This window comes from Dendrobates tinctorius, unplaced genomic scaffold (genome assembly GCF_039654945.1).
Source record: "Dendrobates tinctorius isolate UK_male_01 unplaced genomic scaffold, ASM3965494v1 ptg000246l, whole genome shotgun sequence".
Taxonomy (NCBI): Eukaryota; Metazoa; Chordata; class Amphibia; order Anura; family Dendrobatidae; genus Dendrobates; species Dendrobates tinctorius.
The window spans coordinates 4,407,043-4,479,131 of record NW_027361913.1 but is presented as its reverse complement, the minus strand read 5'-3'; the positions used below and the strand labels follow the sequence as shown (position 1 = coordinate 4,479,131).

Genomic DNA, 72,089 nt, shown 5'->3' with positions numbered 1-72,089 from the left:
CTAGGTTCATCATAGGCACACTCCACGGCTACTGCTAGTTATGTGGTAAGATCAGGGATCTGCAGTCTGCATAGTTACCAACCACTCTGGTTTTCTGTGGCTTAGCTAGTTTTGCCTTTTTCTCCTCGGTGACCCATTCATAACAGGAGCCCGGAAAGAGAGCCAGCTCCACTACCTTCACTAATAACCAGAGGTAGGCCAGAAAGCAAATTCACAACAGTTCCCCCTTCCACGATGACCTCGCTTTTCCCACTAATGCTGGATGTATCCTTCCCCTCTTTAAACCAGCTGTTTCACAACCCTAGGCCCAGACCTGTCAGTCATCTGTCACTAAATTAACAATCAGTATTTATTTGCTGAGATAGTGTGTCTGGACCATACTATTATCAGAAATAATTTAGATTGTGACATGTGGTCTGGTGTCTGGCCCACAATATTAGCACAAACTATTTAAATTCTGAAGTGTGGCCTGGTGTATGGCCCACTCTATTAGCAGAAAGGATTTAGATTCTGAAATCTGGCCTGGTGTCTGGACCACACTATTAGTTGCCTGCACCACTACTAACTGCCTGCACCACAGTATTAGCACAAACTATTTAAATTCTTAAATGTGGACTCTCCTGGCTGCACCACACTGTTAGCACGAACGATTTAGATGCTGGAAGGTCGATTTGACACAGGGTCCTATCTAGCTGAACTAGCTGACAATAAACTGCCTAACTAACTATCTGCCTACTTGCAGCAGGAGCAGCCTCTCTGCGCTGTTACACTAATAAAATGGCGCAAAAACAACATGTTCACTTTTCATATGGAGATGGACATGTGACTTTGGCAGCCAATGACAGAAGCCCTTGTGTCTGGACTTTGTGGATGGTTTCTGCACCTTTATTGACTGCTTGAATCTCAACACTATAAGTTAATAAAGAAAAAAAGTACAGTCCGCCGCTACTCTGACCTCTCTCCACCTCCGCCCCTCATATAACACGTCCCCTCTGCTCATCATACAGCACCACTATCCTAACCAAAGTCCTAACAAAAGCATTAGTGAAAACTCGATCATTTGCGAGCTTTGGCCGAATTTTGCCAATTTTTAGAAAAAGTGAATGGGGAATCCAAACACAAACCCGAATATGCAATGTTTGCGCCAAACTTTACATTAGCAAATGTTTTCTGAACAAGTTCGCTCATGTCTAGTGCTCAGTGTGAACCTGTTCTCTGGCAAATGCCAATGGCACAGTATGGTTTTGGGCTGTAAGCACAACACCCACTTGTGGACGTCGGCTCCTCGTACCACCCTCTTGGAGTCTGTTTCTGACAGTTTGAGCAGACACATGAATGTTAATGGCCTGCTGGAGGTTATTTTGCTGGCACTGCTCCTCCTGTTCTGGACTGTCTCCTGGTATTTGCTCCATGCTCTGGACACTGTGCTGACAGACAAAGCTATACTTATTGCCACAGCTCGCATTAATGTGCCATCCTGGATGAGCTGTATTACACACGTGGTCAAAATTGTTGGTAACCCTCATTTAATGACAGAAAAATCCACAGTGATCATAGAAATAACTAGAATCTGACAAAAGTAATAATATATCAAAATTCTATGAAAATGAACAAATGAAAGTCAGACATCGCTTTTCAACCTTGCTTCCACAGAATTTAAAAAAAATAAAACTCATGAAATAGGTCTGGACAGAAATGATGGTACCCTTAACTTAATATTTTGAGGCAATCACTGCAATCAAATGATTCCTGTAACTGTCAATGAGACTTCTGCACCTCTCAACAGGTATTTTGACCCACTCCTCAAGAGCTTAAACTGCTCCAGTTGTCTCGTGTTTGAAGGTTGCCTTTTCCACACAGCATTTTTCAGCTCTTTCCAAAGATGCTCAACAGAATTGAGGTCAGGGGTCATAGAAGGCCACTTCAGAATAGTTCAATGTTTTCCTCTTAACCATTCTTGGGTGTTTTTAGCTGTATGTTTTGGGTCATTATCCTGTTGCAAGACCCATGACCTGCAACTGAGATCAAGCTTTCTGACATTGGGCAGCACATTTCTCTCTAGAATCCCTTGATAGTCTTGAGATTTCATTGTACCCTGCACAGATTCTAGACACTTTGTGCCAGATGCAGCAAAGCAGCCCCAGATAATGACAGAGCCTCCTCCATGTTTCACAGTAGGGACAGTGTTCTTTTCTTGATATGCTTTATTTTTCCTTCTGTGAACATAGAGCTGATGTGCCTTGCCAAAAAGTTCCATTTTTGTCTCATCTGTCCATAGGAAATTCTCAGAGAAGCTTTGTGGCTTGTCAACATGTAGTTTGGCAAATTCCAGTCTGGCTTTTTTATGATTTTTTTTCAACAATGGTGTGCTTCTTGGTCATCTCCCATGAAGTCCACTAAGGCTCATATAATGACGGATGGTGCGATCTGACACTGATGTTCCATGAGCTTGAAGTTCACCTTTAATCTGTTTAGAAGTTTTTCTGGGCTCTTTTGTTACCATTCATATTGATTTGTCATCAATTTTCCAACTGCGGCCACATCCAGGGAGGTTGGCTACAGTCCCATGGAGCTTAAATTTCTGAAAAATATGTGCAAATGTAATCACAGGAACATCAAGCTGCTTGGAGATGGTCTTATAACTTTTACCTTTAACATATTTAACTATAATTTTCTTTCTAATCTCGTAAGACAACTCTTTCCTTCACTTCCTCTGGTCCATGTTGAATGTGATACACACCATGTCAGCAAACAGCACAGTGAGTATCTGTAGCACTCGATACAGGCCCACTCACTGATTCCAAGATTGTAGACACCTGTGATGCTGATTAGTGGACACGCCTTGATTTAACATGTCCCTTTTGTCACATTATTTTCAGGGGTCCCATCATTTCTGTCCAGGCCTATTTCATGAGTTTTATTTTTTCTTAATTCTGTGGAAGCATGGTTGAAAAGCAATGTCTGACTTTGATTTTTTCATTTTCATATATTTTTGTTTTATTATTACTTTTGTCAGATTCAAGTTATTTCTGTGACCATTGTGGGTTTTTATTTTATTATTACTTTTGTCAGATTCAAGTTATTTTTGTGACTATTGTGGATTATTCTGTCATTAAATGAGGGGTACCAACAATTTTGACCATATGTCCCTGAGCATCTTCTGTTGGTTGTAGACACCTCCTTATGCTACTGTACAGTACCTCTAGGGGGTGTCTTGCTAACTGCCTATTTTTGTCGGTTCCAATTGTGTCACTTAAGTGTTGCCTTTATTTTTTTTCGAGCAGTATATATATATATTCTTGACTGGCCCAGCCAGAGCCCTGACCTAAACTCAATTGAGCATCTCTCGAGAGAAGTGAAAATGGCTGTCCACCAACATTCACCATCCAACCTGATGAAACTGGAGAGGATCTACAACAGGGGTGGGGAATCTGTTTTCTTCCAAGGGCCATTTGGATATTTATTACATCCCTCGGGGGCCGTACAAACTCCACCCACAAAGTACATCCTGACTCTGGCACTGGTGCCAGGACTTAATCTTTCATTGCATGCGCTTCAGTCTTCAGTAGTGAACACTGCGTGTGTGTGCTAATAGAGCAAGAAGAAATTAATGAGTTGGAGTCCATCAAAATACAACTCCCTGCCCAAGCACTGCAGTCCCTGAGAATCTGCCCGGGGGGCCTGATAAAAGGTCATTGAGGGCCGTAAATGGCTCGGGGGCCTGAGGTTCCCCACCCCTGATCTACAAGGAAGAATGGCAGAGGATCCCCAAATCCAGGTGTGAAAAACTTGTTGCATCATTCACAAGAAGAACTGTACTAGCTCAAAAGGGTGCTTCTACTCAATACTGAGCAAAGGGTCTGAATACTTATGACCATGTGGTATTTCAGTTTTTCTTTTTTAATACATTTGCAAAAATTTCTACTTTTCTCTTTTTTTAAGTCAAAATGGGGTGCAGAGTGTATATTAATGAGAAAAAAAAAAGAACTTTTTTGAATTTACCAAATGGCGGCAATGAAACAAAGAGTGAAAAATTTAAAGGGGTCTAAATACTTTCCCTATACCCACTGTATATATATATACTGTATATATATACTAGTTTATATGAATATATGTATAACTAGATGGTGGCCCGATTCTAACGCATCGGGTATTCTAGAATATGGCCAGCGGGAGACCGACATTCAAAAGATGGTCAAGGACGATCCACCACGATCGGCGATCTCACAGTGGGGGCTTGGTCGCTGCAGCATGTCACACAGAGGCTAAGTACCCACGTTGCAGAAATGTGGAAATTTCAGCAGCATTTCTGCAACTCCCGCTGCGGGAAAAAACACATGCGAATTTGCATGCGTTTTCCCGGGGAAAACATGCGTTTTTCACGCTATTTTCGAGTGCGGAATTCAAGCACATTCCAAGCGATTTGAAGCGTTGCTTGGAATGTGATTGACAGGTTGGTCACACTTGTCAAGCATAGTGTTTGACAACTATGATCAACTTTTTACTATTAATGCTGCCTATGCAGCATCAATAGTAAAAGATAGAATGTAAAAAATAATTAAAAAAATTTAAAAAATGGTTATTCTCACCTTCCGACGGCCCCCGATCTCCTCTCCACTCTCCCGGCATCTTCCAGTCCCGGTAACGCTTAGTACGAAGGACTGGAGATGACGTCACTCTTGTGAGAGTGCAACATCATCAGCGGTCTATCGCGCAAAGCATTACTGGGATCGGAAGATGCCGGGCACGCGGTGAGAGGAGGGAAAGAGTCCGGGGGCCGTCGGAAGGTGAGTATATCACTATTTTTTATTTTAATTCTGTTTTTTACAGGTTTATGGTACCCAGGGCCTGGAGGAGAGTCTCCTCTCCTCTGGACCCTGGGTACCATCCACACATTGAGCCCTGCACCATCATCTCCCGGCTGCGTCGCCGCTGACCTCTGTGCGGCAGGAGATGACCCGTGGCAACTGTCGGGAGATCAGCGGCTAGCCCCACAGATCTCCCGATGTTAGCGGTGGCGTGTGTTGTTCGAATTCCACGCCAATTTGCGACCGGACTGCGCCTGTCGCTGATTGGTCGCGCCCGGCCGGGCGCGACCAATCAGTGATGCAGGATTTCCGTTACAAACAGACAGAATTAGATGATTATACATGCAAAGAGAAAGATTGAGTAACTAGGTGAAAATACGTCTTTATTGGTCAACATATATATCATTCAATACAAAAATACAGAGATTAAAATGACACCACAGGATGAAAGAACAGAATAACCCGGGAAAGACACCCAGCCACAGGATATCAAGTAATATAACAATATATATAGAGAATAGCCACATCTATATAGATAACCAATGTCTGCTAATTCCCTATCCCCCCAATTGGGGATCACTGCGCCACATTATCAGTCCATTGTAACCACCTAATGTGCATAGGTAAATTTAGCGTGGCCAGTTAAGGAGATACAGTGGGGAAAAAAAGTATTTAGTCAGTCAGCAATAGTGCAAGTTCCACCACTTAAAAAGATGAGAGGCGTCTGTAATTTACATTATAGGTAGACCTCAACTATGGGAGACAAACTGAGAAAAAAAAATCCAGAAAATCACATTGTCTGTTTTTTTTTCATTTTATTTGCATATTATGGTGGAAAATAAGTATTTGGTCAGAAACAAAATTTCATCTCAATACTTTGTGATATATCCTTTGTTGGCAATGACAGAGGTCAAACGTTTTCTGTAAGTCTTCACAAGGTTGCCACACACTGTTGTTGGTATGTTGGCCCATTCCTCCATGCAGATCTCCTCTAGAGCAGTGATGTTTTTGGCTTTTCGCTTGGCAACACGGACTTTCAACTCCCTCCAAAGGTTTTCTATAGGGTTGAGATCTGGAGACTGGCTAGGCCACTCCAGGACCTTGAAATGCTTCTTACGAAGCCACTCCTTCGTTGCCCTGGCGGTGTGCTTTGGATCATTGTCATGTTGAAAGACCCAGCCACGTTTCATCTTCAATGCCCTTGCTGATGGAAGGAGGTTTGCACTCAAAATCTCACGATACATGGCCCCATTCATTCTTTCATGTACCCGGATCAGTCGTCCTGGCCCCTTTGCAGAGAAACAGCCCCAAAGCATGATGTTTCCACCACCATGCTTTACAGTAGGTATGGTGTTTGATGGATGCAACTCAGTATTCTTTTTCCTCCAAACACGACAAGTTGTGTTTCTACCAAACAGTTCCAGTTTGGTTTCATCAGACCATAGGACATTCTCCCAAAACTCCTCTGGATCATCCAAATGCTCTCTAGCAAACTTCAGACGGGCCCGGACATGTACAGGCTTAAGCAGTGGGACACGTCTGGCACTGCAGGATCTGAGTCCATGGTGGCGTAGTGTGTTACTTATGGTAGGCCTTGTTACATTGGTCCCAGCTCTGTGCAGTTCATTCACTAGCTCCCCCAGCGTGGTTCTGGGATTTTTGCTCACCGTTCTTGTGATCATTCTGACCCCACGGGGTGGGATTTTGCGTGGAGCACCAGATCGAGGGAGATTATCAGTGGTCTTGTATGTCTTCCATTTTCTAATTATTGCTCCCACAGTTGATTTCTTCACCCCAAGCTGGTTGGCTATTGCAGATTCAGTCTTCCCAGCCTGGTGCAGGGCTACAATTTTGTTTCTGGTGTCCTTTGACAGCTCTTTGGTCTTCACCATAGTGGAGTTTGGAGTCAGACTGTTTGAGGGTGTGCACAGGTGTCTTTTTATACTGATAACAAGTTTAAACAGGTGCCATTACTACAGGTAATGAGTGGAGGAAAGAGGAGACTCTTAAAGAAGAAGTTACAGGTCTGTGAGAGCCAGAAATCTTGATTGCTTGTTTCTGACCAAATACTTATTTTCCACCATAATATGCAAATAAAATGAAAAAAAAACAGACAATGTGATTTTCTGGATTTTTTTTTCTCAGTTTGTCTCCCATAGTTGAGGTCTACCTATGATGTAAATTACAGACGCCTCTCATCTTTTTAAGTGGTGGAACTTGCACTATTGCTGACTGACTAAATACTTTTTTTCCCCACTGTATCTTACCAGATATACATGGAGGCTGAGTGAGCCCAGGACCAGGTAAAGAAAACGCCCGACGCGCGTTTCGCGTGACTACAAGCACGCTTTCTCAAGGGAAGTATACCGGGGAGTGCGCACAGGACCTTCTTAAGCCCATGTGACAGGTCACATGGTTTCCAATCAGCCAATCAGAGCGGTTTGGCGCGGCGCATGCGCACTGTCCACCCGAAGGGCAGACAATGCAGAGAAAGCGTCATACGTTGCCCCAGGCAGCAGGGGAGGAGAAATCCCCGGAAGCCCGGAGGAAGGCAAATGGACACTCCTCCACATGTCGGCCACAAGCAGGGACAGTGGGCATGCGCACAACCACTGACACCAATGGATGTAAATATACATCATATGAAACAAGGAACACTGGGCATAGGTCAAAAATAAACAAAGATGTAAAAAAGCAACTACAAATAGAGAATACTCAAAAATTCAGAATATAACATCACAATACATGTTGCTCTCTTCAAATTAAAGCGTCCCAGAATCGTCCATAGACACCGATGTCTGGAATTGATGAACATCCAATGTAGATATTGAGATTAGGGCCAGTGGGATCGCCACATATAATGGAACAGATAAATCCAGTTGATGAGTAAAGAAGAGGTCCCACATAGACTAAGAGGGGAAATAAGTGAAACATATATCAAGGACACACATATACAATACAAAATAAAAATTAAAAAATGAATAAAACACACCCCACTACCTGGGATATGGGGGAACAAGTAAGAAAAGCGGGCAAAAAATAAATAACTAAAAGGACCAAAAGAGGCCCAGTATATACATTTCAGGATATCCTACAGGAAAGAGGCAAAGGATAATGATTCGTTAAGTCCTTTAGGGGCCATTGTATCAAGTGTAATAATCCATTTGGTCTCAATTTGAGCCAACCTACGTTTGTAGTTCCCCCCCCTTAGCCCTAAATGTACTTGATCAATCCCTCTAATTTTAAGGGAAGTTGATTCCCCATTATGATATTGTCGAAAATGGCGGGGCAGAGTTTTCAGGAGGGACATATCGGTCACTGTCTTGGATGCACAAATGTCCCGCACATGTTCACGCACCCTCATCCTAAGCTCCCTTGATGTAAGTCCAATATAGATTTTTGGACAGTCGCTTGTAGCATAATAGATCACATTCATACTGCCACAAGATATTCGATGGCGTATATTAAACTGTCTCCTTCCATCTGAGGTCTTAAAGGTGGTGCAGCGCAGGACATTTGTGCATTAATAATTGTTTCTGTGTTTTTCACAGCCTACCTCAGCCCTAATATGGACTTTCGTGCCCGTGACCAGACATGGCGTGCACTTATTAATGACACATTACAGGATGATACAGATGGGGGCCCAGGGGGGATTAGTGGGGCAATTCAGGAGACTACAAAACAGTTTAAGGATCTACTTCGTAGACGAACCCGTATTTGGTGGAACCATGCTTTTTTAGAAAAATATTTACATAAAGACCTAATACCACGTGGTCTACGTATATGTTGACCAATAAAGACGTATTTTTACTATATTCACCTAGTTACTCAATCTTTCTCTTTGCATGTATACCTATTGGAGTGGGTGTTTCAGGTGTTCTTCCTGATTTAGGGTGGCTACTTATAGCCTTAAACCCTATTCTCTGACATAGTGATAATGTCACTGAGGTTTTTGCATTTAAGAATTAGATGATTATATAGTAGATGTTATACCTACGAAAAAGTACAATTCTAGTCTAGTAATGATTACATGATTTAATGACCATGTTTCTTTAAAGAATGTCATGGTTTGTAGATTTTGAGGAATGCAATAAATAAGGTTCTAGTTAATGTTTTATTCCTTGTAGAATGTAATTATTTTGTAGTAGATATTAATATGCTTGGATAGAAACAGTGCTATGCTATGCCACATGATATCCTTTTTTTACATCCATGTGACATTTGTTTGGGATTTGGTTTTTACTTCAAATATTCAGTATTCAATTAACAGCTTCAATCATCTCACATCAGCTAATCACTGAGGTCAGTGGCTCAAACAATCTACATCTCAGGGATTGTCTGCATTGGTGACGCGACCTGTTGATATGATGTCACTGGTGTAACTAAAGCATTGGGACCAAAGCAGTGCTGCAGAGCTGATGCTGGACTCAGGGAGGGTACGCACTATGTGATTTTGTTATTTCACATTAAAGAAAATAATATTTGGGGTCCTCTCTTCTAAAAGTTTAAAATCTTTTTAATAACTTAACAAAAAATATATATATCTATATGTATCATAGCATCAATGTCAAGATCAACCCCATATCAGCACAATCTACCTCTATAGGGTATGTCATCTAAATGTCTTTGACTCTTCACATTTGAGAAGCCCCCACTATGTATAACTACACAGACACCTACCACATAGGGACAGATTGACTAGCAAATTGTAGCCTGGGAGAGCAAGCACGCAACATTGTCCCACGAGTAGCAGCTCATTCTTACCCAATTTACCTCCCTCTGATTGGCCGCTGGTGATTTTGCTTTCAAGTTGGGATTGTACCAGATACATGGTTAAATTGTGCTTATTATTATTATTCTTATTATCAAAATATCTTAAGTTATAGAAAATATAGAAAATACATAATGCAACAATGAAACAAACATATTCCTTTATAGCCTTTATAAAATTAAATATAATATTAAGAAAAAAGAAAGATTTACTAAGAAAACATTCATGTGTATAAATAACACTTAAAAAAAGCATATAGGCCAAAATGTTATATAATCATACCACATATTGAAATGTTAAATTATATATCCTAAGTGGCATTAGAAAAGTGCTGATCTGTCCTGAAATAATATCCAATGCTGTGACAGAAACAGTGCGGAAATTAGATGTCTCAAAATATATGAAGATTGCTACAGTTAGCAAAGTTCTCATGAGTGGTGAAACAGTTTCCAGCTCATTCTGAAACTGGACTAGTTCCAAAACGTCTTGCTCTGTAGTCATGATTGTAAGTGCTTTAAGAAGTTCTTACCTTTTGTAACGCAGGCTGTATGAATTTTAGCTTGTCGTAAGCGCTCTCACAGCTTCCTGTGTGAAATGGAGTCTGTAAACGCTCTTGTGCCACGGCAGAGGAAGTATTTTTTTCATCATTGCATTTTGTGTTACTTTCTTCTATATCTGCAAGCACACCACATTTAAAGGAAGCCTGTCATGTTAAATACCACTTTTAATCTGCAGATATGGGGTTAATCTACAGATTAATAACATTCTGACACCGTAAGGTTCCGTCACTGACAATCCCGCTGCTGGGAAGAAATTAACCTTATTTCCCTCCCCCCTGCAGTGTTCTGCTTCCAGTCATAGGGGCAGCGCCAGAACGGTTTCAGTCACTGCTGTCAGTCAGTCCTGAAGGCTTGATTACAGCCGTCACTGAAGCCGTGCCATTGCCACCCCTATGATTGGCAGCTGAACACTGCAAGAGGGGATATAGTTCACTTCCTCCCGGGGCTCTCAGTGTCGGAACTGCATAGTTTCAAAACACTATTAATCTGCATATTAATCCCATATCTACAGGTTAATAACAATATTTTACATGACAGGTTCCCTTTAACTTCATCCACATCATCTCTTTCTGAAAATATATTTGGGGCCCAATTAATTATGTGCATTCTCTTAAGTGACTTGTTTTTGTGGAATTCGTTGCTGTTTTTTTGTGCCTATTTTTTTAAATAGCGCTCCAGCGTTTATAAATTATGCGCCAAAAGAAAAATGCTCTTTACATGATCTGCTGTAAAGAAACACTACTGTACATAATAAATAGACTTTTAAACAAAAAAAACAGCCTTAAAACAAGAAAATATTTTCAGAAAATAGGTGCAAATGAAATAATGAACTTGGCCCTTGGTCTTTTTCTAACCCATGTGTTATACCCGACTTGATGTGGTCCTTTCCATGTTTTATTCAAATGGAATAAAAGTTCATTTTTAACTGCCACTTACTCCGCTGGATCCTGCCCTCCTGCTTCTTTTTTATCCTTGGTCTTTTTGGTTCATCCACATGTCCTGCCATGAGGGTTGTAAACCTTATGAATTAACTAATTGAAGACTCTTAAAGGGAATCTGTCACCCTTTTTTTTGGCTTGCAGCTGTCGGCAAAGACATCGGGGGCTTATCTACAGCATTCTGTAATGCTGTAGATAAGCCTCCGATGTAACCTGAAAGATAAGAAAAACACGTTATATTATACTCACAAGGGTGGGTGGGCGGTCAGGTCCGATGGGCGTTGCGGTCCGGTCCGACGCCTCCCTTCTTTCATGCGATGACGTCCTCTTCTCCCGGCCTGTAACGGCTGCGGCGCAAGCGCACTGCTCTGCCCTGTTGAGGTCAGAGCAGAATTCTGCAGTGCACAGTAGCCAGACCTCTCCCGAAGCCTGCGCACTGCAGGACTCTGCTCTGCCCTGCTCTGCCCTCATCTTGTTTAACCGTCAATACATGTGGGGTGCTGTCTCTCCTTTGGGGTCTGCTCTGGGGCAATTAGTTTTCCTCTTTTCCTGCTTTAGGCTTATTTAGTTTAGAACCACCGTAGGAACGCTCCACGACTGCGTGTTAGGATCAGGGGTCTGCAGTCTGCATAGTCTTTGGTTTTCTGAGACTTAGCTTGTTTGTTTTTTATTTCCTCCTTGGCTACCCGTTCATAACAGAATCACCAGCCATACCACAGATTCTAGGGTACTCAAAAGTAGGAAAAAGAGAAAAGAAAAAAAAAAAAGTGTCAGAATTTTTTTTTATATATGCATTTTTCCCTCTTTTTCTCTGGGGCCGTAGGAGGATTTTTTTTTTTCTTAATGGAGATTAAGCAATTGTCTGATCGTGTGGAGCAGCTCGCTGCTGAAGTGCAGGGAATTTCCGCCTATCTCGCTCAGTCACATGCTGTTGAACCCAAGATCCCTACTCCTGATGTGTTTTCTGGGGATCGGTCTAAATTTTTGAATTTTAAGAATAATTGTAAATTATTTCTTGCTTTGAAGCCTAACTCATCAGGAAGCTCTGCGCAACAGGTTAAAATTGTCATCTCCTTGCTGCGCGGCGATCCCCAGGATTGGGCGTTTTCTCTAACACCTGAAAATCCTATTCTGACTAATGTGGATGCATTTTTTCAGGCCTTGGGGTTGTTGTATGATGAACCTAATTCCGTTGATCAAGCTGAGAGAACCCTGTTGGCATTAAACCAGGGTCAGGATCCTGCAGAGTTATATTGTCAAAAATTCCAAAAGTGGGCGGTCCTTACTACATGGAATGATAGTGCATTGGCAGCCCTCTTTCGGAAAGGTTTATCAGAGACCGTTAAAGATGTTATGGTGGGATTTCCTGTTCCCTCTGGTCTGGATGGCTCTATGGCATTAGCCATTCAAGTTGATCGGCGTTTATGTGAATGTAAAAATACACGGGAGGTGCTGCCACCTTTTGAACAAATGTCTGAACCTATGCAATGTGATGGGGTTTTGTCTAGGGCGCAACGTCAGGAGTTTAGAAGGCGTAATAAGCTGTGTTTTTTCTGTGGAGACGCCTCTCATACTATTTCTGTCTGACCTAAACGAGAGAAACGTTTTGCACACACATTTGCTGTGGGCAGTATACAACCTAAGTTCCTTTTGGCAATTACTCTGATCTGCTCCTTGTCCACATTTTCCACTAAGGCTTTTGTGGATTCAGGAGCAGCTCTGAATCTGATGGATTTGGACTTTGCTAAACGTTGTGGTTTGTCCATGACGCCTCTGCAGACGCCTATTCCTTTGAGGGGTATTGATGCCACTCCTTTGGTGGAGAATAAACCTCAGTTTTGGACCCAGGTGATAATGCGAGTTGCCCCAGACCACCAGGAAAATTGCAAATTTTTGGTGCTGCATAATCTGCATGATATTATTGTTCTGGGGTACCCCTGGTTGCAAACTCATAACCCAGTTTTGGATTGGAAATCTGTGTCTGTGGTGAGTTGGAGTTGTCAGTGTGTTCTTAGGGACGCTCCTGTTTTCTCCACCTCTCCTGAGTCTCATGATATTCCTGATTACCTGGCTGAATTCTCTGATGTATTTAGTGAGAGTAAGTCTGCGTCTTTGCCCCCTCATATATGACAGTGCAATTGAGTTGATGCCTGGGTGTAAATTTCCCAAGGGTCGACTTTTTAACTTATCTGTACCCGAACATGATGCTATGCGATCCTATATTAAGGAGTCATTGGAGAAGGGTCATATTAGACCATCCTCATCACCTTTAGGTGCTGGGTTTTTTTTTGTGGCCAAGAAAGATGGTTCATTAAGACCGTGTATTGATTATCGTTCCCTTAACAAGATAACGGTTAAATATCAGTACCTGTTACCTCTGATGTCTGATTTATTCTCCAGAGTTAAGAGTGCCTGCTGGTTTACTAAGCTTGACCTCAGGGGGGCATATAATCTTATTCGCATCAAGCATGGGGATGAATGGAAGACGGCGTTTAATACTCCAGAGGGACATTTTGAGTACCTGGTGATGCCTTTTGGGCTCTCCAATGTCCCTTCTGTCTTCCAGTCTTTTATGAATGATATTTTCCGAGACTTTGTGGATAAGTTTTTGATCATCTATCTGGATCATATTTTGATTTTTTCTAGTGATTGGGATTCCCATGTGGAACATGTCCGGACTGTGTTTCGGATTTTGAGGGAGAATTCCCTGTTTGTTAAGGGATCGAAATGTCTCTTTGGTGTACAGAGGATTTCATTTTTGGGATTTATCTTATCTCCATCGACTATTGAAATGGACCCGGCCAAGGTACAGGCCATTTATGATTGGGTTCAGCCTACTTCTTTGAAGGCTCTTCAGAAGTTTTTGGGTTTTGTAAATTTATAGGTAATTTTTCTAGTATTGTCAAACCACTGACTGATCTGACCAAGAAGAGAGCTGATGTGCTGAATTGGTCTCCTGAGGCTGTCTCAGCATCTCAGGAGCTTAAGCGAAGGTTTACTTCAGCTCCAGTTTTACGGCAACCTGATGTCTCACTTCCATTTCAAGTGGAGGTAGATGCTTCTGAGATTGGTGTAGGAGCTGTTTTGTCCCAAAAAGACCCTTTGACTTCTAAGATGAATCCCTGTGCCTTCTTTTCTCGAAAGTTCTCCCCATCTGAACGCAACTATGACGTGGGGAATCGGGAATTGTTGGCCATGAAATGGGCATTTGAGGAGTGGAGACATTGGTTGGAGGGAGCAAGACATCAATTTGTGGTCCTCGCCGATCACAAGAATCTGACTTATCTGGAGTCGGCCAAACGCTTGAATCCTAGACAGGCTAGATGGGCCTTGTTTTTCACGCGTTTTAATTTTGTGGTCTCTTTTCTTCCGGGCACTAAGAATGTTAAGGCAGACGCCCTTTCTAGGAGTTTCTTTGCTGATTCTCTTAATGTGACCGAGCCTACTACTATCCTAGGTGAGGGGGTAGTTCTTTCTGCCATTTCGCCCGATTTGAGACGCGCCCTGGAGGAATTTCAGGAGGATAAACCTGAGCGTTGCCCTATGGGAAGATTGTATGTTCTGGACCAGTGGAGAGAGTTATGTCTGAAGTCCATTGCTCCGCATTGGCTGGTCATCCAGGTATTTTTGGTACCAGAGATTTGGTGAGTCGGTCGTTTTGGTGGCCTGCCTTATCTCATGATGTCAGGAATTTTGTACAGTCCTGTGGGACTTGTTCTTGGTCTAAACCCTGTTCCTGTTCTACTGGGTTGCTGATGCCCCTGCCGGTGCCCAAGAGGCCATGGACCCATATCTCAATGGATTTTATTTCTGATCTTCCTGTCTCTCAGAGAATGACTGTTATCTGGGTAATTTGTGATAGATTTTCGAAGATGGTCCATCTTGTACCACTCCCAAAGTTGCCATCTTCCGCTGAGTTGGTACCCTTGTTTTACAACAGGTGGTTCAGTTACACGGGATTCCTGAGAACATTGTGTCCAATAGAGGGGTCCAGTTTGTTTCCAGATTTTGGAAAGCCTTTTGTTCCAATCTGGGAATTCAGTTATCCTTCTCCTCTGCGTTTCATCCCCAGACCAATGGGCAGACTGAGAGAACAAACCAGACCCTGGAGTCTTATTTAAGATGTTTTATATCTGCTGATCAAGATGATTGGGTCTCATTTTTGCCCTTTGCCGAATTTGCGCTGAACAATAGAGCTAGTTCTGCCACCTTGATGTCACCCTTTTTCTGTAATTTTGGGTTTCATCCTCGATTCTCTTTAGGGCAAGTGGAATCTTCTTCCTGCCCAGGTGTGGACACTGTGTTTGTTAGAATGCAGCATATATGGGACCAAGTGGTGGATAAATTGTCACTCTCAGGAAAAGGCCCAGCGTTTTTCCAACCGTCATAGGACCATTGGTCCCCGGTTTAAAGTGGGTGATATGGTTTGGTTGTCGTCTAAGAATATTCCTATGAAGGTTGCATCTCCAAAATTCAAGCCAAGATTCATTGGACCTTATAGGATTTTGTAGATTCTTAATCCTGTTTCTTTTCGACTGGCTCTTCCAGTTACGTTCAAAATCCATAACGTATTTCACAAATCACTGTTGAAGAGGTTTGTTGAGCCAGTAGTTCTTGTGGCGGCACCTCCTGACCCTGTCTTGGTTAAAGGCAATATGGAATATGAGGTAGAGAAAATATTGGATTCTCGTTTGATTAGACGGAGACTTCAGTATTTGATCAAATGGAAGGGTTATGGCCAGGAGGATAATTCTTGGGTCTCTGCCTTTGATATTCATGCCAATAAATTGGTTTGTGCTTTTCACCGGGCCCATACTGATCGGCCTGGTGGCTTGGATGAGGGTTCGGTGACCCCTCCTCAAGGGGGGGGTACTGTTATGAGATCATTTTCAGCTCCACCAGTTGAGAGTTCCCCTTCCGTTCTCGCTCTGGTGGTGACAGGAGGTAGAGAGGTTGGCTTAAGTGGTAGTGATCTGCCACCTGGTGAGGAAGATGACGATTGGATCTCTGGAGGATCAGAATGAATATAAGACAGCTGACGCCCTATCCTAGTGCTGGTGATTCAGTCTGCTTCTCAGGTCTAGGACTCAGCTCTGTTCCAGTCTTCCCAAGATAAGTTTGTTTTTTGCTAATGTCCACACTTGCTCTTGTTGGTCATTTCAGTTTTTTGTGTGGTCAGCCAGCCCTGGCTTGGCTGTGCTGAATTTCCACACTTATTTGCCAAATTGTCTTTTTTGTCCCTTATTGGATTGGCCTCTTTTTGCTCTGTCTCAGAATATTTCAGAGTGCTGATATAGTGGGAGAAGTCTAGTGACTTCAGGGTTTATTTTGCTATCAGTTGTGTTGGACATTTTTGTAGGGTTTTTTGGCAGATTGCAGACAGTATCTTTCCTTTCCTGTCCTTTCTAGTTAGTTTGGCCCCATCGTTTGCTCAGCCTATTTTCCTGCCTTTGTTTGTGTTTTCATTTTGTTTAACCGTCAATACATGTGGGGGGCTGTCTCTCCTTTGGGGTCTGCTCTGGGGCAGTTAGTTTTCCTCTTTTCCTGCTTTAGGCTTATTTAGTCCTCCGGTTGTGATGAGGCATCTAGGACCACCGTAGGAACGCTCCACGACTGCTGCTAGTTGCGTGTTAGGATCAGGGGTCTGCAGTCTGCATAGTTACCAACCTCTTTGGTTTTCTGAGACTTAGCTTGTTTGATTTTTATTTCCTCCTCGGCTACCCGTTCATAACAAATTTAAATAGTTATGTAACATTGAAAAAAATCAATGATTCAAAAATTGGTTATTGGATAGCTTATTTTCCAAAAACCTGTCTTTGAGACTTGTTAAAATTTGATTGAAAAGAGGTGTACAAACTTCATTCAGTACATCATCACGTGTTCTTCTTTCCTTTCTCCCAACCTTTTTCAATTGGATCTTAATTTTAATCTTCAGGAAAGAAATTATTTTCAATACCAAATAACTAATTTTTATTTAAAATGGGCCACATTTTTTAATGTATTCAATTTAATTAGCTCATCAATTGGATCCTTTCTACCATTAGGTCGAGAGACCACTAGTTTATAAATAAATTGGACCAAACACATCTAGAAATAGAAAAAATACATTTTCTGTTAAAATGGACTTGTGCTTTCTACAAAGCAGATAGCGTTTTATTTAAAAAAAAAGTCCTGAGAAGTCGTCTTTGAATCAAAATTACACATTTTTGAGATAACAGAAATGAATCATCAACAACAGCATCCAAATAAAAAGCATTTCTTCTCATTTGCCCAACATCTCGTTTCATCAATTTTCTGTCATCTCTTTTTGAAGCAATTCTTCCTGTATGTTTATGCATTCATCGAAGTCTACAATAAAAAATTCCATGTAATTTGAAAGACCAAAGGAATGTTTTGCTTCGTGAATATCAAAATAATCAGTGTGTAGATTAATGTTGTACCACTGGATACAGATGAAATCAGACACTCTAGTTCGTAAGCTTATAAAAGAGCTTATCATATTTGCTGCACCATCAAACTACTTTGCTAAGTCAAAGCACCTCAAAACTAGCCTTCAGTAGTTCATTGAATTTTTGATATGACAAATTTTTACTGGAAGAACAGAGATGAGTCGCTCTTGCATGTTCTTATTTTTTATTTAAGTGGAGCTATTGAAAATAAATTTTCCAACCCCTTTAAAAGGATTGTGCCATCACATAAAACATAGTTAATGCTGCAGACATCTTTTGAATAAATACGTTTGCAATTTAATCCTATTAAATATTCTGCATCATTCAAAAGATATGTAACACTGATGTTTAGTATTGTGCCACCTAATATTACTTGCTGCCATTTCCGTCCATCTAACCCTCTAGTAGTGGCCAAGCATGCGTGGATCCATCTCCCTCTAAACTAATAACCAGAAAATGCTAGGCAGACAGCTGTGGGCTGATATTAATAGCCTAGAAAGGGGCCATGGATATTGCCCCCCAGGCTAAAAACATCAGCTCTCACCTGCCCTAGAAAAGGCGCATCTATAAAATGTACCATTTATGACACTTAGCTTTGCTCTTCCCACTTCCCCTGATGTGGTGGCAAGTAGGGTGATAGTTGGGGGGTTGATGTCACCTTTGTTTTGTCAGGTGACATCAAGCCCAGAGTTCAGTAATGGAGAGGCGCATATATAATATACTAAATATACTATACTTAATATAATATAATTATAATATCTACTAACCCAATAGTCATATTGTATAAAAACACACACACCTAGAATAAAGTCCTTTAATTGAAAGAACGACATATACTCCTTTAATAAATCTTAATTAAACCATACTTACAGCATTTCTCATTCCAGTGAAGCCATTGTCCCCTGCAAGATAATTAAAATAAACAACAATATTCCTCATGTATTCACTGAGAAGATAATAATCCAATTGTCCCACAATGAGTCTAGCTGTGTTATATCTAGATGGCAGGCTGCTTGTTTACATAATGTGACCATACAGCCTTCCATCCAGCACATAAGAAAATAAATTGTAGCACTACTGTGAGGGTGCTCAAGTAGGTTCCCAAGCCAGAGAAATAGTAATAAGAAAAACTTGGCACTCAACTTATGATAAAGTCTAGAAATTTTAATATGCAGTCATAATAACAGGACATTTCGGTCCCAGTTGGACCTTCATCAGCCCGACTGCTGTGAGAAACGAAATGGAGGTAAGGCTATATGTGCCTGGAGTTTAAGGACAGCCCAATGTGGGCAACAGAGTTGCAGGAGTAATGATTATGTAGTCCTGCGAATACAGCAAAAAAGTGTGGGTCAAGGTGACCAGGGGTAAATTATAAAGGCAGGCGCTGTAAAGAGTCTCTCCTACACTGACTCGGCGTCCACCATTTGTCAGTTCTGACAAACGATGGACACCAAGTCAGTGTAGGAGAGACTCTGTACAGCACCTGCCTCCATAATTTACCCCTGGTCAGCTTGACCCACACATTTTTTCCTGTATTTGCAGGACTACATACTCATTACTCCTGCAACTCTGTTGCCCACATTGGGCTCTCCTTAAACTCCAGGCACATATAGCCTTATCTCCATTCCGTTTCTCACAGCAGTTGGGCTGATGAAGGTCCAACTGGGACCGAAACATCCTGTTATTATGACTGCATATTAAAATTTCTGGACTTCTTAATCATAAGTTGAGTGCCAAGTTTTCTTATTACTATTCCATCCAGCAGAGACACTGAGCAGCGTCTGCTACCACTTCTCAGTGTCTCGCGGGGAGCTCCTACAACCTATCTGACATCAATGCGAGCGTGAGAAAGTTCTTATGCTCACAGTGCCATCAGAAAGGTCCTGGGAGTTCACAGAGAATGAACTCGCTACATCTAACCGATGTCAGCATGAGCGCAGCAGGAATATTTTTCTAGCAAGATGGCACCGCCGGCATCTGCACAGTAGCGTCTATCCGATCGCCGATAGCTGCAACTGCGCAGGCGTGGCCGGCGTCACTTTGAGATAGTTTTTTTTTTTTTAATCAAGTTATTCATAGCATCAGATAAAAGATTTTTATGCACAGTTTGCATGCGATCACGCTGCAGCACAGGCGCCTCCACCGGCGCCTGCCTGCTGAAGGTGTTTTATTTTTCAATATATAAAATATTGATTAAGTAAAATAGGGGGCAGGTCACTGAGGGATCAGTGACCTGTCAGAGGCCATTCAGATGAATATGTAGGCAGAGCACCACACAAAGACCCCCCCTCACAGGCCCATCTCAGTGCACGAGCATATCATTAGCTCAAAACTGAAAATAAAGATTGAACAACAACCACAAGATGGATTTTATCAACCAAGGTATCATTTTAATCAGTATAACGGTTCCAACCTGACACTGTCTGTAGGTTACTGAGCACAATCCTGCTGACAAGTTGCCTTTAAGATCAGGAGACATATTTGGCCGCTGAATCATTTTCACCCTGTTCGTCTTCAGAAATGTGACAGATATGTGTTATGGATCATTCTCATTGGAAAAGTGCACGTCTACCAAAGGCACAGAGTGATGGTAGCATCTTTTGTTTCATTATAGAGCAGTACATCTGTGAATTCATGATAGTATCAAAGAAATGTACCTTCATGATATCAGGAACACTCCCTCATAAGGACACTGCCACCACCATGTTTCACTGTAGGCCTGATGCAATTTTCTAAATTCATCTTCACAGTATAGAAAAAGGTGACTCTAACTGCTCCCTGCACACCCCTATGACTGAAAGTGATCGACTACCAGGAAGACATACAGTAAATTCACTTTCTCCCTGTAACTTAAATGAAAGCAGGCAGGTCTGATTTCAATGCTATTTCCCTTCAGATTAACCCAATGTCTGCTGGTAAATAACATTCCTGACATGACAGGTTCCCTTTAAATTCATACAGTGAAACACATTTTTAAATTTAACCTCTTTTATTTTCTGATTGAAATCATTAGACCTTGCAACGCAACGTGTATATATAGTATAGATCCAGAACCTGTCATTTTACAGAATTTAAACTTTATTTACAGAAAACCAGTCATCTTCTCTAATATTGTACCTGTTGCTACATGATTGTTTTTACTGTGAAAAACATATTCTTTCAGCAGTTTCAGAAATTAATGCATTTCCACTATATATGTGTGTATGTATATATATATATATATATATATATATATATTCATAAGTGGTGAAAGTAACCAATACAACAGTGGAGCAGGTTCAATATGAGGAATCAAAATCAAATCCGGAGAAAATATGGCAGAACTGAACTGGTGGAAAGTTCAAGACTTAATAATTAGTGTACTAATTAGAGGATTCAGAAACAGGTGTGGGTCTCCTCACATATGAATATACAGTATATACTGTATATATATATATATATATATATATATATATATATATATATATACACACACACACAGTGTTGGACTGGAGTGCTAAGGACCCACCAGTTATATTGACGCTGGTGGTCCATCGTTCAGCTAAAGGTAAATGTCAAATCACCTTCATTTACAAATTTACCTATGCTTCTATATATTATAATAAACTAGTTAGTTTATTCACATAGTGAAGCAAGTGAATTGTGCCAACTACTGCTCATAGAGATGAGTGGGGATGCACCTGTTCCTTTTTAGGCCAGTCTGAGTTTGTACGTTTTTATATATTTGCAGCTCTTTCACGTAAATTTTATTAGGCAAAGCTGCATACATGTTCCATATCATTGGTGGCCTCTATGTTTTGCTGTTTTTATTCATGCCTCAACTTTGTGATTTCGAATGTATAACAGTGGTGTACCTACCATAGAGGAACACCAGTACAACTACGATAGGACGCAATATCAGAAGGGAACCCAGCACTAAACTACTTCCCAAACCAGTCGCTTTTTCCTACAGCTGCCGGGGGGACTAACTGGAGTGAAATATAACAACTTCTATTGTCAGTCACTGATGAGAAGGGCCGAAAAGAAACTGAAAGATGCGTCCTTCATATTTAGATGGTAACGTTGATAATCTATGAGGACCCAATCATTCTCTTGATTGGAAGAAATGAGCGGCTCTCACCGGGTAGTGTAGTCAAGGCTTTATTATAAAAGCATATGAGTGGAAGAACGGGTGCAAAAAGGAGATAGCAACGACGATCGTTTCGCGCTGCAAAGGCGCTTCCACAGATGTAACCTGTGGAAGCGCCTTTGCAGCACGAATCGATCGTCGTTGCTATCTCCTTTTTGCACCCGTTCTCCCGCTCATATGCTTTTAAAATAAAGCCTTGACTACACTACGCGGTGAGTGCCGCTCTTTTCTACTATTTTTTGCTATGTGGATTAGCTTATTTTCCATGAATGTGCACCTAAGAGTAAAACAGTTGTATTGCCGGCTGCGTCTCTTTTATACACGAATGATGGTTTGGATGTGTGGACTATTGTGATGGTGCTCGCCTTCTATTTCTGGACTTTGTATTCTCTAGATTTGGATTCTGGATTGCCGTTTGAATGGAGTTTTGGTTCCACACATGTACCCCCAAGATTGTCTATGAGACTCCAGGAAACAGCTGAATTCAGCAATTGGCTATGTCCAGAAGAACTGCAAACAATAGAATCCTGGTGCACATGCAGGACCATTCCTCCAAACATGATACTCCACAGCTCAGTTCTTGACACTGTTTGCTGTAGGTTTAATATGATCAGTGTTTTATCATCAGTAGATTATCACTTGACTAGCTGTTTCATGCCTCCTAGGTCTACTGTTCCATTTTACCCCACCCCCAACCACTGATTAGCAGTTTTCTCTCAGTGCACTGTGTACACAGCTACACAGCTACCAATTAGTGGTGTTCAGTTAGGCAACGGGGAGTTGGATATCATACAGCATGACATCGACAGAGACACCATGACAACAGAGCAGAGCAAAAGAGAAGAAGCTGCCCTGTCAATGTGATATCAACAGGAGCCACAGAGTTGCCAGCTGGCACGGTCTGGGACTAATCTGAGCTGGCAGAGATCAGTGAAAGGCAGAACAGGCAGATAGTCAGCAACTGCCTGCCTGTATGTTCCTAGCTTCATGAAAAATACAATTGACCTGGATCACCTGTACTTGGTTTGTTCAGTCATTCTGTCCTGACGGATTCCTTTTAACATGAAAATTATTTAATGGGCAGCATGGTGGCTCAGCTGATAGCACTGCAGCGCTGGGGTCCTGGGTTCGAATCCCACCAAGGACAACATCTGCAAGGAGTTTGTATGTTCTCCCAGTGTTTGCGTGGGTTTCCTCCGGGTACTCCGGCTTCCTCCCACATTCCAAAGATAGGGAATATAGATTGTGAGCTTCATTGGGGACAGTGATGATAATGTGTGCAAACTGTAAAGCGCTGCGGAATATGTTAGCGCTATATAAAGATTATTATTATTTTAATTATTTTTTCAATCTTTGTTGTGGTATTCACTCCTTACAGGATCCAACATGGTATAAAATATTCAGTTGCTGTTCCTAAAATTATTTCAAGTCCCTGTGCATCCATATTGTTGGCATACTGTAATCTGCCTTTATCTGGATCAGTGTCTTATTGTCCTTTATATTCCACGATCACTCCTGAGATATTTCATCCAGTGTATGCTCATCACTTGAACTTTCGGCCAACCTGACTCTGTGTAGCAGGTATTCTTTTATGATCTGAATATAACTGTCTTTAAACTTTTTTATTTGAAAAGCGTAGATGATGGGATTCATTGCAGAGTTGGCATGAGACAGTAATATGGCAAAAAAGATTGCCGGCTGGAACACACTGGATTGTTTTATTGACGGACTAAATAGGATAAGGCAGTTTATTATAGACAGTGGCATCCAGCTAAGGAGAAAAAGCAACAAAACAATGGACAGAGATTTTGCCGTCTTGTATTCCTTGCCATAAAACATTCCTTTGCCTTTGGCATTGGATGTACCTTTGGCTAAATGTTTCCTGATCAGGTAGAAAATCTCAATATATAAACCCACCATAATCAACAAGGGAAGAAAAACCCATCCAAAAATATTGAAGTAAACCATGTAATCCATTCTCATAACACGTTCAAATTCACATTTTAGGTAATTTTTCTCTTCATCCCTTAATTTAGATCGATTGTTCCATCCAAACATTGGCACCAACCCCACAATGAGTGACACTATCCAGACACAACAGATCGATACATAGATTCTCCGAAGGGTGATCACAGATTTGTACCTGTAACAGAAAACTGCTGTTAATCTTTGCCGTAAATCATTACTATCATTTTAGACTATTAAGACTTTACCTTTTATTTTGTAAGAAAAATACGATTGTTTCATGAATGCTTGAAACAAAATGCTTGGCTTAATGAGTCGAGAAAGACGGTGCAAGCAAAGCATAGATAATTGTTCAGCTCAGCTTGTTCTTTGCCTTCATTTAAAGGGTTTGTTCCATGAAGAAAGCACATTTCAATTAATACATCTTAGAATAAAACAGTTGGATGTGTTTAAAAAATGTTTCTGTCCCAACAATCTTATAAATGTGCCCCTGTGATATCATGGGTGTGTCCGACCATGCAAGAACGTGGTCGGATATACCACAACTCCAGAGCAGGGGAGCAAGTAAAAGAGCATACAGATATTACAGCAGGGGAGCACAGCAGATTCTTTCTGAGAGGTAAAAACAAGTTTTTAAACAAGCAGAGAAATGTTTTTCCTTACAGAAACCAGAATCTGTGATCCCATTGTGTCCTGTCTGTATACTGTCTTTTGCTTCCTCCTCTGACCAGGAGATGTGGTATGATTAAGCCATGTTCCTGTAAGGTGAGACGCAGCCATTACACAGTACATAGCAGGGGCACATTTATAGGATTATCTCAGCACAAGAGCATTTTATTTACACACATCCAATTGTGGAACTTATTATTTAACCCCTTCCTGACATCTGACGTACTATCCCGTCTAGGTGCCCTGGGCCCGTATGACCGTGGACGGGATAGTATGTCATAGCGATCAGCTGCGCTCACGGATTATCACAGCTGACACCCGGCACTATGTGCCAGGAGCAGTCACGGACCGCTCCCGGCACAATAACCCTGGCATACAGCGATCAAACATGATCTCAGTGTTCCGAGGGCATAGGGAAGCATGGGGCATGGAGGGGGCTCCCAGCGTGCTTCCCTGAGACCCACGGAGCAATGCGATATGCTTGCATTGTTCCGAGGGCCTCATCCCTGCAGGCCCCCAGATCCAAGATGGCTGCGGGGGCCTTCCGAGTCCTGCAGGGAGGTGGTTTCTCAGTGCCTACTGTAAGCAGGCACTAAGAAGCTGCCTGCAGTGTCTGTCAGATCGCTGATCTGACGCAGTGCATTGCAAAGTGTCAGATCAGTGATCTGACTTTCATATAGTAATGTCCCACACTGGGACAATATACTAAAGTTAAAAAAAAAAAATCATGTGTAAAAATAATTTTTAAAAAAATTCCTAAATAAATTAAAAAAAATTATTCCATAATAAACTCGTTTTTAGTAAATAAAAAGTACACATACTTGGCATCGCCGCATCCATAACAACCCGCCCTATAAAGCTGTCCCACTAGTTAACCCCTTTAGTGAACCCCTTCAAAAAAAAAAACAAGACAAAAACCAATGCTTTATCATCATACCGCCGAACAAAAAGTGCAATGACACGCAATCAAAAAGACGAATATAAATAAACATGGTACCGCTAAAAACATCATCTTGTCCTGCAAAAAACAAGCTGCCACACAGCGTCATCAGCGAAAAAATAAAAAAGTCATAGCTCGCAGAATAAAGTGATGCAAAAACAATAATTTTTTATATAAAATTGTTTTTATTGTATAAAAGCGCCAAAACATAAAAAAAATTATATAAATGAGGTATCGCTGTCATCGTACAGACTCGAAGAATAAAACCGCTTTATCAATTTTACGACACGCGGAACGGTGTAAACGCACCACCCAAAAGAAATTCATGAATTGCTGGTTTTTGTCCATTCTGCATCTCAAAAATCAGAATAAAAAGCGATCAGAAAATGTCATGTACCCGAAAATGGTACCAATAAAAAAGTCATCTTGTCCTGCAAAAAATAAGATTTCACATGACTCTGTGGGTCAAAATACGGAAAAATTATAGCTCTCAAAATGTGGTGATGAAAAAACTATTTTTTTGCAATAAATAGCATCTTTTAGCGTGTGATAGCTGCCAAACAAAAAAGCCCACTATAAATAGTAAATCAAACCCCCCTTTATCACTCCCTTAGTTAGGGAAAAATAATAAAATTAAAAAAAATGTATTTGTTTCTATTTTCCCATTAGGGCTAGGGGTGTGTTGGGGTTAGGGCTGGAGTTAGAATTGGAGGGTTTCCACTGTTCAGGCACATCAGGGGCTCTCCAAACGCAACATGGCGCTTGATCTTAATTCCAGCCAAATATGTGTTGAAAGAGTCAAACGGTGCTCTTTCCCTTCCAAGCTCTGCCATGTGCCCAAACAGTGGTTTATTCCCACATATGGGGTATCAGCCTACTCAGGACAAATTGCACAACAACTTTTTGTTAGGCGTCGGGTTCCTGCAGCTGCACAGCAGGAATCCAGAGCCATGCAGCCAGCAGTCTCCCATTCCCCTCTGACCTCTCAGGGACCGGCACAGCAATCTCAGTAATCCAGATCCCCTGCTCAGACCAGTTCTCTGGGTCTGGTTGTTGCTGCCACCTCAGGACCAGCAATGGTAGCACAGCCTGCTCTGCAGCAAGCCACTCAAGAGGCTAAGTCCTCTCACCGCGCTACTGGGCATGCTCACGAGATGATCTCCCAGTGGAGATCGGGAATCACGTGCACAGGTCCTTCTCCTGATCTGATTGGTCCATCTCAGAGATCTGGAAGGTCCCGGAAGCGCACGGCTATAAAAGGCCCGAATGGCCGCTCAGCCATGCACTAGTATAGACTACTTGCTACATGTGTGAATGATGACTCATTAAGACTCCCTTCCCTCCGATATTACGTGTGTGGATAGGGACTTAGTCATAGAGTCAGCGCCAGTCAGTGGCACGCTACAGGCCACAGTGCATATCACCTAACTAGCGTCCGACAGTGCACCCCTCCTGGGCACTGTCGAATAGCGGCTGTGTCAGTCGCCACGCTGCAGTCTGCAGCACCTGTGGGCGTCCGCGGTAGCGACGCCGCATGCACGGTAGGTCTAGACGGACTCTGTCCCTCTGCCTTGGGCTCAGCTCCTGTGACCATATACCGTGCATGCATTTCTCTGAGACCTGTGAGTCCAACAGGCTCAGTACTTATGTTTAAGGCGTCTCTGTGAAGTTAACAGAGTACGCCCAGTGCACACCGGGAGACGTTCATGTGCGATACACCGCCATATAGTGCGTCTGCCATTACATAGCAACAGTTTAACACCTCTGCACGGTGGACCCCGGGTGGCGAACGCACTTTCTGTTATTTAATATTTAGTGCGTTTCACCGTCCCTAACATTATACTAGCGCCAGGGTCTGGCTAGTAATGGCGGACCTGCAGCAGCTACAGCGGTACATTCGGCAGCTGGAGAGCAGGTTGGCGGCTATTGAGAGCTCCACCTCAGCTGCGAATGCTACAGTGGCTGCTGCTCAGGCAGTCACAGAGGCTGTCTCACGCATGTCCACACCCATGCCTATGCCGACAATAACTCCGCCTCTCGTTTCCCCATAAGTTTTCCAGTGACAGCACCGCCTGCAGGGGTTTCGTGAGTCAGTGCTCTATCCAGCTTGAGTTACTGGCCACGCGATTTCATACAGAGAGGGCTAAGGTGGGGTTTATTGTTTCTCTCCTATCAGGCAGGGCGTAAGAGTGGGCTACGCCTTTTTGGGAGCGTGATGACCACGTGGTTCAGGGCACTGCTCAGTTCCTCACAGCCCTGAAGCAGGTCTTTTTGGGACCACGGATCACGCACAACACCTCTCTCCAATTATTGGCCCTAACACAGGGGTCTCTCTCGGTCAGCCATTATGCCGTCCGATTCCAGACATTGGCTTCCGAACTGGAGTGGCCTGATAAAGCACTCGTCCCTGTGTTTTGGAGAGGGTTAGCGGAGCATGTCAAAGATGCTCCAGCAACCAGAGAGGTCCCCACAAGTCTGGAGGAATTGATTGCCATCTCCACCCGCATTGATCTCCGGTTTACGGAGCGCGGGCTGGAGTGTGCGCCATCCAGACGAAGGGTTAACTTGGCTCCCACCTTCTCCGAGCTGCTAAGATTTCCCGCTCAGGAGCTTACACCTTCTGAACCTATGGAGGTGTCTCGCGCCGGCCCCAAGCCACGTCCGGTGCAAAGCTCCGCACGTTGTTACCAGTGCCGGCAGTTTGGTCACTCGGCTAGCACGTGTCCTCTGTGGTTGAAAAAACGATCACGTCCAGTGGTCGTAGGTGGTGGTCTAACTAATATGAAACCCTTTTCTCCCAAACCAGTATTCCGCTGGACCATAGATAGCGGGGCTTCCACCTGGGAGGTAGCGGTCACGGTGGATTCTGGGGCAGAAGGGAACTTTATGTCCTCGACCTTCGCTCTAAAGCACGCTATTCCTCTGGTGTTACTGCCCCAACCCCTGACCATGAGGGTGGTTAATGGGGCACCTTTACCATCTCAGGTGACCCACCAGACAGCACCACTCGGTCTCTCAATCTCACCGTCCCACTGTGAGATTTTGTCCTTGTTCATTTTGCCTGATGGCATCGACCAGGTGCTTCTCGGAGTTCCCTGGCTCCGTTGCCATTCCCCTCATATTGATTGGGCTTCGGGGAATATACTGGGTTGGAGCAAGGACTGTGAGGGAAGGTGCTTGAGGGGCAGTGTTCGGGTAGCTTTCACTGAAGTACCCGCGGATCTCTCCGCGCTTCCCAAACCGTACCATTAGTACACGGACATCTTCTCTAAAAAATCTGCGGAGACGCTTCCGCCGTACAGTCCTTTAGATTGTCCGATAGATCTATTGCCGGGCACGGAACCTCCTAGAGGCTGCGTGTATCTGCTATCACTCCCTGAGACGGAGGCTATGTCTCAATATATCCAGTAGAACCAGGCAAGAAGTTTTATCAGAAAGTCGGTGTGTCCGGCTGGTGCAGGGTTCTTCTTCGTACAGAAGAAGAACGGAGAGTTACATCCCTGCATTGACTACAGAGGTATCAACGCTATCACGGTCAAAAACAAATACCCTCTCCCGTTGATCTCTGAGTTATTTGACAGGTTGCGAGGGGCCCGGATCTTTACAAAATTAGATCTACGGGGGGCGTACAACCTGATCCGCATTCGCGAAGGAGACGAGTGGAAGACAGCTTTTAATACTAGGGATGGCCATTACGAATATCTGGTCATGCCCTTCGGCCTCTGTAATGCACCTGCTGTCTTCCAGGATTTTGCTAGCGATGTCTTCTGCGATATGCTCACTACCCCAGTAGTGGTCTGTCTGGAGGACATCCTCATCTTTTCGCCAGATTTGACCTCCCACAGGAGAGACGTCTGCAGAGTCTTCGACCGTCTGTGGGCGAACTCTCTTTTCGCCAAGCTGGAGAAGTGCCAGTTTGAGCAGGAGTCCTTGCTGTTCCTGGGCTACATCATCTCGGCCCAGGGTTTGGCTATGGATCCGGCCAAACTGCAAGCGGTAATGGACTGGCAGGAACCACATTCACTCAAAGCGGTGCAGCGCTTTTTGGGGTTCGTCAACTATTATCGTCAGTTCATCCCCCACTTCTCCACACTGGTAGATCCTCTGGTTGCTCTCACAAAGAAAGTAGCTAATCCTAAGGCTTGGTCTGAACAAGTCTCCAAGGCCTTCTTGTCTCTAAAATCCCATTTTGCTGGCGCTCCCATCTTACACCGTCCCGATGTGGATAACCCTTTTAACATAGAGGTAGATCACTTCGGCAATAAGCGGACCACAGAACTCCTGGCAAGGTCTTATTGGTGGCCGCACATGTCTCGAGACACAAAGGAATACATACAGGCATGCGTCCCGTGTGCGCAAAACAGGTCCTCTAGACAGAGGCCGACTGGGTTATTGTATCCTCTGCCGGTGACAGACAGACCTTGGAAGATGGTTGGCATGGATTTTGTGGTTGGCCTGCCCAAGTCTGGTGGCAGTACGGTCATCTGGGTAGTCACCGACCATTTTTCTAAAATGGTGCATCTGGTGCCACTCGCGCGGTTGCCTTCCGCTCGTGGTCTTGCCACACTGTTCATAAAACATGTATTCCATTTGCATGGTATGCCGGACAAAATTGTCAGTGACCGAGGTACCCAATTCGCGTCCCGGTTTTGGAGGGAGCTCTGCAGCTTACTCAGCATTGAGCTAAACCTGTCCTCCGCTTATCACCCCGAGACGAACGGGTTGGTTGAGAGAGCCAGTCAAACCTTGGTCACGTACCTGCGGCATTTTGTCTCTGCCAGGCAGGATGACTGGGCATCCTTGCTACCATGGGCTGAATTTGCCCTGAATAATGCAGTGGCTGATTCCACTGGTCAGACGCCGTTCCTTCTTAATTACGGCCAGCATCCACGCGTCCCTGTCCCGATGCCAGTGTCCTCCACTGATTCCAGGGTGGCAGACTGGGTAGTGGAGGCTCGCGACATTTGGGATCGCACCCAGGATGCTATTCGAGCCTCTAAAGAAAGAATGAGGGCGTCCGCCGACACATCGGTGTCCCGCTCCAACCTTTTCTCCCGGCGACTTGGTGTGGCTCTCTGCTCGAAATATCAAGCTGCGGGCCGAGTCTACCAAGTTACATCAGACAGTTTATGGTTCTCGAGCGAATCAGCTTGGTGGTCTACCACCTGGCTCTCCCACCACATTTGGCCATCTCTGACGTCTTCCACATGTCCCTTCTCAAACCTGTTCACATGGCCCGGTTGTCCGAGTCATCTGCCGGCTCATCAGACTTGTCTTCGGATGAGTTTGAGGTTAACGCCATTGTGGGATGCAGGATTGTGTGTGGCAAAAAAATTTATTTGGTGGACTGGAAGGGGACCTGGGAGCCAGTGGAGAACATCCACGCTCTGCTCTGATCGCGGCCTTTGAGCATAGTGAGGCTCAGAGGAGGGCCCTAGGAGGGGGGGTAATGTTAGGCGTCGGGTTCCTGCAGCTGCACAGCAGGAATCCAGGGCCATGCAGCCAGCGGTCTCCCATTCCCCTCCGACCTCTTAGGGACCTGCACAGCAATCTCGGCAATCCAGATGCCCTGCTCAGACCAGTTCTCTGGGTCTGGTTGTTGCTGCCACCTCTGGACCAGCAATGGTAGCACAGCCTGCTCTGCAGCAAGCCACTCCAGAGGCTAAGTCCTCTCACTGCGCTACTGGGCATGCTCACGAGACGATCTCCCAGTGGAGATCGGGAGTCACGTGCTCAGGTCCTTCTCCTGATCTGATTGGTCCATCTCAGAGATCTGGAAGGTCCCGGAAGCGCACGGGTATAAAAGGCCCGCATGGCCGCTTGTCCATGCGCTAGTATAGACTCTACTTGCTACATGTGTGAATGATGACGGATGCATAAACCTGCGAATGACTCATTAAGACTCCCCTCCCTCTGATATTATGTGTGTGGATAGGGACTTAGTCATAGAGTCAGCGCCAGTCAGTGGCACGCTACTGGCCACAGTGCATATCATCACCTAACTAGCGTCCGACAGTGCACCCCTCCTGGGCACTGTCGAATAGCGGCTGTGTCAGCCGCTGCGCTGCAGCCTGCAGCACCTGTGGGCGTCCGCGGTAGCGACGCCACACGCATGGTAGGTCTAGACGGACTCTGTCCCTCTGCCTTGGACTCAGCTCCTGTGACCATATACCATGCGTGCATTTCTCTGAGACCTGTGAATCCAACAGGCTCAGTCCTTATGTTTATGTCTAAGGCGTCTCTGTGAAGTTTACAGCGTACGCCCAGTGCACCACGGGTGACGTTCAACCCCTGTGCGATATACCGCCATATAGCGCGTCTGCCATTACATAGCAGCGGTTTAACACCTCTGCATGGTGGACCCCGGGCGGTGAACGCACTTTCTGTTATTTAATATTTAGTGCATTCCACCGTCCCTAACACTTTAAGGGTTCAATTTCTCCTGATACCCTTGGGAAAATTAAAAATTGGGGGCAAAAAGATCATTTTTGTGGAAAAAAATGATTTTTTTACTTTTCTTTTATTTTTATGGCTCTACGTTATAAACTTCTATGAAGCACAATGCTCATCACACATCTAGATAAGTTCCTTGGGGGTCTAGTTTCCAAAATGGTGTCATTTGTGGGGGGGTTTCCACTATTTAGGCACATCAGGGGCTCTCCAAACGCAACATGGCGTCAGATCTCAATTCCAGTCAATTTTGCGTTGAAAAAGTCAAACAGCACTCCTTGCCTTCCAAGCTCTGCCATACGCTGAAATAGAGAAAGCAAAAAACACAAATATCCTGAACTAAAAAGTAAAAAATAAACTGCAAATAATGCATAAAGGTAATAATAATAATAAGGGTATTTAGTAAACATAAATTTGATCAAAATAATATACAAGCCATCCCGCCACGTCACGGCAACCCTTGTGGGACGGTCCCTACTCTAGTATTTAAAACCTTTTCACTTGCCAAGTGGCGTGAATGTGCACAAGGATCGAGCGGCTGAACCACTAGTAAAAGCTTAGGCCAGACAGGATGGTTTTCCCAGCTCAGAAAAAGGGCGGTCACACCCATATATGCACTGAATGCACAATGAAATGAATAAAAAACAAATCTGAACTGAGAAAGTAAGTTAATGTGTATGCACAATGTAAGTGCATATTAACACATGACCATTAACCAGAGAAAGCAAAAAACACAAATATCCTGAACTAAAAAGTAAAAAATACGCTGAAACAGTGGTTCCCCCAGCATATCAGGTATCAGCCTACTCAGGACAAATTACACAATAACTTTTGCAGTCCAATTTCTCCTGTTACCCTTGGTAAAATAAAAAAATTGGACCTGAAGTAATTTTTTGAGAAAAAAAGTTAAATGCTCATTTTTTTTAAAACATTCAAAAAATTCCTGTGAAGCACCTGAAGGGTTAATAAACTTCTTGAATGTGGTTTTGAGCGCCTTGAGGGGTGCAGTTTTTAGAATGGTGTCACTTTTAGGTATTTTCTATCATATAGACCCCTCAGTGACTTCAAATGTGATGTGGTCCTTTAAAAAAATGGTGTTTTAAAAAGGAGAAATCGCTGGTCAACTTTTAACCCTTATAACTTCCTAACAAAATAAAATTTTGGTTCCAAAATTGTGCTGATGTAAAGTAGACATGTGGGAAATGTTATTTATTAAGTTTTTTCTGTGCCATATCTCTGTGATTTAAGGGCATGAAAATTTAAATTGCAAGATTTTCAAAATTTTCACCAAATTTCCGTTTTTTCACAAATATACGCAAGTTTACCACTATCATGAAGTACAATATGTCACAAAAAAAAACAATGTCAGAATCACCGGGATCCATGGAAGGGTTCCAGAGTTATTACCTCATAAAGGGACAGTGGTCAGAATTGTAAAATTTGGCCTGGTCATTAACGTGCAAACCACCCTTGGGGGTAAAGATCTATTGATTACAGTGTTCTTTGTTCATGAGAAAAACAAACTAAATTTGTAGACTTCTTTGAATGTAAAATTTTTGAAATTCCCATTAAATAAAAGTTCCTCTGTTTTTCTTCTTGCAAATTAATAAAGCAGTTGAAAATTCTTTACATTAACCGGGTTTATCGATACTCGCTTAAACACTAAACAATGACTGGACAGTGTCAGACTATATAGAGACATTCCCAACTGGAATTACAGAGGAATTGCACATCACTGGGGTCTAAGAAAATGATTATTTTAAGGGAGCTTTCTGTCGAACAAAATAAACATAAATGAGCTGTAAATAGTAAACCATATAAAATAATATCATGGGGCGCCTCGTCACCTGTTTGCTGCAATGTCCTCTGTCTGAGCCTCCTTTATATCCTGTCTTGTGCTCAAAACAGGAGCTTTTATGCTTCAGCATGTGATCAGAGCACTGAGTGAAGGGGATTCGCTATCTGCTTATTTCAATACCTAAAATAATACCTGATGAAGGCTCCGAGAACTGGTTTGTGAGTTTGATCCTAAATAAAAGATTTTTATTCTAATTACCGCGTCCTCAACTAACATCTTTGGCAGCGCACCAACATATATATATATATATATATATATATATATATATATATATATTGTAAGGTAGTGCTTATTGTTAGTGTTGGGGGACACTCACTTGGCTGCGATATTGATGCACACCGGAACACTTTCACTTAAAACAGTCCAATGCAGTTTATTGTGCCATCATAAACCTCACCATAAGCCATGTTATATTTCACAGGCTCACACATAGTCCAGACTTTGAATAGTACACGGCTTGAATTCGCAGTCACTAAACACGCTGGACCTCTTTGCCCAGTTACCATGGGTGACCGCATGCCGTTCACTTCATTAATGTCCACAGAATATCACAGGCACCAACAGTTATATCCCCATGTCCGGGGTTACCTCACAGGAGCTCCGGCTCCAGATGCTGACTCTGTCAGTCCTCTCTTTCTCCCGGGGAAGCGGCCGCACTGGGCTCACCGATCTGGACAGTGCCTTATTCACTAGGCCGCCACACGGTTCCAGAACTACAGCCAGATAGTGGCTTCCCCAAATGCAGGTAGTCACAGACTCTGCTCACACACGTGGCCGGTCCGAGTGCTATTCAGGGATCCGTCCCTACTCCCAGGAACTCCCAACACACCAGCCTCACCAGGTCCAGGGCCTCAGCGGGTGCTATTCAGGGATCCATCCCTACTCCCAGGGACTCCCAACACTCACGCTTCACCGGGTGCTATTCAGGGATCCGTCCCTACTCCCAGGGACTTCCAACACATCGGCCTCACCAGGTCCAAGGACACAGCACGTGCTCCAGGGATCCGATCCTTCTAGCAGAATCTCCCAACTGACCCTCTAGGACCTTACACCCTGAACCACTCAGGTACACACTCTCTCCCCATGTGAACTAACTCAGGCACATTTTATGGTCCGTAGCCACACCCACAAGTGATCACATGGCTATGACCTCATTGCAGGTCTTCTTTCACACATCCATACACACACACACACATATATACTTTGGGCATTCAGACACATGCGCCTGGGTGGGTTTGTAGGTGACTGGTCCTGCCCATCTCACCAAGCCTCCTGGAAGCTTTTCCCTGACACATAGTAACAAACACTCAGCATTACCTCTGCTGATTACCATATATTTCAGCTTCTATCCCAGGGCCACCCACCCTGGGATACATATCAGTTATCTACCATCCATCCTTTCTCCATTACACTAATGGAGATGCCTGTGTGCATGACCCATACAGCGCCCCCTAGCTGTCACAGGGGTCACTGCATCACTACATATATATATATCTCAATATCCAGACCAACCACCTAGTGTTTGCATCCTGTGTCTGTAATAGAGACGGGGGCTAGCTAGGTATTAACATGTCCTGAACAGGATGGGAAAGAACGACTACCGGAAGATCAGGCATCTGTCCTAATTGTGCTAAACTAGTAAATTATAAAACTTGCTATTACAGCTCATTTATGGATATTTTGGTTTGGATAGACCACCTATTAAAGGGAATGCAAAGGTACTCTGACAAACTGGCAACTTCCCTTTAAATACTGTCATTAATTAGAATTAAATATTACTTTGCATAATGCAGCAACAGTACCTCTGCCACATTATCTATTCTAATACAATAATCTAGAAGTGGAGATCTGCATCCCTAAAGAAATATCCATTACGGGCCACTGCAAACTCCTATTCTGTACCCTGCTTTTTACACACGAAAAGGGAAATGTTTGTAAAAAATGATACATATCTTCAAAGAAGTTACAATAAATTAGGATTTTCACAAGAACACAACAGGATGCAACTTACAAAACTACAAATGTTCAACATCTAATAGAATAAGAGTTTGAAAAAGTTTGTTGTTTTTTTTTCTTTGTTCTCAAAAAAGTATGACATATTGATAGTGGGAGATTTTATCTATCCAGAGAATGCTGGGGATCTCTCTCAGGCAAAAGTAATGGGTCCAGAAAATTCTTATCCTCTCTCTCTGACAATTTTATCTTTCAAAAGTTAGGAGAAGAAGAGATAAGATGAGGATCTGCCATCTTGGGCTTAATTTTTACCAACCAGGAGGAAATGGTTGAGGAAGTAAAGGTGGCTGGGAATTTAAAAGGGAGCTATCATGTTATCCTCAAATTTTGGATTGCAAGAGGATGAAGACCTAGGAGGAATCACATCTTAAAGTTGGACTTCATACAGACAGATTTTAATAGATTAAGGCCTGTTTCACACATCCGTTTTTCCCCATCAGTCAAAATCCGCCGTTTTGCAAAAAAACGGATCCGCCATTTTTCTTGGCGGATGCGTTTTTTTCCCCATTGACTTGTATTAACAGCGGATCTTGACGGATCCGTTTTTTTATGGATCCGCCAAGACTTTGCCGTCCGCTGAGCGGACAGGACGGACAATGAAAGGTTTTTTTCCTCGGCCGGATCCGCATTTTCTATTGCGCATGCCCGGGAGAAATGACTGTGTCGGAAATTTAACCCTAAACTCACTTCTGGCGTCTGAAAAAAAATTGTCTCTCTCTCTCGATTTTGCTAAATGAAATTTTCACTGCACAGTCAGTAACAGTCCCAAAAAGAAGGAAGAATTGGAAACATTTAAAGAGCCCAGGATGGATGAGCACAGAACTTAAACACTTGCTAAAAAGGAAAAAATAAATATATATTAAAAGGAAGGGGGGTAGTATCTAAGGAAGAATATAATGCTATCTGCAAGGAATGCAGGGTAAGCTAAAGCCAGTAATGAAGAGAAGCTTGCAATGGAGACCAAAAGCAATAAAAAGGGATTTGGGGGGGTTTGTTAAAAACAAAAGGAAGTCACTGTCAGGTCCTGATAGTCTGAAGCACGCATCGTCTCCGCTGCTGCCCTGCTCCACAGGTATCTTTGAGCACTGTTTTTGTACTCAGGACACACGCACTGGCTCAGTGAGCAAGTGCAGTGTTCCTGACACAAAGTTTTATAAATAAATAAGCATGATTACAGAATGTACCATAAATGCTGGATTGGTTGTGGTCCAACTCTTATGTCCCTTACTGATTCCTATATGAAAGCAATGTACCTTTTTTCTAATACTGACTACTATTATATTATTTCATATGAACAAAAGTTAATTTTTTACCCCAAGTTTCCAGTTTCAATGTAAAGGCTTCTAGAATGGATCTTTTATCAAAGTATGGTGCCCATGGAAAAGCAGGAAAGTGTTGAGACAGGTCAGTCTTGATCCGGGACTTTATTCTGATTTCCATATTTGCATTCTGGGCCACCATCAGGGCATTACTGCCCTTTTTGGCCTATGGGTCCCAGTCAGGGGGGTGGCCCGGTACGGGCCCCTATCATCACCAAGCCCCAGGGGCAAGATTTGGCCACTCGCTCAGTCACTGAATGTGGGTCCTCAGACGTACGTTCAGTTGAGATCTATTGCCATGCAGGACCTGCTTCCTGAACTGCAATATGAGCCGCCAGCCAATCAGAGGGTGGCAGCTGACATTGGCACTCATGTCGCCTGCTTATGAAGTCACTTTCATGCGTTGACATGTCTGAGCATCAAATGGTTGAGAAAGAGGATGCCACTGGACCATGGCTAGGTAAGGAGAACCTTTTTTTCTTTTCTACTGAAATCCAGACTATTGGGAGACATATGGGGGGCAGGATGGAGACATATAGCGGTCAGGATGAGAAGACATATATGTGGGCAGGGTGGAAACATATGGAGGGCAGTATGGAGACATGAGGGGCAGATTGGAGGACATATGGGGGCAGGATGGAGACATATGGGGCCAGGATGAGAAGACATATGTGGGCAGGGTGAAGACATATGGAGAGCAGTATAGAGACATGAGGGGCAGATTGGAGGACATATGGGGGGCAGGATGGAGACATATGTGGGGGCAGGATGGAGACATATGGGTACAGTATGGAGACATATGGAGGGCGGTATGGAGACATGGGGCAGGCTGTAGGACATATGGCAGGCAGAATGGAGACATATGTGGGGGCAAGGATGGCGACATATGGGGGCAAGATGGAGACATAGGGGGCAGGATCGGAGGACATATGGGGTGGCAGGATGTAGACAAATGGGGGGCAGGATAGGAGGACATATGGGGCCAGGATGGGAGGACATAAGGGACCAGGAGGGGAGAACATATGGGAGCAGGAGGGAAGAACATATGGGAGCAGGAGGGGAGATGGAAATTTCATTATCAAGCAGGACTTGGCACCAGTCCATACTGCCAAAAGTATCAATACCTGGTTTAAAAGCAACAGCGTCACTGTGCTTAATTGGCCAGCAAATTCGCCTGAACTTAACCCTGTAGAAAATCTATGGCGTATTGTCAAGAGGAAGATGAGAGACACCAGACCCAACAATGCAGATGAGCCAAAAGATGCTATAAAAGCAACCCGGGCTTCCATAACACCTCAGCAGTGCCACAGGCTGATCGCCTACATGCCACGCAGCATTGATGCAGTAATTGATGCAAAAGGAGCCCCGACCTAGTATTGAGTGCATTTACTGAACATACATTACATAAGGCCAGTCATTTTTCAAGCTGGTGTTATAAAATATTCTAATTTACCGAGACAATGACTTTTGGGTTTTCATTGGCTGTTACCATAATCATCAACATTAACATAATTAAACACTTGAAATAGATCACTCTGTTTGTAATGATGCAATACAATATATGAATTTCACTTTTGTATTGAAGAACTGAAATAAATTAACTTTTTGATGAAATTCTAATGTTGTGAGAAGCACCTGTATGTGGGGACAGAATGGAGACATATATGGGGTCAGGATGGAGACATATGGGGCCAGGATGGGAATACATATGGGGGCAGGATGGAGACATATGGGGAAGGCAGGATTGAGACATATGGGGCCAGGATCAGAGGACACATGAGGCAGAATGGAGACATGGGGGAAGGATGGAGACATATGTGGGATGGGATGGAGACATGGGGGGCCGGATGGAGACATATGTGGGGGCAGGATGGAGATATATGGGGGCAGGATGTAGACATGTGGCCAGGATGAGAGGACATATGGGGTGGCAGGATAGAGACATATGGGGGGGCAGGATGGGAGGCTATAAGATGCAGAATGGGAGGACATATTGACCCAGGATGGGAGGACATATCGGGGCAGGATGGAGACACATAGGGCCATGATTAGAGGACATATGGGAGCAGGATGGAGACATATGGGGCCAGAAATGAGACACATGGGGGCCAGAATGGGGGATGTTATTACAGGAAGATGCCAGATTTAGGACATTATCACTGTAGGGGCTAATTAAGTGATATTATTACTGCTGTGATGCATTTTATTTTTAAAGATACTGTTTTCAGTGGGTGGTGGGAGATCTTGCTACTGCGCAGGGTGACACTGTCTCTTTTTTCCTTTATCTGGCATAGTGTAGAAGTTGTGAAAAAAATGGGGAATGTGCTCTAGATAACTGTTATTATCTGACGAGATGAGTCCTGGCTGGAATAAGTGATGGCAGTCTATGCTGGATGAAGAAGACAAGCAAAGATGAACATCTTCAACTAGAGATGTCACTGGTAAGTCAGTGTGTTACTTTTACAATTTACACTATACACTATATAGCATATACAGAGCTTCTGTGTATAATGTCACCGGTGATCCTTGCATTAACTATACACTGAAACTATGTAAAGAGCTGCAGTGTATAATGTCACTGGTGAGTCATTAAGTTACCTGTACACTGACATTATACACTGTACACCATGTACAGATCTCCTGTGTATAATGTCATCGGTGATCTCTGTATTACCTGCCCACTATACACTATATACAGAAGTGTATAATGGCACTTATGGTAATACTAGCATTGTGGTTTTTTTTATTAATGATCATTATTGTAGTATTCAGTCACTATGTTTTGGTAATGTGTGATCTTGTCATGTTGTGGTGGTATTTGTTCCTTGTATGTAGAATTTTCAGTTACTATGTGGTGGTGATATGTGGTCTGGTCATGGTGTGGCGGTACTTGTTCCATGTATGTATTATTTGGTCACTATGTGGTATTCTGACACTATGTGGTATTCTGACACTATGTGGTGATGATATGTGGTCTGGTTATGGTGAGATGGCATTTGTCCCTTGTATGTGGTATTATTCGTCACTATGTGGAGGTAATATGTGGTCTGGTCATGGTGTGGTGGTATTTGTCCCTTGAATGTGGTATTTTTCCGGCACTATATGGTATTCATATGTGGTTTGGTTATAATATGGCAGTATTTGTTCCTTGTATGTGGTATTTTTCTGTCACTTTGTGGTGTTAATATGTGGTCTGTCATGGTGTGGCGATATTTGTTCCTTGTATGTGATATTATTTGGTCACTATGTGATGGTAATATATGGTCTGATCATGGTGTGACAGCATTTGTTCCTTGTATGTGGTATTATAAGGTCACTATGTGGTGGTAATATGTGGTCTGGTCATGGTGTGGTGATATAAGTTCCTTGTATATGGTATTATTCGATCACTATGTGGTGGTGGTATGTGGTCTGGCCATGGTGTGATGGCATTTTCTCCTTGTATGTGGTATTATTCGGTTATTTTGTGTTGGTAATATCTAATCTGGTCATGGTGTGATGGTATTTGTCCCTTGTATGTGGTATTATTGGTCATTTTAAAAATTATATATGTGACACATTCCCTTAAAGACAAATAAGTAAAAATATACCTAAAAAGAGTATTGCATATTTTAACAAATTTTTAATAGGTAAGAGTAGAGCAGGGGTGGGCAATTACCGTATATACTCGTGTATAAGCCGACCCGTGTATAACCTGACCCCTCTAATTTTGCAACAAAAAACTGGGAAAACTTATTGACTCGTGTATAAGCCGAGGGTGGAATCCATAGACTATGCCCCCATATGCTGCTCCATAGTTTATGCCCCCATATGCTGCTCCATAGAATATGCCCCCATATGCTGCCCCATAGAATATGCCCCCATATGCTGCCCCATAGAATATGCCCCCATATGCTGCTCCATAGAATATGCCCCCATATGCTGCTCCATAGATTATGCCCCATATGCTGCTCCATAGATTATGCCCCCTATGCTTCTCCATAGTTTATGCCCCCATATGCTGCTCCATAGAATATGCCCTCATATGCTGCTCCATAGATTATGCCCCCATATGCTGCTCCATAGATTATGTCCCCATATGTTTCACCATAGTTTATGCCCCCCATATGCTGCCCCATAGACTATGCCCCCATATGCTGCTCCATAGAATATGCCCCCATATGCTGCAAAAAAAAGCCATACTCACCTCTCCTGGGTGTTACGGCGGCGGAACACGCTTAAAAAAATATAAATAAAGCGTGTTTGCCGCCCGGGGTCCACCGTGCGGCAGGTGTGATAACTGCTGCTAAAATGGCAGAGCACAAGGACGGTAATGTGCACAGGGAAAAACTGCACCTGATGCACAAAAGCAAACTCTGTTAAGACTCACAGAGCTGCACACATGAACACAAATACAAAACGCTGGGTCTGTATTAAGTTCACAGACACTCAGCGGCACACGTACGGTAGCCAAAGATCGGAGTAGTTGTAGACATCACTACGGCCGAGAGGACTTACCGTGACTGGACGTGAGCAACTGCGGACGCCAAAACGACTGCAGGCGCAAGTTAGCAGGCGCAATGCAGGGCGCAGGCTGCTGCAATAGAGGATGCTTGAGCGCGCTGGCAATAGCGCAATACTGGCTGACCCAATCACTCACACAAACGTAATATCAGAGGGAAGGGGTTTCATAATAAGTCATCCACCAGACCAAGCATCCATCACCAAACACAGCAGCAAGTATAGAAGATACTAGCGCATGGCATAGCGGCCATGCGCACTTTTTATAGCGTACGGGACCTGCCGGAAATCTCCAGAGCCCCGAGCATAACCAATCAAATCAGGACCAGGACTTGAGCACCTGACTCCTGAACTCCAGTGAGAGCTTGTCCCGTGAGCATGCTCAGTAGCAGGGAAAAAGGACAGCCTCTGGAGACAAATGTGAGAATCTGGGTTGCTGCATATGCATAGAATGACCCAGATTCCTAACACTGGGTCCATTGCCGCTGTCTGACGCTTCTTGTGTCAGTGACTGTTCAGCCAGCAGAGGAGTGGCACGCAATAACCATGTCACCGCGCCCCCTGCTGCCTTAACGTCACTGACACAGGATGCAGCAGAGACAGCGGTGAGCAGCGATGGACCGGGGGACAGGTGAATATCGCTATACTCACCCAACCTGCCGCAGTCTCTGCATCCTCGCTTCTCCACTGTCTCCCTTCCTGTCTTCAGCGGTCACGTGGTACCGTTCATTACACTCATGAATATGCGCATATTCATGAGTGTAATGAGCGGTACCACGTGACCGCTGAAGACAGGAAGGGAGACAGTGGAGACACGAGGCTGCAGAGACCGCGGCAGGACAGGTAAGTATGATCTGACACCCTTGCTCCCCCGCCGACCCCCAGATATATGACCTGTGTTTACGCCGAGAGGGGGACTTTCAGCCCAAAAAAATGGGTTGAAAATCTCAGCTTATACACGAGTATATACTGTAATTTTCTCGAGGGGCCAAACGAGAGACAATGACTGTAGTGGAGGGCCGAACCAATAGGCTGAAATTAATTCTATTCAATATTAATATCAATATATTAATTATAATTATATTAATAATTATATTAATATTAACCCCTTCATGACCCAGCCTAATTTGACCTTAATGACCTGGCCATTTTTTTGCAATTCTGACCAGTGTCCCTTTATGAGGTAATAACTCAGGAATGCTTCAACGGGTTCTAGTGATTCTGAGATTTTTTTAGTGACATATTGGGCTTCATGTTAGTGGTAAATTTAGGTCATTAATTTTTGTGTTTATTTGTGAAAAAAATCGGAAATTTGGTGAAAATTTGGAAAAGTTCGCAATTTTCAAATTTTTAATTTTTATTATGTTAAACCAGAGAGTAATGTTACACAAAATAGTTAATAAATAACATTTTCCACATGTCTACTTTACATCAGCACAATTTTGGAAACAAAATTTTTTTTTGTTAGGAAGTTATAAGGGTTAAAAGTTGACCAGTAATTTCTTATTTTTACAACAAAATTAACAAAACCATGTTTTAGGGACCACATCACATTTGAAGTCAGTTTGAGGGGCTATATGGCAGAAAATACCCCAAAGTGACACCATTCTAAAAACTGCACCCCTCAACCTGATCAAAACCATATTCAAGAAGTTTATTAACTCTTCAGGTGTTTCACAGCAGCAGAAGCAACATGGAAAGAAAAAATGAACATTTAACTTTTTAGCCACAAAAATTATCTTTTAGCAACAATTTTTTTATTTTCCCAAGGGTAAAATGAGTAGTGGACCCCAAAAGTTGTTGTCCAATTTGTCCTGAGTACACTGAAACCCAATATTTGAGGGGAACCACTGTTTGGGCGCACAGCAGGGCTCGGAAGGGAAGGAGTGCCTTTTGACTTTTTGAATGGAAAATTAGCTCCAATCGTTAGCGGACACCATGTCGTGTTTGGAGAGCCCCTGTGTGCCTAAACTTTGGAGCTCCCACACAAATAACCCCATTTTGGAAACTAGACCCCCTAAGGAACTTATCTAGATGCATAGTGAGCACTTTGAACCCCCAGGTGCGTCACAAATTGATCCGTAAAAATTAAAAAGTACTTTTTTTCACAAAAAATTTTTTTAGCCTCAATCTTTTCATTTTCACATGGGCAACAGGATAAAATGGATCCTAAAATTTGTTGGGCAACTCCTCCTGAGTACACCAATACCTCATATGTAGTCATAAACCACTGTTTGAGCGCACGGCAGGACTCGGAAGGGAAGGAGCGCCATTTGACTTTTTGAATGGAAAAATAGCTCCAATCGTTAGCGGACACCATGTCGCATATGGAGCGCCCCTGTGTGCCTAAACATTGAAGCTCCCCCACAAGTGACCCCATTTTGGAAGGTAGACCTCCCAAGGAACTTATCTAGATGTGTGGTGAGCACTCTGAACCCCCAAGTGCTTCACAGAAGTTTATAACGCAGAGCCGTGAAAATAAAAAGTAATTTTTTTTTCTCAAAAAATGATTTTTTTAACCCGCAATTTTTTATTTTCACAAGGGTAACAAGAGAAATTGGACCCCAAAAGTTGTTGTCCAGTTTGTATTGAGTACGCTGGTACCCCATATGTGGGGGTGAACCACTGTTCGGGCACACGACGGGGCTCGAAAGGGAAGTAGTGACGTTTTGAAGCGCCGACTTCATGGGATGGTCTGCGGGCGTCATGTTACTTTTGCAGAGCCCCTGATGTGCCTAAACAGTAGAAAACCCCCACAAGTGACCCCATTTTGGAAAGTAGACCTCCCAAGGAACTTAATAAAAAAAAAGGCCCTCAATCATTCTTCACCTTTACGTCACTTGACAAGTGGAAAGGTTTTAATACAAGAGTTAGGACTGTCCCACAAGGGTTGCCTTGAAGTGGCGGGATCTCTTGTACATTTTTTTGATCAAAATTATGTTTACTAAATTACCTTATTATTATTATTACCTTCATGCATTTTTTGCAGTTTATTTTTTTTTTATTTTAGGATATTTCTGTTTTGTGCCTTGCTTTTGGTTTTCTCTGTGTAATGGTCGTGTGTTAATATGCATTTAGATTCTGCATACACATTAACTTACTTTTTCGGCTCAGACCCCAGTTTTTTATTCACTTCAATGTGCATCCTGTGCATATAAGAGTGTGACCGCCCTGTTTCTGAGCTGGGAAATCCATACTGTCTGGCCTATGCTTTTACTGGTGGTTCAGTCCCTCGATCCTTGTTCACATTTACGTCACTTGACAAGTGGAAAGGTTTTAATACGAGAGTTAGGACTGTCCCACAAGGGTTGCCTTGACGTGGCAGGATGGCTTGTACTTTTTTTTTTCAAAATTATGTTTACTAAATACCCTTATTATTATTATTACCTTCATGCATTTTTTTTTTTATTTTTTTTTTATTTATTTTTTTATTTTAGGATATTTGTGTTTTGTGCCTGGTTTTGGTTTTCTCTGTGTAATGGTCATGTGTTAATATGCATTTACATTCTGCATACACATTAACTTACTTTTTCAGCTCAGACCCCAGTTTTTTATTCAGTTCAATGTGCATCCTGTCCATATAAGGGTGTGACCGCACTGTTTCTGAGCTGGGAAATCCATCCTGTCTGGCCTATTCTTTTACTGGTGGTTCAGTCCCTTGGTCCTTGTTCACATTTATGTCACTTGACAAGTGGAAAGGTTTTAATACAGGAGTTGGGACTGTCCCACAAGGGTTGCCTTGACGTGGCGGGATGGCTTGTACATTTTTTTGGTCAAAATTATGTTTACTACATACCCTTATTATTATTACCTTCATGCATTTTTTGCAGTTTATTTTTTTTATTTTAGGATATTTGTGTTTTGTGCCTTGTTTTTTGTTTTCTCCCAAGGAACTTATCTAGTTGTGTTGTGAGCACTTTGAACCCCCAAGTGCTTTACAGAAGTTTAAAACGCAGATCCTAGAAAAAAAAAAAATCATTTCTTTTCATCAAAAAAATGATTTTTTAGCCCGCAATTTTTTATTTTCACAAGGGTAACAGGACAAATTGTACCACAAAAGTTGTTGTCCAGTTTGTCCTGAGCATGCTGGTATCCCATATGTGGGGAAAAACCACTGTTTGGGCACATGTCGGGGCTCAGAAGGGAAGTAGTGATTGTGAAATGCCGACTTCATGGAATGGTCTGCGGGCATCATATTACGTTTGCAGAGCCCCTAATGTGCCTAAACAGTAGAAACCCCCCACAAGTGACCCTCTTTTGGAAACTAGACCCCCCCAAGGAACTTATCTAGATGTGTGGTGAGCACTTTGAATCCCCAAGTGCTTCACAGAAGTTTATAACGCAGAGCAGTGAAAATAAAAAAGTTTTTTTTTCCACAAAAATATTTTTTTTTAGCCTCCAATTTTTTATTTTTCCAAGGGTAACAGGAGAAATTAGACCCGCAAAGTTTTTGTGCAATTTTTTCTGAGTACGCTGATACCCCATATGTTGGGGTAAACCACTGTTTGGGCATACGTCTGGGCTCGGAATAGAGGGAGCATAGTTTGACTTTTTGAACGCAAAATTGTCTGGAATCAATGGTGGCGCCATGTTGCATTTGGAGACCCCTGATTTGCCTAAATAGTGGAAACCCCTCAATTCTAACTCAGCCCTAACCCCAACACACCCCTAACCTTAATCCCAACTCTAACCCTAATCCCAACCCCAACTCACCCCTAACCCTAATATTAACCCTAATTCCAACCCTAACCCTAATTCTACCCCTAACCTTAATGGAAAAATAAAAATAAAAGTATTTTCTTTAGTTTATTATTTGTCCCTACCTATGGGGGTGATAAACGGGGGGTTTATTTACTTTTTTTATTTTAATCACTGTGATAGGATTTATCACAGTGATCAAAATGTACCTGAAATGAATGAATGAATCTGCGACCGGCAGATTCGGCGGGCAAACTGCCCATGAGCCCGCCATTTTGGAAGATGGCAGCACCCATGAAGAAACCGGGAGGGCCACAGGGACATAGGAGGTACTGGGGGGTGAGGGGGAATCGGAATGCGGGGGAGCATAGGGCAGAGGAGGGGGAACAAATACTGACGGTGGGGGGGTCAGATCGAGGTCTTTAGCCATGACCGATGATATTGTAGCATCGGCCATGTCTGGATTGTAATATTTCACCAAATTTGATTGGTGAAATATTCCAATCGCTCTGATTGGCTGTTTCACATTTAACAGCCAATCAAAGCGATCATAGCCACGGGGGGCTAAGCCAACCCCCCCGGGGTGAAGTACAAAGGGTGCTGTACCTGTGGGTTGGGTGACCTTTCAGTGACCCCGGTCACCCGACCTACAGGAAAGCAATCAATTCATGACGGCACATAGGCGTCATGGGTCAGATTGGCACAGACTTTCATGATGCCTACGTGGTGTCAAAGGTCGGGAAGGGGATAATTATATCACTTAATATTGAGCAGAATTAAGTATGCGAACATCCCCCTATATACCATTTGAACCCGAATACAGCCCCTTTAATATATCGTATGAGACTCACACAGCCTCCCCATGTCCAGCACCTGAGGCCCACAATGCCTTCCCATGTCCAGCATCTGAGGCCCACACGGCCTCCCCATGTTAGCATCTGAGGCCCACACAGCCTCCCCAGGGCCAGAATCTGAGGCCCACACAGCCTCCTCAGGGCCAGCATCTGAGGCCCACACAGCCTCCCCAGGGCCAGCATCTGAGGCCCACACAGCCTCCCCATGACCAGCATATGATGCTCACACAGCCTCCTCATGGTCACCATATGAGCCCCAAACAGCCTCCCCATGTTAATGTTAAGCCCCCCATAACCTACCCCTGTTCATATTAAGACCCCCATAACCTCCCTATGTCAAGATCCACATAGCCTCCCCATGTCCATGATAAGAATCATGTAGCCTCCCCATGTCCATGATAACATAGTAACATACTTTTTAAGGTTGAAGGAAGACTTTAAGTCCATCTAGTTCAACCCATAGTCTATCATGGTGATCCAGAGGAAGGCAAAAAAAAACCATGTGGCAAACACTAAGCTCCACATTGGGGAAAAAAATTCTTCCCGACTCCACATACAGCAATAAGACTCATATAGCCTCCCCCTGTCCATGATAAGACCCATGTAGCCTCCCCAAGTCTATGATAAGACCCATATAGCCTACCCATGTCCATGAAAAGACCCATATAGCATCCCCATGTCCATGATAAGACACATATAGCCTCCCCATGTCTATGATAAGACTCATATAGCCTACCCATATGCAGCCAAACATCCCATACATATAAATAAATAAAAAGAAAACCACCACATACTCACCTTTCTCTCATTGCCATGGTGCTCTGCTCTGCGTCTGCCTCCAATGCGCTGACTCTCCACAGTACACAGCTGACGCGATGACATGACATCATAGCGTCAGCTGTTTCACATGCTGATTGGTTGAGGAAGTGGCCGGAAGCAGATCCTCCACCAATGTGGTCGGCGTGGATGGAGAGTGACTGCGAAGACAGCAACCAAGCAGGCGGGCGGAGAGAAGTGGGTGGGCAGAGACAACAAGCGTGCAGGTGGGCTTTTTGAGACAAATGGGCAGGCTTTTTGAGAAGAGAGGGTGGGTATGGTGCAGCCCGTGGGCTACTGTTTTCAGCCACTCGGTTGTCTCGGTCCGAGGGCTGGACTGGAACAGCCAGAGGGCCGGATGTGGCCCACAGGCCGTACTTTGCCCAGGTCTGGAGCAGAGTAAGGCCCTGAAAAAAGAGTCTACCTTGTTGTGCAAACAGATTTAAAAATCTTTTGGCCAGAAGAAAAGCTGCTGGCTATGTATGTGATCTGGTGTTTGATTGGAACTGTTAGGCCGGGATCACACACAGCGAGATACAGCCGAGTCTCGCAGGTTAAAACCAAGCTCTGGCACCGGCACTCTGGAGCGGAGCGTGCAGCCGCACAGCAATACATGGAGCTGCACACTCCGCTCCGGAGTGCCAGTGCCAGAGCTTGGTTTTAACCTGCGAGACTCGGCCGTATCTCGCTGTGTGTGATCCCGGCCTTAATATGTGATTGGTGAAGACGTATTGCCGAAGTGGAGTTTATCCCTAGAGTGGACAGTAAGACTGTGGAAGGTTTGAGGGGCGTAGAGTCTCAAGGGGCCAAAAAAGTTTGCCAGTATGGGGTCCTGAAATTTCTGGTAGCAGCCCTGTTTGGAGTTGAGAAATATTTTTCCCCTAATATAGGGTAAGTAGGGTATGTGTACACAGGGTCTTTTAGACACCAGTAGAAGGTGAAAGGGCTTTAGTGCTGACAGCTGTTTTCCTGAAGCACATTTGCCTTCATTTTTGCATTTCCTATGTCTTTTTGCTATGAGCGGCTTCATTTGGGGAAGCAGCCCAAAAATGTATTTTGGCTCTTTTGAACCGCTTCAAGATTTTCAAACCCTGAAGCGGTTAAAAGAAGTGTGGTTTTGACATTGCTGTGCCCTTTGTTCATTTTTGGCTGCACTTTTGCAGCACTTTTTCAGGCAGACATGAGACAGAATCCAACTGAAAAAACATTGTGTGCACATCTGTATCATGGAGTTTTTGCTTTCCGCTGGATCAGCAAGTTAGGATTATAGATTACACTGTCTTTTCAATCTTACATACTACCATACTATGAAGCTCTAATATTATCTGTCAAGTATTAAAGCTTACTTATAGTTGTATCATGAGGGTAACCTACCATCACCTCTCTCACTAGTGATTGAGGCTGCTGTGTGCAGTCTATTGCAGACTGGGCAGCACACACACAAAATGTGCAGTCATTTTTATCAGTTACTAGCTGAAGAGCCCGGCGCTGCCCGGGCATAGTAACTAACTGTGGTTAGTTATAGCAAATTATAATTATCCTCCATCCCATAGTCCCGTGCCCATATACCCATCACACATCCTCCATCCCATAGGCCCGTGCCCATATACCCGTCATACATATCCTCCATCCCATAGTCCAGTGCCCATATACCCATCACACATCCTCCATCCCATAGTCCCGTGCCCATATACCCATCATACATATCCACCATCCCATAGGCCCGTGCCCATATACCCGTCATACATATCCTCCATCCCATAGTCCAGTGCCCATATACCCATCACACATCCTCCATCCCATAGTCAACCATTATGACATCATAATGAGCGGCGGCAGGGCTTGCAACCTATGATGACATCAGCGTCGCCATGGCAACCATTGTGACATCATAATGAGGGGCGGGGCTTGATACGCACACACTTTCCCCAGTATGCAAATAGGGGCATTATGACATCTTAATGAGGGGCGGGGCTTGACGCGCACACACTTTTTCCCCAGTATATAGACAGGGGCAAAATTGTTTGATTTGGAACGCGCGGGGTTAAAATTTCGCCTCACAACATAGCTTAGGACGCTCTCGGGGTCCAGACGTGTGACAGTGCCAAATTTTGTGGCTGTAACTGCGACGGTGCGATTGCCTATCCCGGACATACATACACACATACATGCATACACACTTTGAGCTTTATATATTAGATTATTATGGACTTCACTATTTCTCCTGTCTCTTATCTTCCCTTACTTAACCTTTTGTATTTCAGTATTATTGCTTGCCTATTCTATCTTTTTCTACATTCTGCAATTAAATGATGACTTTTCCCCTTTTCTTTGAAGCTCCTAGCAATATTGGTCACTTCTAGCGCACGCTAGGCCAAATGGTATTTTCAAAAGTTCAAGGAAACTTTTTATTGCTTTGTTTTATTCATTTTTATTTTGGTATTTAATTGTAATATTTTTACTACAGGTGGAGGTGACTGGAGGAGATACAACACTCTTACTTGAAGGGTAAAACTGGACTTTCGTTGCTTAAATCCACCATAGGAAATTATTCCATTCATATAGAACCTATGAATCAATACTGTCTAATATGATTATAAAACAAATGATAAAAATTAGAAAATACTAGGAAACAATGCACCAAAGTCGGCTCTTAAGAGGATTATGTTCTACTGGACCTTTTGAAACCAGTTATCTGATATGGGATCATTTGGTGACAAGCAAATGTATTTCTTGCTCGTATAATTGAATTCCAATAGTAGAAGAGTGAGGTTCAATCAGACGCTAGAATTTGTCGAGCTTGATTCTTTTCTTAAATTAGCTTATTTACTAGAAAACAAACACAGCCACTAAAATCTAAGGAATTAAAAGTGCTAAAACAAATACGTTTTTTGCTTTGAACCAAAGTCTTCAGGTAACGGCTCATACTCACTTGCGAGAGACTCGCACGATTTTCATGCGAGTCTCTTGCATGAAAACCTGGCACTGCCGCCGGCACTCAGACCGGAGCATGCAGCTACATGTATTTCTATTCCGCCGCACGCTCCGGTCCGAGTGCCGGCGGCAGTGCCAGGTTTTCATGCGAGAGACTCGCACAAGAATCGTGCGAGTCTCTGGCAAGTAAGTTTGAGCCCTAAGAAGCATGATAGGACCTCATTCTTCTACTATTGGCGTCATCTGCTGTACCTACAGGACCCATATCGAGTGAGATCAAAATAAAAAGGAAGGAAGCAGTCAGCAAATACAGAATTGTGACAAGCTTTTTCACATTGCTTACAAGGTGATCCCAGAGATATATGTCTCCTCCTCTCTTTTATAACCTAATGGTATTTCTCCCTATCTCTCCTTTTTTTTGCATATAGCATTATTCATATTATCCGCATAGCTTCAGAAATTTCTTTGGCAAATTTGCCACATGTGACTTTAAGATGCTTGAAGAATTCCATGTGCTTGCCACAGAAATAAACCAAAATCTTCAGAATAATCATTCAAAAATACTACCACTGCTTGTTGGAAACAAATATCCTTACAGCCTTATATGCAGATCATACTTTTAAAGGAAGGTATATCTGGATCAAAACTATATAAAAAAGAGAGAGGACTCCTGAAAATATATAATGCCTACAAAATTATGAAGGCACAAGCTCCAAATAACAAAATGTGAATTTTTAATGAAAACATTTAAAATTGCAAAATAATTGCAACAAACATGCGAAGATGATCTATAATAATAATATATATATATATATAATAACAAATAGAAAATGAGGTTCTCAGTGAAGGCTCAAAAAGAGGGATACACACAGCAGAGAAGGAATGTGGCAGTAAAAGGTACTGTGGTACTATAAATCACCAGAAAAATACAGGGTATAGGGAATAAGTCTATAAGGTGTTAACTTATCTTCAATATGTATATAGTAATAAAAATAATCATCCCTACATAATAGATAAAATGTCCATATTGCAAAGGGCGGCACAGAAAATACTACCATGCATGGTATGATAAATAAGTATGGCACAACTGTATTTTGCACACCCCATACATATGCAACATAGCCATCATAGCATTAAATAGCAAGGATCTCAAGTCCCAGAGTAAGCCCACTTGAAACGTGCGTCGGGGTTGTGAGGCACACACTATAAACATGAGATGGCTATGTGGCATATATGCAAGGGTGTGCGATTTATACTTTTAACACACTTACCATACCATGCATGGTGGTATTTTCTATGCTCTGTAATAATGATCTGAAAATAATGTTGTATGTGAAATTTAGCCATTTCGCATAGTTTTAGTATAGCAATAGCTACATTTTTTCTTATATTCTGATAGCATAGAGATCTGACAAGGGGAGAGATAATGAACATATCAGTGATTCTCTATACAAGATTGGTAATGCAGCATGCACATAGCAACAAATACAGTTCTCATAAAAAAACAAAGTATAGACAACTATAGGTAAAGGATAGAAATAAAATTATACAGTGATCGTGGGCCTTACCTTGTGGGTATTTTAACTCTCAAGTATCTATCAATGGATATTGCGAGCAGGGACAAGATGGAGGCATTGGTCAAAATAATCATTAAACAGCACATAAATAAACAGGAGTAGAAATGAAATTCTTTACCCAAGCTTATTACAATAGCGAGGGGCATAACCAGGATGCCAACAGCAAGGTCTGCAAATGCAAGAGACACAATGAAGAAAAAAGTTGTATTCTGTAGGCTTCTGTTTACTTTCACTGCCCAGATGACCAAGATATTACCCAAAACAGCTGATATTCCAATCACAGTCTCTATGGCAATGTATGCCTGGCTGTAGGGGTCTAAATATGTTGTTGCATTTGCCATGTCCAGTGATAATGTAAAAAGTTGCTAAAGAGATTCCACAGCATACATTCAAAGAAGAAAGGAGGTAATCACTGTAACGGGGTTTGATGCGTAGGAAACCTGCTTATTGTTCCATTGCGCTGACTTGTCAAAAATAAATCTTGCTTTTGTTTTCTTGTTTCAAAGACGGAAAAAAAAAACCTCCTGTAGGGATGGCAGTTCCTCCACATAGATAGGAATCAAAGGGTAAATCCTGCTGTCATTCCTTGTTTTCTCAAAGGAAGTCAATGCTGTGCTTTGAAATGTAAAGAACCTGCAGGATGCTACAATCAGGTGCAGCAGCTAGTTGTACTAAGGAAGCTTTAGGGAAATCACACTTGTTTTCTATGGTTTTCTATACCTCTACAGCTTTAGAGAAGTTGCCCTAACGGAAGCAAGTGTTTCCCTTTTCAAGAAAAAATAATTAAAGGAATAGTAGCATCCAGAGTTGGCAAAGTTTGTGTGTCAAAGGATTAATAAATATACAAAAACAAACATTCCCTCTTCAGTGCATGGAAAACCGTATTATTTTCATGCCGAAAAATCTGACAACTTTCATACATATTATCCGTATACCTTCCATGTGCCATCCGTATGTCCATTTGTTACATCTGTATGACACCCATAGGGCATCTGTGTTCATAGATCAACTGTTTAAAATGTACCTGATCAACAACAGTTTGCAGAAGTCTATGGTGTGTAAAATAATTGGATCCCATACGGATCATCTGCATTGCATCTGACTGTTACAGAATGCAATATATCTTTAACAGTCAGATGCAATACAGATCATCCATATGCGATCCAATTTTTTACACACCTATAGACTTCAATGGCTAGTCTCATGCCAAATACAAAACAGAATATTACGTGTTGCGATTTTTTTCAACTGGACATTTGGTCCATGTGAAAAAACTGTCAGCTGAGCACCTCTACTAAATAACATTGGTCCATGTGCTGTCAAATTTCAGCACACGTTCCTATAACACGCTCATCTGCTATGCCTATTCTTCTTTTGATGAGCAGATTAATTCTTTTTATATTTTGATAGACTGGCTGTTCTGAATGCAGCTATATCAAACATGTGTTTTCTTTATTATTGTTTTATTTTAAATGGGGCAAAAAGGGGTTATTTGAACTTTTATATTTTTTATATTTTTAAAAACATTTTTTTTCTGTTTACTTGGTTCAATAGTTTCCTTAGGAGACTTGAAGCTGCGATCTTCTAATCGCTTGTGCTACACATAGCAGCGCTAGAAATTGTCATCTGCTATGAACGCCGGCTACGGGACGGCACTCATAGCATATCTGCAATGACAAGCACGGGGATCTTCTGCAGACCCCCGTTGTGATGCTCCCCCAATCATCTGACAGGTACGCCAATGGGTGAGGTTTTTAATGTTCTTCAGGATTGCACATGACAGCGATTGACAGAGACAGAGAGCGTGCTAGAAAACGTGAGAGATATTAGGTCGGCCCTTACAGTGGATGACTTAGCGTTTCTAAAGACGATTCCACGTCATTTCAAGCTGAGACATGCCTGCAACCCCGATTTGTTTAGGGTACGTGGTACTGATCGCATTCACGCTGAAATCAGGGGTGGGGAACTTAAGCGCAGGCTGCCTCAGCTTGAATGTAATTGGATCGTTAGATTGGGGACAATGACCCCTCTAGGTTTAAATGAAAAATGAAATGCCCTCAGATTACATAGCAAAAACTTGATGACAGATGCCCTTTAACTGATAGCAATATCAGGTTGTTTTTTTTAAGTAAGAACTTAATTGACAATTCTTGTTCAGTTCATTTCTTCCCCTCCCTTGAAGGAGAGCAGGGCAGCCATGTTCTGCCTATTTTATCTGGTAGAACAGCCTGCCCTTTCACTAGGACCCTTAGTAGCTGCCTACACTGCCTATTGTCTACAAAAGCATCATAACCACTAGGGATGAGCGAACGTGCTAGGTGATACTCGGACATCAGATGAGTATCTTGGCTTAGATGTACTCGTTACTTGGTGAGTAAGTACTGCAGTACTTTGCTCTGCCCTCAACAGGGCAGAGAAGTATACCTGCATAGGAGCGCGATGCGGATGCGCGATGTGAGGTGCCGGACTCAGACCTGTGACACACATTGGACCGGAGAGGACCGCACTGGACCGCCCCCCGGTGAGTATAATAAAAGTTATTTTTCTTATCTTGCAGGTCGGATCGAGGGCTTATCTACAGCATTATAGAATGGCCACATCTTATAGCGGTCAAAACAGCTGACAGGTTTGCTTTAAAGTGGAGTAAAAGAGTCACATCACTGTTCTCAGCAGCAATCTCGGAGTTAGAGATGCTTTCAGGGGTCTTCCCCATTCTGTTCTCCTTCCATTCAGCACTTTCCCATCCATTTCAACATTTTCACTGGCCCCCTATTCCTCTTTGTAGGGTCTGCCGGAAAAATGCTTGGATTTCACATTGACCCAAATTTGAAAAAAAGACATAGACCCATCAAGTTCAACCTTTCTCCACCAGTTATACATTATTTTATGTGAGATTATTTACAACCCACAATTTCATTTGATGTGAGAAAAGCATCCCGTCCTTTTTAAAGGAGTATTTATCTGCCGTTACTACCTCTTGCAGTCAAAAAATAGAAAAAGAAAAAAGCTGAAGACTATAATAAGGATCACCAAAATATAAACATATTTTATTGGATACAAAAGAACAACACCATATAAAAACACTTAAAAGTCATAAAATGACATACAAGAAAAGCTTATTCACCCATAATAGGGCTACAGTCCCTCAATGTGATCATTAAACCAACATGTTGGATAGACACTGTGTTATCAAAACATAATACCTGTGTGCAATACTAGATAGATATGGTCAGCACATAAACAAATGACAACCAGTAAGAGTTTTCCAGATAAGTGTCCTACAAAAAAGGAGGACAGACATAATATGCAAAGGAGTGATAGAAAATAAATAGCACAAGCAATATGTAAATGATAACATATGCAAAGTCACACTAAAGAGTGAGAAGTGGTACCACCCAAAGCTCGGACTAAATGTCAGAGACCCTGTGGTCAGAACCACAGAGCTGAGTGGAACGGTCCTAACTTCCATACCGGATATCCCTTTAAGAGAGGCCTGGGGTCAGAACCAGAGCACTTAGTGGAATTGCCCTAACTTCCATACCAATGATCCCTTTAAGAGACCATGGGGTCAAAACCAAAGCGCTGGATGGATTTGCCCTAACTTCCATACCGGAGATCCCTTTAAGATGGAAGATGTGGCTATGGGATGAAGGATGTGTGATGGGGATATGGGTACAAGAGGGGGGGATTCATTTCTGTCATGTAATCTCTGCTCCTTTCTGGGGGGCAGACAATGGCTGGGAGCTTATGTTTCCAGGGATGCTAGATTTCTCCCACCATGTCAGTGTCTGCTAAGGTGTTGTGAGTGGGAAAACTGTTGCTCATAGCAACCAATCACAGCTCAGCTTCTTTTACACAGCTCTGGTGAAATAAAAGATGCTTAGTGATTGGTTGCAAGGAAAACTGTTGCTCATAGCAACCAATCACAGCTCAGCTTCTTTTAAACAGCTCTGGTGAAATGAAAATGCTTCGTGATTGGTTGGTGATACACACACATACATACATTCACTTTTATATAGAGAGATTATTTTAAGTAATTTTCCTAAAAAATACAAAAGAAAAACAAAGCAAAAACAGTACTGGCTACCTAATCCTCCTACTATTCCACCTACATGGCAACGTCTATCTCCATCTCCTCATCAACATCCTCCTCCACTTGAACCTCTGCATCCTGTTTTAACATTTTTTTATTATATGTTATTTAAGTCCTTTTCCTATACACATTTGTTTGCATGGGAATTGTCCTTCTCCCATTGTGCTTCCTTTTTCAACCCCCTAGCCCTTACTACAACCATTTTATAGCCATTTTACAGCACCAAAGTTTGGTTCCCAAATGGCTTTTACGGGGTTCGAATTAGGGGTCAAGTTTAGGTGAAGTTCTGGTGCCCAACCGAACTTTGGATTAAAGTTCGACTGAAGCTGACGAACTCGAACATCTAAAGGTCTACTCATTCCTTTTTATTATGCTCTTAAAAAATTTGCTCACTATTGAACTAAGACTTACCGGATTGTAGTTTCCTTGATCCAACTTTTTACCTTTCTTAAATATGGGTACTACGTCAGCCATCTTCCAATCTTGTGGCACCGACCCTGTTAAAAAAGAGTCTAAGGAGATGAGACACAGTGGTACAGTGGTACATCAGCTGCGGAGCTCAACACCCTTAATATCCGTGGATGAATGTCACATAGGTTTTGACAATATTGATTTCTATTGAAACACAAATAGAAAGTTGATTGGTTACCAGTGAGAGTTGAAGAAGGGAAAAGAGAGGAACCTGTGTGGCTAGGGAAATTGTAACCTCATGAGACTGCAAGCAATATTTTTGACAAAGAATTTGATTTTAGATAAGTGTATGCAACAGAGACAAAAGACAAGAACACACTGCTGTGCAAAGTGTAGGCATCCTTCCTGTGCTCTTTTTACAAAATCAGTGATTCCCAACCTTATTCCCATTGTTGAGCCTCAGAATTACATTTCAATCATTTGGTTTCGGGTTAATAAGAAATCACCTATTTACTGGATGGGGGATAACTGCAAAAATAATGATAGTCTGACTGCTTGGACCTGAGGAGTCTGAAACCCATACCTGAATGCTGAGAGGTTTTACATGTGCACTGCTAGTCGTTTTAAGGTCCATAGGATTGGCAGATGAAGCTGAGCACTGTACTTGGTAATTGCCATCAGTCCCATTGCCATGTGTTTCTGCCGTCCAATTCGCACAGAGCCTCAGGAGGATTCCACTTCTGGAAATCAGCGACGTTCCAAACAGTCAGACCCTTACTGATCTACTAGTGACCACCTAGCTTTAAAGAGAACTTGTCATCACGATTTTTGCTATATTACCTTCAAACAAGTTCTCTTTAACTTGTTGCAGTCTGAATACCTCTTTAAGTTATGAAAGCACATGCAACTGTAATACTGCAAGAATTACATGCTCAGCAGTTTTTTTTTGTCTGTACTTATATCATTTATAATGAAAAATGTTACACAATTCAAAATTTTATGATTCACTTTGTTTTAAGGAACCAACAAAACAAAAGCAGAAACAAAAGTAGTAAAGTGAATAAAAATAATCAAATTGATCACATGCATTCAAAATGAGGATTTTATTTGAAAACAATTTTTCAAATATAACACATATTATATATGTTTTTTCAGTGATATATGATATATAGAAGCAAAGTCTTATGAAAAAAACAAATTGTATGACCTGATTTTATGCCATTACCTTTTCAAAGAGACAAACATTCTCACAGGTATGACAATGTGGTTTAAACTCTAAGGGTACCATTACACTTAGCGATGCACCAGCGATCCCGACAACGATATGGATCGCTGGTGCATCGCTAAGTGGTCACTAGTGAGCTGCCACACAGGCAGATCTCACCAGCGACATAGCGGGGGTCGGGGGTCACTATTACCTGTCAGACGCGGCGATCCTGGCGTCCTCTCGCCCGCCTCCACGCCTCGCTCGTCGGCGCCACAGGAAGCGCAGCAGGAAGTCGCCGACGAGGAATGGTCCAGGGAGTTCTCGCGCGACCAACGATGAGCAGTGGGGGAGCCGGTCGAAGGTAAGTATCACATGCAGCAATATTGCTGCTACGTCACAAAATCAGTGACTTTACAGCGATATTGCTAGCGATATCGCAGTGTGTAACGGGGGCTTAAGAACTCACTCACACTTGCGATAAAATTAGATCAGATAAAAAAGTCAGATTGCATTCAGACCAATGTTGTTAAAAGATTCAGTGCTCATTTCGGATCGCAATTGCCAAAACAAGTCAATGGGTGAGAGAGAAAAATGGCACAGCACTTGCAAGGCTATTAATATCAGCTCACAGCTGTATACTTAGCCTTTCCTGGTTATTAAAATGTGATATCCTTACAAAAAAATTATATGGGTCTCCCTTATAATTAATAACCAGCAGACAGGCTAGGCAGACAGCTGCGGGCTGTTATTAATAGGCTAGGAAGGGACAATGGATTCTGGCCCCCACCCAGACTAAAAACATCAGCAGTCAGCCACCCCAGAAAAGGTGCATCCATAAAATACCCCAATTTTGGCTCTTAGCCTCCGCTCTGCCCACGTGCCATGGTGTGTTGGCAAGTAGGGTAATAGGGTTGGGGTTGATTTTAGCTTTGTATTGGCAGATGACATCAAGTCCAGTGGTTAGTAATGGAGAGGTATCTATAAGACACCCTCATTACTGACCCCATTTTTTTTATTCAAAATAAAAAGCACAGTTATGCTCACCTTAATGGCTAATCCACTCAAGTCCATGTCTCCTGTAAAAGATATGCCTCACCTGTCCGACGTGAAGATAACCCTCCGATGCCAATGTCACCTGTAAAAGAGTAACAAAAATATCAACCATATTTCTCAGCTCTCCGACAAGAAGATAATACATTTGTCTCTTGAAGAGTCTAGCTCTGCTACATCTAGTGGCTAGACTGAATGCTGGTATGATGCCAGCATTCAGCCTGCCAGCCAGCAGAGACACTGAGCTTATAGCACAGCATCAGTGCCTCGTGGTGTCGTGAGAAAGGTGAGTGGAGTTGATAGCCAATGAACTCCGTTCACCTCAATGACACCACCGCTAGTGTAAGAACTCTCTTACACCCTAGCGGTGATGTCAGTGAGGTGAACAGACTGCATCGACAAAGAACTCCGGTCACCTTATTCACGTCACCATGAGACATGCAGCTCTGGCAAAAACTAAAAGACCACTTTCAGATGTTCAGTTTGTCTGATTTTTCTCTTTATAGGTATATTTTTGAGTAAAATATAAATTGTTCTTTTAGTCTACAAACTTCTGACAACATGTCTCTGAATTTCCAAGCAATAAATTTTGTTTTGTTTTTTTTCTGAAAAGAAGAAATGGTCAAAATTAAAAAAAAAATAGTGCTTTCAAACCTCAAATAATGCAAAGAAAACAAGTTCATAACCATTTAGAAACAGCAATACTAATGTTTTAACTCAGGAAAAGTTCTGAATTCAATATTTTGTGGAATAACCATGATTTTTAATCACAGCTTTAATGCTTCTTAGCATGCTTGCCACCAGTCTTTCACACTGCTTCTAGCACAAAAATGTAAGCAGTTCTTCTTTGTTTGATGGCTTGTGACTATCTATCTTCCTCTTGAATACATTCCAGAGGTTTTCAATGGGGTTCAAGTCTGGAGAATGGGCTGCTCATGACAGGGTTTTGATGTGGTGGTCTCTTAATTTTTGACAGAGCTGTAGATGCTGCATTATGTCACGTAGCTCAGTTTCTCTGCTGGCTGAATGTTCACATAATTTCAAGGACAAATTATCTTCTCATTGGAGAGGTGAGGAATATAATTTATTTTTTAACTCTTTTACATAGGCATTGGAGGATTATCTTCATGTCAGACAGGTGAGGGATATGGTTGTTTATTATTTCAATTCTTTTACAGGAGACATGGGCTTTAGTGGATTAGGCGTCAGCGTGAGTATAACTTTGCTTTTTTATTTTTAGTTAAAAAAAGGTATCAATGTCATTATTTCAATTAAAGGACTTTTTTCATGGTGTTTTTTTATTTACAACATAACTATGAGGTTAGTAATTGGGGCATCTCTAAAGATGCCTCTCCATTAGTAACCCCTGGGCTTGATATCAGCTGCCAATAAAAAGATGATATCAACTCCAATACTATTACCCCACTTGCCGATGCACAAGGGCAAGTGGGAACAGTAAGGTTAAGAGCCAGAATTGACAAATCCTATGGATGTGCCTTTTCTGGGCTGACTGAGAACTGATGTTTTTAGTCTAGGAGGGGGGCCAATATCCATGGCCCCTCCCTAGCCTATTAAGATCAGCCCGCAGCTATCTGTGTCCCGCTCGCGCCTTGGCTGAGTGGCGCGAGCCAGGGGGTTGTGGCTCCACTGTGCCACAAACCAGACTACCCAGGAAGGGGCGTAACTACAGCAGCTACCTCGGTCTTCACTGGAGCCTCTGATGGTGAGGTCAGGCTTGTGTGGCAAGTAGCTGCCGGGTGCCACTCTAGGGTGGTGACTGGCTGTGGCTGCTGATCCCACTCGGGAACAGGACACCTGGACAGGTGCGAGTGACAAGCAGGCTGAGACACTGGGCAAGCAGGCACAGCTTGGTACACTGGCAGGCAGGCACGGCTTGGAGACACTGGGCAAGCGGGCACGGCTTGGAGACACTGGGCAAGCGGGCACAGCTTGGAGACACTGGGCAAGCGGGCACGGCTTGGAGACACTGGGCAAGCGGGCACGGCTTTGAGATACAGGACAGGCGAGCATGGCTTGGAGACACAGGACAGGCGGGTACGGCTTGGAGACACAGGACAGGCGGGCACGGCTTGGAGACACAGGACAGGCGGGCACGGCTTGGAGACACAGGACAGGCGGGCACGGCTTGGAGATACAGAGCAGGTAGGTGACGGCTTGAGACACAGGGCAAGCAGGAGTGGTATATGAGAGAACAGGTTTGGACCTGTTCACACAGGAGGTGCAGGTAGGCAGAGCTGCAGGAGTGCAGAGTAGGCTGGGCTCCAAGGGAGTCGTGCAGGCAGAGCGGCAAGGGAGTCGTGCAGGCAGAGCGGCTAGGGAGCCGTGCAGGCAGAGCGGCTAGGGAGCCGAGCAGGCAGAGAGGCAAGGGAGCAGAGCAGGCAGAGCTGCAAGGGAGCAGAGCAGGCAGAGCTGCAAGGGATCAGAGCAACAGAGCTGCAAGGGAGCAGAGCAGTCAGAGCTGCAAGAGTGCAGAGCCTCAGATAGGAAGGACACAAGGAAAGACACAGCAGAGAAGGAACCACAGACAAGGAGACTGACAGACAGAGGTTGTCATGATCCAATGTTGGATCTGGCGGTATTAAAAGCACAAAGTGAACTTTTTTTACTTTGGTTAAGTTCAAAGGTGTTTTGACTGTCCCCGGTGGTGGTTGTGGTATTGCACTTTGGGTTTTTGTGCACTTAATTAGGTATCAGGTGTGACACCCTATAAAGGTGTGCTAGAGGTGTGCAATCACGGCCTGTGATATTGTGAGTTTGTGTTCACTCTGTTTTTGGAGAGCCTGGAGGAAGGATGGAGCTGGTGAGGAGTCCTGCGCAGCTTAGCCAGGGGGGACGTGTTGCAGCTATGGTGTCTGGACGAAGGGCTGGCATGGCGTGGTGGGGTCGCAGTGATGGAGTCAGCGGGAAGTGTCTGCATGGTCTGGTGGAGTGGCTACTATGGAGAGTGGCACTCACCATGTGGGACTTGGCCGCTGAGCTGGACTCAAGCATGCTTGACTTCGTGGCAGAAGCTGAACACTTCCTTGGGACTCTGGTACTAAGCAGCTGCAACTGGTGTTGGACTCTGCTCCAAGGCTGCACTAAGGTGAAGGATCCTGTTATGGTGATGGATCCAGGTGGAGGAGAAGATGCACTCAGGTGGAGGGCTCTGTTGCTAGGAGCGCACGCAACAGAGCAAAGCTAAGTGGTGTTTCCCCTGTATTGTCTCTTTCCTCATGTGTGTTATTAGTGCAGTGGTGGGATTAGTCTCCGCACCGACCCATTCCCTAGTGAGGGTTTAGGGTCAGGGCGAGCTAGGGCGTTGAGGTACGCGTGCGGCGCCCGGTGCGAAACCGGCATAGGGAACGTTAGGAGTGCAGGGACACTGGCTCAGGGGAGCTCAGGAGGTCTCCAATTCCCTTTTCCCTATTGCAGGGCCCACCATTGTTAAAGTTTCCCAGGTTCCCCCCTTATCATTTGATTTATTGTATAACGTGTAATACCTAAATTCACCAGGTGGAGGCGGCGTATCCACCTGCACATTTTATTATTTAATTTCGCCCCACTGGAGGAGGTGTATCCAGGGTCACGTGTGTCACATGGGTTCGCCTTGCGGAAACATCTGTGTCCTGACACACGTGATCATGACTGAGGTAAGACTGAGTTCAGACAGAGACAAAGGGACAAAGACACAAGGACCAGGATATTCTGCCTCCTGGCAGGCGGACAGAGAAGTACTAGGCAAGGTACCAAGACACAGGAATACGCAATAAGAGCCTTCAGAGAAGGCAAGACGTAGGACAGGGCCTGGCTAGCTCAGCAGCAAGATACTAACTGAGATTAGACATTGCACAGGCAATGTTTCAGTGGGTGTGGCGGAACTAAATAGTCAAGGGCTCTAGGTGATTGGTCAGGGACAGATTAGACAGGTGCACCCTGACTGCATAAGAACCAGAGAGTTCTGGCTCCGCCCCCCTATACACACATAGCCAGGAAACATACAGGAGAGCAAAGGCACAGAACACAGGACTGGCAACAGACAGAATTCACAGCATGACCCGGAGCAGTGAGTAAGTTGATGTGCGGGGGATGGGAGGCCATGCAGTGACGCCAGCAGGGTTGTTACAATCTGTTTAGCCTTTGTTGGTTATTAATTATAGGGGGAACCCACATAATTTCTTGGGGGTCTCCATTTTGATTAGTATTACCCAGCTACGAGTTGATATTAATAGTCTGGGAAGCACCAAGTGCATTACCCCCTTCCCAGGCTTAGGCTGGTTTCACATTTGCGTTTTTTAGCGCTGGAAAAAAACGCTAACCTGCGCATGCGTTTTTTCCCCTATATTTAACATGGGTGCACATACCTGCGTGCTTGTAAGCGCATGTATGCGATTTTCATGCGCTGCGTTTTTTTGGGGTGTGCGATTGGATTTTCCAGACGCATCATGTTGCATTTTTTGGCCCTGCAAAAAAGCGCATGCGCACATATGCGCACGTTTTGCGCTAAAAATGGCCATTATAGCCTATGGATGCGCATATGTGCGCACTGGCATGCTCATGTAAGCGTTTTTTTGCATATGCGTTTTTTTTTTTTTAACCATGGAATTTAGGGGTTTGAGTTAGAGTTAGGGTTAGTTAAGGGGGTTTAGGGTTAGGGTTAGGGTCAGGGTTAGGGTTAGGGTTGGGTTTTGGGTCAGGGTTAGGGTTTAGTATGGTTTGGTTAAGGGTTAGGGTCAGGGTTAGGGTCAGGATTAGGGTTAAGTATGGTTTTGTTAAGGGTTAGGGTCAGGGTTAGGGTTAGGGTTAGGGTCAGGGTTAGGGTTAGGGTTAGGGTCAGGGTTAGGGTTAGGGTCAGGGTTAGGGTTAAGTATGGTTTTGTTAAGGATTAGGGTCAGGGTTAGGGTCAGGATTAGGGTTAAGTATGGTTTGGTTAAGGGTTAGGGTCAGGGTTAGGGTTAGGGTTAGGGTTAGGGTCAGGGTTAGGGTTAGGGTTAGGGTCAGGGTTAGGGTTAGGGTCAGGGTTAGGGTTAAGTATGGTTTTGTTAAGGATTAGGGTCAGGGTTAGGGTCAGGATTAGGGTTAAGGGTTAGGGTCAGGGTTAGGGTTAGGGTTAGGGTTAGGGTCAGGGTTAGGGTCAGGATTAGGGTTAGGGTTAGGGTTAGGGTCAGGGTTAGGGTTAAGTATGGTTTTGTTAAGGGTTAGGGTCAGGGTTAGGGTTAGGGTTAGGGTCAGGGTTAGGGTTAGGGTTAGGGTTAGGGTTAGGGTCAGGGTTAGGGTCAGGGTTAGGGTTAGGGTTAGGGTTAGTTAGGGTTTAGGGTTTGGGTTAGGGTTAAGTATGATTTGGTTAAGGGTTAGGGTCAGGGTTAGGGTTAGGGTCAGGGTTAGGGTTAGGGTTAGGGTCAGGGTTAGGGTTAGTAAAGTCAGGGTTTGGGTAGTGTGAGGGGCCACCTAAAAATGTTGGAAAAAAACGCAAACGCGGTAAAAACGCGCTAAAAACGCATACAAACGCATAAAAACGCTGCGTTTTTTTCATGCATGCTCATAAAAATGCTTGAAAAAAACGCAGCAGTTGTATGCTTATGTATGCGTTTTTTCAATGCGTTTTTTTGCGGGAAAAACGCGCTGCAAAAAAAAGCAAGTGTGAAACTAGCCTTACAATCATTTTTTTCAGAAATGTATTTATTTATTACTAAAATAAATGTACACTAAACTACACATGCAAAGCACTGATTATATATATATATCACTCACATATTTCTATCCCATCTAGCTATCTATTTCTATCTATCCATCTAATCTATACATTGTGGTAGATCAGCTCACTCAGCTGTACATGGCAATAGACACATTAACACTGTCTCTTTAAGACGTTCACTGGTTTATTACATAAGAGGCATAAACCATGGTGAAGTAAAAAATAAACACGGCCCTTTGGGCAAAAATGAAAAAAAAAAATTAAGTCGCATCACAAACCACAGTCCTTGTGGTAGCCGGTATCTGCCCGCTCAGGATTAGGAAAACACATAGTTCAGATTAGAACAAAGACAAACACTTATCTGCAGTTAGCCTCCTCAAACACACTGAAAACTGAATGCCTCAGAAGGCCAATTACTTAATCTTCAGACTACACCTAGGGTGGAGATAAGGTGAACAACCTCCCTGAAAATGACCGATTAACCCTTCTAAAAACATAGTGTGTTGGAGCAAACTTCTGGTTTCAAATCACTGAACCTAATAGTGTCATTGAAATGTTTCTCCCCTCCAGCACTTTACCAGTGACTTTGTCAAAATTTATACAGTATGCAGTGGGTATGGAAAGTATTCAGACCCCTTTAAATTTTTCACTCTTTGTTTCATTGCAGCCATCTGGTAAATTCAAAAAAGTTCATTCTTTTTTACTAATGTATACTCTGCACCCCATCTAGATGGAAAAAAACTGAAAATTTTTGCAAATTTATTAAAAAGGAAAAACTGAAATATCACATGGTCATAAGTATTCAGACCCTTTGCTCAGACACTCATATTTAAGTCACATAGTGTCCATTTCCTTGTGATCCTCCTTGAGATGGTTCTGCTCCTTCATTGGAGTCCAGCTGTGTTTAATTAAACTGATATGACTTGATTTGTAAAGTCACATACCTGTTCTATATAAGACCTCACAGCTCACAGTGCATGTCAGACCAAATGAGAATCATGAGGTCAAAGGAACTGGCCTAGGAGCTCAGAGACAGAATTGTGGCAAGGCACAGACCTGGCCAATGTTACAAAATAATTTTTGCAGTATCCAAGATTTCTAAGAGCACAGTGGCCTCCATAATCCTTAAATGGAAGGAGTTTGGGACCAGAAGTCTTCCTAGACCTGGCCATCCAGCAATCTGAGCAATCGTGGGAGAAAAGCCTTGGTGAAAGAGGTAAAGAAGAACCCCAAGATCACTGTGGCTGAGCTCTAGAGATGCAGTAGGGAGATGGGAGAAAGTTCCACAAAGTCAACTATCACTGCAGCCCTCCACCAGTCCGGCGTTTATGGCAGAGTGGCCCGACTGAAGCTTCTCCTCAGTACAAGACATATGAAAGCCTTCATAGTTTGCTGAAAAACACATGAAGGACTCCCAGACTATGAGAAATAAGATTCTCTAGTCTGATGAAACAAAGATAGACCTTTTTGATGATAATTCTAAGTGGTATGTGTAGAGAAAACCAGGCACTGCTCATCACCTGCCCAATACAATCCCAGCAGTGAAACATGGTAGTGGCAGCATTATTTTATGGGGGTGTTTTTCAGCTGCAGGGACAGGACAACTGGTTGCCATTGAAGGAAACATGATTACAGCCAAGTACAGAGATATCTTGAATGAAAACCTCTTCCAGAGTGCTCTGGACCTCAGACTTGGCCGAAGGTTCACCTTCCAACAAGACAATGACCCTAGTCACACAGCTAAAATAACAAAGGAGTGGCTTCAGAGCAATTCTGTGACTATTCTTGACTGGCCCAGCCAGAGCCGTGACCTAAACCCAATTGAGGATCTCTAGAGATACTTGAAAATGGCTGTCCACCAACGTTCACTATCCAAACTGACGGAACTGGAGAGGATCTGCAAGGAAGAATGGCAGAGGATCCCCAAATCCATGGGTGAAAAACTTGTTGCATCATTCACAAGAAGACTCGTGGCTGTACTAGGTCAAAACGGTGCTTCTACTCAATACTGAGCATAGGGTCTGAGTACTTGCGACTATGTGATATTTCAGTCTTACCTTTATAAAAATTGGCAAAAATTTCAACATATCTGGGCTTTTTTTTCAGTCAAGATGGGGTGCAGAGTGTACATTAATGAGAAAAAATGATCTTTTCTTGAATTTACCAAATGGCTGCAATGAAGCAAAGAGTGAAAAAGGGGGTCTGAATACTTTCCGTACCCACTGTATATGTATTGAAGAATCTTTCCTTTGAAAACTATCTTCAGAGGGAATCTATCACCCGTTAATATGATCTACTGGTAAGAGAAATGTTAAACTACTCCTACCTGTATGCCTCATATTAATGGTCTTGTTGCTGAGAAATGTTATATTGTTTCTTTATGTTAATGATTTCTTTCAGGCTCCAGGGTGTGCAGTGCCTGAAAGAAATCTCTGCTTCCTGTCTTCATTGTAATACTTACTCCCTCCCATCAGCGTCAGTTACGGCCCCGTAATCATGTCTCTGCACCCTGCACTCCCTCTGAAATCATTAATATAAAGAAACAACATAACATTTTTCAGCATAAAAACAGTTAATATGAGGCATTCAGTTAGGACTAGTGTAAAATTTCTATTACCTGTATGCCCATATTAATAGGTCATATACGTTCCCGGGGTGCCAAATTCCCTTTAAATAACAGAGTTATTCTCTATGTAAAAGCTCATGTTAAAATTGCATTGCATACGGATTGCATTCACATGTCATTCAGAACCAGATGATAAAAACAGCATTGTCCTCGCATGAAAATCACATGCCACTTGCATGACACTCGTCTGAATTTTCTGGATCAACATCGGATCGAATTTTTAAATGCTAGTTTGAGTCTAGCCTAACACCAGGGTCCCATTACCGTATGGGATCTGATAATTCTCTCATATGAGAGCATTGGATGCAATATGCTAATGACTCTCGGCTCCTGCTGTCCTGCGAGCGTGAGACGGGTGTCAGTGCTCTGTGCTCCAACGCTCTCACATGAGTGGATCAAAGCCCAGCTGCGGAGGAGACGAGGAAAGTAATTTCTCCATCTCTTATGCTGTCGGCGTTGGCGTTTATCGCACTGCACTCAGGTGACATCCGAGTGCAATGCGATGTTTCACACGCACTCATAGACTTATATGGATGCGTGTGATCTGATTCTTGGGTGCAAATGCAGCATGCTGTGATCGTTCTCACATGCCGAATTGGCATGAGAAAATAATTGCAGATGTGAGCTGCACCATAGCGAAACATTGGGGAGAGTGCAATCTGATTTTTTATCGAATTGCACTCATCCGAATGAATTGCAAGTGGGGATGAGCCTAAAGGTGAATTTACAACGCACAATTATTGAAAAGGACAATTTCTAGGATCACTGAATATCCTGGGTAGATATGTCCTGTGCCTATACACACTGAATGATTTATTACAGATCTTTCAATACACATCTTAAGAGGGTTTAGCCTATGTAAGAAGTCAAATAAATGAATAAGTAATCACTAAGGCTATGGGCCCACGTAGCGTTTTAAAACGCACAATGAAAACCGGACTCCTTCCCAGAAATTGCGCGTTTTTTTCTGCGCGATTTCACCGCGATTGTGTTTGCGATTTTGCCGCGATTTTCTCAAGCACTTTCCAAGCGATTTGAAGCATCGCTTGGAAAGTGATTGACAGGTTGGTCACACTCGTCAAACATAGTGTGACCAGCTTTTTACTATTGAGGCTGCCTATGCGGCCTCAATAGTAAAAGATAAAATGTTAAAAATGATAAAAAATAAAAAATCGGGGTATATTTACCTTCCGACGTCCCGCGCTGCATTCCCAGCCTCAGCGTTCCCAGTAATGCCTTGCGGCAAGGTCCTGTGATGATGTAGTCTCGCGTGACTCTAGCGGTCTCGCGAGATCGCTATAGTAACGCGAGACCAACGTCAGATAGTATGCACAGTATGTACAGTATGATTAGAGAGGGAAAAATGTATGCGGACACAGAATGGGGAGCGAGAGTGATGGGATGTGTGCAGCCACAGTATGGGGAGTTAGGGAATGTGTAAGGAGGCAGTGTGGAGAGTGAGAGAGTAAATGTTTGAGGAAGGAGGGGGAAACTTGTGAGGGGACTATTGAGGGGACTTGTGCAAGGAGACAGTATGGGGGGAGAAAAGTGTGAGGGGGCACAGAATAAAGACTGAGTAGTGTGGGGGTATGGAGAGGGGGCAGCATAGGAGAACAGTATAAGGGCACAGCCGGGATTAGACAGTATAAAAAATAGGGTAAGCGTGATGAGGGTGCACAGTATAGGGACTGGGCTTATAGGGAGGACACAGTGTGAGAAAGTAGTGTGGAGAGGGCCCAGTATGTAAAAGAGAGGGACAGTGTGGGGGGGTCATATTTTGTGCAGTATAGTGAGAGGCAATTATTTATTCAGGGGCTCAGCATAGGGCAGATATTTTTATTCAGGGGCATTATAATGACACTGCGACACTTATCTTTAAAGGGAACCTACAGATACTGTTAGGATGGCACCATTATATTGATTAAAATGATACCTTGGTTGATACAATCTGTCTTGTGGTTGTTGTTTAATCTTTATTTTCAATTTTGAGTTAATGAGATTCTCGTGCTTTGGGGCTTATGACAGTGACCTGCTCCCTATTTTACATACTGATTATTTTATGTATTAAAAAAAAATCAACTTCAGCAGGTAGGGGGGTGGCGGAGGCACCTGCGCTGCAGCATGATTGCATGAATAATGTGCATTATATTGTTTTATTTCATCATATACATCGATTCTGAAAAAAAATCTTCCTCAATATGATGCCGGACGCACCTGTGCAGTAGCATCTATTGGCGATCCGAAAAAAAAAAAAAAAAAGATCTCCATCAAGATGGTGCCACCTCTATCAGTATCATCTATCGGATCGCAGATAGATATAAGTATAACGGCGTCAACCTGACATTGTCTGTAGGTTACTCAGAACAATCCTGCTGACAGGTTCCCTTTAAGGGCATTGTGTGGGGATGTGCTGCAGAAGACCAGAGTAGATGTCTGCAAGCTATATCTGTGAAAACTCATCATAGAGTCTGGACAAAATGAAAAAAACAAAAAAAATGACTCCAAACCAAGACAACATCATCTATAAGGTAACTGGTTGCAAATGTTTCTTTTTGGGATGTGGGACTAATTCTCATATTTGTATTTATGTTAGGAGTATTAAAGGGGTTGTCCAAGTTTGTGAAGAGTCTGCAATCATTTTATGTGACTGCAGACTTCTGAATTCTCATAATGCGCACTGCGCACTGCCAAGATTCTCTGGTGCCGACTAGACATGTGTGAACTCACTCAATGAAAGTGAATCGAGGCCTTACACGTCTAGTCAGAATGTGGCCAGAATACAAATCACATACTTGTGCAAGAGAGAATCCTAAAAGTATGCAGTGCATGCACTGTAAGAATTCAGAAGGCTGCACTCACCTAGAATAACTAAACCTACAAGAAACAAAATAAGCAAAAACCCTGCTGTAACTAAATAAGTAAAAAGCAAAAGTGCATTTAAATAACAGAGTTCTTAGTAATACAGTTTTTGATCAAAAATAGCGTAAAAGCCATCCCACCACGACAAGGTGACTCTGATAGGGAGGTCCTACACTGTCTAATATTAAAAACCTTACTCTGTGTCAAAGTTGACCTCAGTGTGTGAATAATGGCAGACAAAACAAAAAGACCTGGTCCCAACCAGTGGAAACCAGTCTGGGGAAGCCTTAAATGTGATTTCCAGCTCTTGTAGGTTCTGTATATTTTATAGCCAGTGTGAACATGTGTTTATGTGCTGCATGTGTACCAACTCAAACCAGGTTAAATTTTTTTGTGTTTTTTCACCTAGAATAACTGTAGACTTTCATCTCAAACCTGGACCAGCCCTTTAATTATAAAATGAAGCCCTGCGGCCAATCCTAACAGAGTGTAGTATTCTCACTGTCAGGATGCTTGCTCGCTCCAACATTCTGGACATGGCAACTTCACTCATATGTGAATTTTATACTTACAGTCACGTGAAAACGAGCTTTTATCCTGCTTCTCTCAGTTTTTCACTGAACATTGTGGGAATTATGAAGAGCACCTTGTCAACACATTACTAAGTGTGCAAATCACATATGTGCTTGGGGGTGGGGGGCACCTGTCATGATCCATGCTGGATCAGGACTGATATAAAGCACAGGTAACCTTTTTTTTTTCCTAAGCTGTGCTTAAGGTGTTTTTGCCCCCGGTGGCCATTAAGATTATTGCACTGTGGTGTCGTTTGTTCTAAGTTTGCCCCCCGGTGGTGGTGAGCTTCATTGCACTCTAGTTTATTTTGTTTAGTGCACATGATTATAATGCAGGTGTGATTGCTGGCTCTGCTATAAAAGAGTCACAGGTGTTGCAATCAGTGTTGGTGATAGTTTTCATTTCAACCATCATTGGTGGAGGAAGGCTCTAGAGAGAGGTCCTGGCAGCTCAGTCAGAGCCCTGGTGTGAAAGGAGTCATAGCGGATTTCCTGGTAGCTCTGACAGAGCTTGGTGGCAGCGATTCAGGAGGAGAGCGGCATGTTGGTGGTGGACTCTGTTGCCAGAAGCAAGTGCAACAGAGTAAAGCTAAGTTGTGTTTCCCCGTTTGTGTTTTCTCCTTAGCGTGTATTAGTACAGCGGTGGGGCCAGTGCCTGCGCCACCCAGCTCCCTAGCAAGGGATAGGTGTAGGGTGTGCTAGGGCGACAGGTTCGTGATCGGCGCCCGGTGCGGAACCGGCATAGAGAACGTTAGGAGCGTTAGGTACACTGACTCAGGGGAGTGCAGGAGGTCTCGACGTCCCCTTTCCCTATCGCAGGGCCCACCATTGTAACTGTTTCCCTACCCCTTGTCTTGTTTTAGTTACCGGCCTGCGAGCCGTGTCACAGAGGATGGGTCCACGTGACATCACCAACCATACTTTTTTTTCTGCTGAGCCATGGACCCAGTTCAGACCTTTGCCCAAATGCTGCAGACCCTTACTGATGAGATTAGGGGGTTGCGCAGTGAGTTGGTTCAGCAACTGCAGCAGCTGGTGGGCTTTGGGGGCTTGGTTCAGAGATACGCTCAGCCAGAACCCAAGATATCCCTCCCTGACAGATTTTCTGGAGGGAGAGATCAATTCTTGGTGTTTCAGCAAGCCTGTATATTGTATTTCAGGCTGTGCCCTCGTTCATCAGGGAGTGAAGAGCAATGGGTGGGAATCATTATATCCTTCTTAAAGGGGATCCCCAATTGTGGGCCTTCTCCCTACCAGACGATTCTCCATTTTTAGAGTCCGTGGACGAGTTCTTTGCGGCTTTGGCGCTTGTGTATGGGGATCCTGAT

At 43.3% G+C, this 72,089-nt stretch overlaps 1 protein-coding gene across 1 annotated transcript; it reads right to left on the bottom strand.

The window, feature by feature from the left end:
- Positions 1-21,854: 21,854 nt before the first annotated feature.
- On the bottom strand, positions 21,855-52,909 carry ADORA3 (adenosine A3 receptor). The gene is made up of 2 exons (XM_073557277.1): positions 52,240-52,909; positions 21,855-23,798 (listed from the first exon to the last, which is right to left on the bottom strand). The coding sequence occupies exons 1-2, from the start codon at positions 52,587-52,589 to the stop codon at positions 23,165-23,167; spliced, it is 984 nt and encodes a 327-aa protein (XP_073413378.1). The 5' UTR covers positions 52,590-52,909; the 3' UTR covers positions 21,855-23,164.
- Positions 52,910-72,089: the final 19,180 nt, after the last annotated feature.

What these genes read in the sequence shown, in the direction of transcription:
- ADORA3 (XM_073557277.1), bottom strand. Translation starts at nt 52,589, where the DNA reads ATGGCAAATGCAACAACATATTTAGACCCCTACAGCCAGGCATACATT. An exon ending in AGAGTTAAAATACCCACAAG is followed by an intron (nt 23,799 to 52,239) that starts GTAAGGCCCACG and finishes TTTCTGTTACAG; the next exon opens with GTACAAATCTGTGATCACCC.